The sequence below is a fragment of the Tigriopus californicus genome, chromosome 12 (genome assembly GCF_007210705.1).
Source record: "Tigriopus californicus strain San Diego chromosome 12, Tcal_SD_v2.1, whole genome shotgun sequence".
NCBI classification, from domain to species: domain Eukaryota; kingdom Metazoa; phylum Arthropoda; class Copepoda; order Harpacticoida; family Harpacticidae; genus Tigriopus; species Tigriopus californicus.
In genome coordinates this window covers 9,326,991-9,386,175 of record NC_081451.1, presented here as the reverse complement: position 1 = coordinate 9,386,175, position 59,185 = coordinate 9,326,991, and the positions used below count along the sequence as shown (strand labels likewise).

At 37.9% G+C, this 59,185-nt stretch overlaps 4 protein-coding genes and 1 long non-coding RNA gene across 14 annotated transcripts in view; 1 reads left to right on the top strand and 4 right to left on the bottom strand.

Moving 5' to 3' along the window:
• Positions 1–6,035, bottom strand: part of LOC131892268 (calcium/calmodulin-dependent protein kinase type II delta chain-like) — a 22,807-nt gene extending 16,772 nt beyond the window's left edge. For 3 of the 10 annotated variants that reach the window (XM_059242066.1, XM_059242065.1, XM_059242063.1), the window contains exon 1: positions 5,613–6,035. The gene's annotated coding sequence lies outside the window, so the exon portion shown is untranslated. The remainder of the gene's footprint in view (positions 1–5,612) is intronic. The other 7 variants (XM_059242062.1, XM_059242064.1, XM_059242068.1 and 4 more) reach the window with 5 other exon arrangements.
• An 8,032-nt stretch (positions 6,036–14,067) lies between these two features.
• Positions 14,068–24,543, bottom strand: LOC131892270 (protein spaetzle 3-like). Its single transcript, XM_059242073.1, has 6 exons — positions 24,321–24,543; positions 17,354–17,493; positions 17,047–17,213; positions 15,640–15,808; positions 15,455–15,580; positions 14,068–14,478 (listed from the first exon to the last, which is right to left on the bottom strand). Exons 1-6 carry the CDS (start codon positions 24,342–24,344, stop codon positions 14,295–14,297), a joined length of 810 nt encoding a protein of 269 aa, XP_059098056.1. The 5' UTR covers positions 24,345–24,543; the 3' UTR covers positions 14,068–14,294.
• Positions 24,544–32,926: 8,383 nt separating this feature from the next.
• On the bottom strand, positions 32,927–36,399 carry LOC131891487 (NFU1 iron-sulfur cluster scaffold homolog, mitochondrial-like). The gene is made up of 6 exons (XM_059241081.1): positions 36,240–36,399; positions 36,017–36,173; positions 34,802–34,936; positions 34,542–34,736; positions 33,184–33,327; positions 32,927–33,092 (listed from the first exon to the last, which is right to left on the bottom strand). The coding sequence occupies exons 1-6, from the start codon at positions 36,326–36,328 to the stop codon at positions 32,991–32,993; spliced, it is 822 nt and encodes a 273-aa protein (XP_059097064.1). The 5' UTR covers positions 36,329–36,399; the 3' UTR covers positions 32,927–32,990.
• A 1,243-nt stretch (positions 36,400–37,642) lies between these two features.
• Positions 37,643–39,244, top strand: LOC131891549 (uncharacterized). The gene is made up of 5 exons (XM_059241155.1): positions 37,643–37,794; positions 37,992–38,178; positions 38,247–38,361; positions 38,813–39,001; positions 39,061–39,244. Exons 2-5 carry the CDS (start codon positions 38,041–38,043, stop codon positions 39,234–39,236), a joined length of 618 nt encoding a protein of 205 aa, XP_059097138.1. The 5' UTR covers positions 37,643–37,794; positions 37,992–38,040; the 3' UTR covers positions 39,237–39,244.
• Positions 39,245–58,075: 18,831 nt separating this feature from the next.
• On the bottom strand, positions 58,076–59,127 carry LOC131891520 (uncharacterized). The gene is made up of 2 exons (XR_009374412.1): positions 58,596–59,127; positions 58,076–58,339 (listed from the first exon to the last, which is right to left on the bottom strand). It is a non-coding gene; the product is annotated as an uncharacterized LOC131891520 (long non-coding RNA).
• Positions 59,128–59,185: the final 58 nt, after the last annotated feature.

The window sequence follows — 59,185 nt, the reverse complement described above, 5'->3', positions numbered from 1 at the left end:
CCCCCCCCCGGTGTTCCACAGAACGAGGCCGGAGGAGAACCATAGAGTACAACGAAAGAGAGAGACGAGAAATTCACAGAGGGGGCCTGCTTATTCTCGAGCCCTCAATTCACACCGTAAGGCTAGCTCGTGAGTGAGTTTATAGCATTGACTGCCAGGGAAACAAATCTTGGGTCTTCAAACCTTCAGCGGGGAGAGACCGAGAGAGGAAGTGCAAAGCGGGCAAAAGCAGGGCTGTTTCCTAGGTATGTGTGGGGAAGGGACAGACAAGGAATGGAATGAGAGGAAAGCGACTTTCTTTCTTCATGTCGATCAAGGATGCCTAGCCGGGTCCTGCATTTTCTACCTTGTTCCTCCGTCTTGTCAACTGGAGGTGTCCAATTCACACGCTATGGACATACTGGCGTTCATTAGTACACAATACCAAGGGGTCTAACTTGGTTGTCTTGATTGAGACAATGGATCAATGAGCAAAGGCGAGTGTAGTTGTCGAATGTTGAGAGTAAAAAAAGCTCAAGTTAACGCTTAGGTTAATAAAAGCTCTGGCACATCCCTAGGCGTCGACTCCAAGAATCTACAACTAACTTGCCGTCATTCTATCTTCCTTAAGAGGAGTAACATAAATAAAAACATTTTAAATCATAACTTTTTTAGTCCACGATCATTGCTTTGTATAATAGGATAAAGTTTTCTCCAAATATTTGTTCTGGTACTTGACAATACAAAATTAAGTTTAGTCAATCTTGAAGACAATTGCAGATTATAAAAAAAAAATTAGAAGCCTCTGAAGAAGTTGAAATAAGCGATTCAGCAATTCACAATTGAATAATGAAAACATATTAAAAAACATAATTCTAAAATATTGCAAGAACAATGTCATAAATGTGTTAACTGTCTTTCCAACCGCAAATACAAAGCCTTTTTTAAAAGTTGTTTAGTTCTTTTCAAATAGTCCTTCTTCGGTTACTGCTTGCAAGGTAAAAAAAAAACACTTGTCACTCATTCCCATCTAAGGTCTGTTCAAAAGGTGGGCTATTTATCCTCGTTTGCTGGAAGTACGTTCATGAACATTGTTTCGTCTGTTGCCACGTTCCAATGGTCTTGCTCATGTTTCAGAAGTGTCTAAAATGCCCAGCACTTTAAGTGCTAACTTGTGCTGGCCTTGTTCACAACAAACATAACAGATTGGAGAAGTTGGACAAACTCACCAAATTAAGTTTTAGTGAGACACTTTGAGTTGCTGACATTTATATAAAAAGGTTCTTGACAGCCATCCAATGACGGCCATCTCCTCAGCATTGGTTCAACAAATGGTTTTTTACTATCGAGCCTCCACTCCGATGCCATGGCAAAAGCCCTCCAGGAACAAAAACACATTTTTCCCATTTTTCAAGTCACCTACAACATGGACTTCTGGCGAGCCCGAGGCTTCAAAGATGGCAATTTACTTCGAACTCGAAAAGAGAGAGAGCCTATCGAAGTCTTGACTTTTAACAATGTCACGAAAGGAAACTTGGAAATGGTGAACTGATTTCAAGCCAAAACCGCCTTGAAGGCTTTACAAACTTTCTTGTAGCCATTTTTCTCCCTCGAGGAACATCTCTTCTTCTTCATCAGCATCCAGGTTTCCATCACTGAAGTGCCCAAGGCTTGGAAATCAGGTGTTGATGTTCCATCTGTGTGTGCCTTAGCACTTCGGCGAGCAAAAAAAGTCCTAGTAAAGCTACCTGAAAGAAGATCGTTGGGTGGGAAATGGGATTGATTCATCAAACAAACTCGTGAGAGCATGGTTGACCTCATTTCCTAATATTCTGAGTCTTCTTTCCCAGCTTAAGCTCATCAAAGGGAATAGAGCACGGAAAGGCGGACTCATATTGAATCAAATCAAAAGTCACCGATATCGACAATGAAGGGATAGAGCCTCTACCGTACGTGCGACTCTTCAAATGTGGTGTTGAATCCCAATTTCAAGGCCTTGAAAATGGCGTCTTACTTTCTGTTTCGGGAAAGAAATAGCCTTGTTTGATCTACTTGGGACTTCGGAGAAGCAGGAGTAAAGCAACATGTGGTCAAAGAGCTCGAGGCGTGAAGATCAAGGCGCGAAGGTTCGTACAACTTCTTGGTCACAGATGGCCCTCAGAACCTCGACGAGAGACCCTATATGGCGTAAAGTCAGACACAAAGGGGTTGCGTTATTACATAGTGGTCATTGTCAATTAGCAAGTGAGTGAAACCAGCTAAAATCCCACCATTGGGAGGAAACTGAAGTCAAATTGCAAAGCAGCTTCTTGTTTGATATTGGTCCAATTTTTGATAACATTATGCTTTCATAACAAGAGAAGCACTAAATTTGGAAATATACCCAACACAAAAGAGACCCTTAACGACAATTTTCATTGGTTGGCTGTGCTGCTGTTGTTTGGGGTTTCAAAACTTTATGTTGGAATAAGAAAAAAGCCTCAAAAAACAATCATGCCAATGAATGACTTCATGACAGGAGAGAGGTCATTGGTTTGAATCTCCTTCTTGACCCTCGTGATAATTTGCTGACTGTCCATGCCCAGTCATGTGATGATTGACTTTAGACAGACATTCAGATGAAAACACAATGCTCTTTGAGAGATATCTAACTACCTTTATTGGCCAATCAAGATCTAGATCTGGAATTATTGGTACAAAACCACCCAAGTCAAGATCTAATCTTAATTTCATTGTAGACACTCAAACATTGGCTTTCAACATTGTACTCCAAACCAATGCACATATTGCAGTTCAATACCCTAACAAGAAATGCATAGCTTTGAAAATGTGAATTAATGCCATTTACACATGCACATTTGGTGTCAAAACTCAATTGGTTCACACTAGAGAGCTTGTCAGAGAAAAGTCACTCCAACCAAAGCACTCGAGACTTTACTTTGAACATATTTTGGTAGCTGGGCAGCAGGGTGTTGGGCTGATCAACTTATCTTGCATTACTCAGTTTCAACCAAAGCAGACAAATGAGCCATCAACTCACTGGCTCCCTGAGTTCGGAACTTGATTTTGAGAATCACATAACTAAATGTGTTCAAAGCTGATCCCCATTGCACACACCAGGCAGCCGCAAGGGAGGCAAAAAAATCTTAGAAATCTCTTGAGTGTTGTTTCTCTGACTAGTCCTCTAGTTCACACCATCACATACGAACCGGCAAGTCTAGCAAACCAGATATTGATTACGTCACTAGAATTATTTGCAATGGTAATGCACAAACTTGTTGTTCAATCTGCATTTGCCTGTCAGTCCTGTCAGAGATAATCCAAGACTTTTGATTTGCAATGGGAGAAGAGCAAAACCTTTCCACCAACTCACTTTGACGAATAATCGAATTTTTCATTCATCAAAATATATAGTAGTCATTTACTACTACCCTTTATTTTCAGCTGACTTGGAAGGATTGTTGAAATCGAATACTCTTGATGGAATACAGTGTCTTTGTTAGGATTCATTAGTACAATGTGTACTTGACGGAAACTTGCACCAAAAGGAAAGCGACCTTTTATCCTAATTAGGAGCAAAACATTGGAATGCCATTCTTTTTTAGTGCTATGTCGTCATCAGCCCCACAATTTGCAGAGTTCCAAAAGTATCCTGGAATCTAAGCCTTCCTTTTTTGCTGGCTAATGTGAAAAGTAAGCTAGGCTCGGCGCAGAATAAATTATCAAGCCATGGATATGGCTTCTCCTATTTCGACAATTCGTAGAACAAAAACAATTTTCACTCTCTCATATCTCTTTTGCAATTTTTGGGGCGGATACCGTTTTCAAGTCTTGCCTTCCCATTCAACAGCCTTTCATAAACTTTTCTAACAAAAGTTGACATGTTCATCAATTGCCGTTTTATTGCCTTCCATGGTGACAATCTTTGTGTGAAGGAGCTTTTCAAGCTTCATCAATTTCATTTGCAACAACTTGTTACTGGATAATAGACTCAACGAGAGTGCAATAAAATGTTTCGCCTTTGCACCGCTTAAGTAAGCAAACTCATTGTCTGACACGTGGTAATGTTGCCAAATATTCACTTTTCTCGAAAACCAGTTTGAGCCGTTGGGAGGTTATTTATAGAGGCATGTTTTCCTTGTTGTGTGATTTGATTCAGTGGCTTCAAATAGATTTAATAAGCGATTGGCACGAATTTGAATCATTAAATTGCCATCTTCGAAAGCAAAAGTTATTGTGATGGTTCAAGGATATAGTAAGATAATTAGTACTTAATTTTTCTCCGCAAAGCTTTAGTTCTATCAAAATGACCGCAATGCAAATGTTGATAACGAATGAAACCAAGCCATAAAGACAAATAAATGTATGGAGTGTCTTCTAAGAAATGCATTTCGCAAACTAATTCATACATTCAACCGATGCCAATCATTGCCATTGAATGAGAGCCTGAATGATTGATTAACTTTGCATTTGACTTTGGCATGAAAAGCCCAATAATGCCTTGCAAATCCATTTTGATGGTCAAAGATTGCGCGATGAATAACGCTTCTTTCATGGTTACAAAATATTCTCACCATTCATTGACAGAAGGTCTTAGTTTAAGCAGCAAATGTAAATGAACTTCTGAAGCGAAAAAGGGCATTCAAGCCAAATATTCTTGTATACGGCGTAATATGTCTTTGATCCGTCAAGTTGTTTGCTAAAGGTTGTGACTATGTTCATTATGAACTACTATTTGAAAATCGTGTTGTTTTGGATAGTTTCATTAGATTTTTTCAGAGCATTGTTATATGGCTATTTAATGAGCTCTTTATTGGTTAAATTAATACTTACTTCATACCGGTAAATAAACACAAACCCCTTGAAGTTGACAAATGTATTTGAAAGCTGGTTGCATATTAATGTACAAAGGGTTCCTAAGTGCATTCATAGTTGTTCATATGAACTAGGTATTTATTGTTTAGTAACGACGGCCAAAATTTGAGTTATTCATTTGATGACATCAAACATTCTTTTTAAGGCTCGAATGATTATGCAATAAAAAATTGGATTTGCTTGAGTGACAAACTGCTATCCGTTACGTTCCTCTCGCATTATTCTTTTTTTCTTGGTCAATATATCATTTTATTCAAACCCCACAGCATAGCTCAAGTATTAGAAGCTAGATCAGGGCATGCTTTATACTTTTAACTCTTTTTAAGCATTTTCTACAGCCTGAAAAGGCAGCTTCTAACCATATTTTAACCATCTCCATTAACCATAAATATTTCCTTTTGTTGATTAAAACCCTTATATAAGATTTTCCTTGAAGAAGCATACCTTTATGAATCTTTATGGAGGCCCTCTAATGCTCAAGGGTTGAAGAACTTAAATTGAGGTAAAAAACGGAAGCTGGAATCAAACCTCAACTTTCAGCGCAAGGACGCAACTCTATACCCACTACGCCAAGGTTTACACTTGCAAATTATGAAGTAGTAATCAATGTTCCTTATTACAAAGCTGAGTCATTGACAGAGTCATTCCCAACCGAAAAAGGGGTCGCAAGAAATCCCAAATTGCATGAATGGAATCTTTTTCCCCTCCAAAAGAAGCCGTCTTGCCATGCCTTATTCAAAATGATTGAGTTGTCTTACCTGCAAAGGGGAGATAAGTGATATCCAATGCTGGCGACAAGCAGTTGAAATTACGAATAAGCCAAGAGTTGGGTGGGATTGAGAACTTTACTTGTTTTATCTCTTCAAAACACAAGCTGTTGAGGAGATATCACAGATGTGACAAGCGTGTTTTTCATGCATGCTCGTTACCCAACCTCCTTGCTGTTCTTCGTTACTCATTTCCTTACCACAAACTTGAGCAAAGAGCCCCTGACCAGGAAGATAATCAAGGGTTAATCAAGCTAGGGGCACAAAGCGTCTTTTGGTAGATCTGTGGCACCACGAGAGTCAAAAGAAGGTAATCGCTGGGAGTGTGTATTGTGTACGTTTTGCGCTGGAAAACCTCTTCTACCACTGGCCTAATCGTCAGTGAAGGTCACATCTTTGAGAAGGTTGGGTGAGTGAAGGTTGGATCCTAGCGCCAATTATACAGCATGCAATCAATGGACAATTTCAACTTGTCATCATCAGTTTAGTTTCAGTACAAATGCTTTATTGAAATGTTATATTAAGCATTTTTAAGTTTCAGAAACGATTGCCATCTAGCATTCAAAGAGGAGTTTTTTCAAAGAGCCAAATTTAGCTCATTGTCAAAGGTAATTAGATTTTGAAGTGGTTTATGAACTAAGAAAGACATATGTGATACCTTTTGGGGCTTAAGCAAAGTTGACGAATCTAGCTCTGAAAAACTAGACCTGGTTTTTTTTCATTTTTCTAAAATCTACCTCCAATAATAACCTTACTCTCTTAGTTGTTTTTTCGACTTAGAATCTAGCCCTGTTTTCAGTTACTTTTAACACTTTTTTGCTGATTGTATACCGATGTGCCCTAAGCCCTTGGCCAAATTTCACTTGCAACTTCAACAAGGTCCACTTAGAGAACAAGGGGTTGAGGTTTAAAATGGTATTAAAATATGACGACAAGTAGACAATTTAGAGTCATTTATCTTTCCAAGGACGGCTTGATCTTTCTAACATCCCCATTGGCAGCAATGAACACCTCCAACCACCTCCAAAAGGACTTGAACACCTTTATGATGACCTCACTGGACATGTCGGCTCTTTCATTTTTTCGACATTCACAGATATGATGAGGGAGTCCACTTTTGGGTGGAAGACTCTGAAGGCCTTTTCCTCAATATGCGTCCAAATGAAGAAATTCAATGGATTCAGGTTAGAAGGGGGTGAGGGGGGGCCCAAATTCCTTGGGCCAGAATCTATTGGAGCTCAACTTCAACTCCAGATACCTCTGAGCGACGACAGAAGTGTGACAGGGAGCATCTACATGGTGCCACGACCAGTTGCCGGCGGTAGCGGCTGCTAAGGGTGACCTTTGCACCAATGACCAGGCTATACTGGGTGCTATCCAGGTTGCCCTTGATCCAGATCAGTGGAGGTCCAAATCTTTTGGGTTCATTTTTTTTAATTTTGGGCAATCACTGAAGTTGCCAGTGGCATTATACGTGTTTTTGATCCTATAAAGGGTGGTCCTGATGATGCTGAAGTTGGTCCTGGCGCTGTCGCCAGCCTCAATCCACAAAATCAATTTTTTTTTCGCGGATTTTTTTTCCATCATTGTTTTTAAACACAAAGAGGTGAAGCTAAGATCAGCTGTTGAAGGGAAAGATATGCCAAGAAAACCCTGCAAATTCTTTCTAATATCTTTTTTAAGCACTGGGTTATTACAAGGTTTATAAGACGTGTCCGAGGACACGGTAAATAAAAACAAACCACTGACAAAAACCAAACCCTCCAAACCAAGCATTTTCTTGCTCTTTCAACCAATGACAATCTTTTTAATCCCATAAAGACTCAAGTCAAACTACTGGCATTAATTGCTCCTCTTCTTCATTTAGATGGTCAGTTTTGGTGCCCCTTTCAAGCTTTTCCTGGACCTTAGAAAAAATATTGCAAAGTCAACAAATTGGCAGCCCCAAACATTAGGCTTCGTACTTTCAGGTTGCTCTCGTTATTATATTTGGCACTTAAAACACAAAAAACGGGGTTTTTTTTTCTTAAAAGTCTTAAAAGTAGTAATTTTTGCTTTGGTCTAGCTTTCTGCCTTTTCTAGCCTATTGGGATTCGAGCTGCCACTTTTAGAAACTCGCAACTTAACTTACGTGTAGATTGCTGGACAGTAGCATCTTAGATAAAACGCACTTGTTGGTGCCGACAAACAAATATAAAACAAAAGAATACAAAATGTCATGCTTTAACTTTTAAGGTATCATTCAGAACTGTATCAATTACATTCTAAAGTATAATAAATTGCATTTTTTTGGTTTGGTTTTTCACGGGCTTTTTTAACCGCTACAGGGAATGTAATCACCAGTACTATTAAAATGAAAGGTTATAATTCGTCTGTATATTACCTTTCAATCTTTATATGATATTTGTTCTATCAACGAATTTGAGTTGGCAGACCGAGCTAGTCCTTGAATGTAGTGTTGATCTGGAATGCTATCTAAAAATTGGTCCAAGTCTGACTTGAAAGATGATGCCTGATCAATTAGGCCTACGTATTCCCTATGAATATTAAGAGGGAAGCAAATCAAACAATGAAGGAGCCCGAGAAAGAAGAGAAGTGGACTTCATTGTTCGAACTAGCCTGGATTCTCGAAGGCTTGAAGGTGCTCTCAAAACGCACATTAAGCCTCTACGGTCACTAGAATTGACCCTAAATCCTGGGTTGGGACAAAGCTCATGGATGGTTTAAAGACTTACAATTACAAATGCATTCGTGTCAGATGCAATTAATTATAATTGCAGTGGCTTTTGAATTGTATTGAATTACCTTGAACTACTTTCTTTTCAAAATAAAAGGATTTGGCTTACCTTTACTCCGAATTCACCATCACTGTAAATTTTTGGGCCTTTTATCAAATTAGGTAGCTCAGGCATGTAGCAACTAATTTGGCCTGAACAAGCTGAACGCCCTCTTCTGTAATATTGAAATACAAGACCAAAGCTCATGCCCTTGATGCACCTTGATTATTGCTGTGCAGATAATTCAGTATAGAAAGAGTCACAGGAATGATTTTCTTTGCAATTGAATGAACACTAGTCATATGACCTATTTAAAATACAATTGTCAGTGGCGAAGATGTTTGGCAAAACTATGTATAAGACCCGTCGGATGAGCTCGACAGCCCAGGAAGGAAACATTCAGGCAAAGGAACAACTTTATGAGCGAGATTAAATGAAGAAGCGCTTTTATCAAGCATTAACCCGATTGCTATAACAAAGAACATTTTTTTTGCTTTGCGGGCGGAAATGTAATTGTAATCTGTAATATCTCAATTACGTCCCCTCAAATGTAATTAAATTCAACATTTTTGTAATTGTTTATTTCGATTCCTTTGTATACATGTAAAATTACTGTACAAAACTACTCTGTTTCTCAATGTAATTAATTGCAAAAGCATGAACTACAACAGAGGTCTGGTATTATTTGATGAACAACTCATTGTTTAAGCAATCCGACACCACGCCTTTACTTCAACTTATCCGAAAGACTTTTGAAATCTAAAATGAGAAACAGGGAGAGTAGATATTGTATGCTCGAAAGCCCAGCAGCAACCTTTGGCGATCTCAACATTCCATCAAATTTTGTTTTGAAAAGCAGCTCTGCCCCAGTTTTTTGAAGCTAACTTTAAGGAAAATGGTTTTTGTAAACTTGCTTTTATCTTATCTCAAAAATTAACAGCCCCAAGAGCTCCTTAAGCTTCAAATAGTACTTGGTTCTAGAATTTCTTAAAGGTAACATTTTGCATATTAATCAAATGTAAAAAAACAACTCCTTCTTGCAACGTCAATTCATCGCTCCTGTCAGCTCTAAAATTCACAGGAAATGAGTTGGATAAGGCAGTCTGCTCGAAAGTTTTCTTTGTAGGGGACTTCAATTTTCCGGCTAGCGTTGTAGAGTGGGAGGCTAGTCCAGATGGGTATATTCCTATTTCGAAAGCGCCATTTTTTTCCAATGACCCTGATCTGATCCAGTATGTCCATGTGACACCTAGTAATCTGTCAGATCATCATGTTCTCGAGAGAGGGTCGACCATTACTCAAAAGCCGGCGTGCTCTAAAGTAAGACCGGCCAAAAAGGTCGGTCTGGCTAAGTTTAAGTTCAAAGATAAACATTGGCCGTTAATCATAGAAAGGTTAGGGGAGCTTGATCTCATTTCAATGCTGAAAAATGAATCGTCTATAGTTGTAGCCTTAGACAGAATGATTCTAGTTTTTTTGAGGACGTCTGGTCCCCTCTAGCAATCTCTGAATATGTTCCACAGGGCTGGGCACAGTCTAAAATTCCGAAGTATAGCAAGAATTTGTTCAAAAAGAGTTGCAAACTAGCAAAAAGGCTCCAGAGCAATTTGAATCCAGTAGTTGTGACCAGCCTTCAAAGAAAGTTGGATTTGATTCAAGGTAGAATTAAGGCCTCCATTGAGATCGATCAGTTGAAAAAGGAAAGTAGAGTAGTTCAAGAGGTGAGGTCGAATCCGAAGGCATTTTTCTCTCATTCAAACTCAAGGAGAAAGATGAAACATCCCGTTTTTTGAGAAAGTTTGTTCCAGTCTAGCAATCTCTCAATGTGTTTCCAAGGGATGGACACGGGCAAAAATTTCAAAATATAGGAAGACTTTGTTCAAAAAGAGTTGCAAACTAGCACCCTGTAGGGCCCTTTGAGGTCAACTGTGAAGTCATAGACAATGTAGAGTCTATGGCCAACATACTTGGGTATCAGTTCTCTAGTGTGTTTTCAACTCCAAAGAGTTTAGGAGCAACAGCCCATTGATCTATTGATGAGTTTGTTGAGATTTGCAAGGCTTGTCAAGCTGAGCGTTTAGATGATCTTGTAGTCACAGATCAAAATACGTTAGAGACCATCAGGGACTTGATCAAGCCTTTCGAGCTCTCCTGGTCCTGATGGTGTGACATCTCAGTTTCTGATGAGATGCTCACAGGTTCTTGCTCCTGTCTTCTTGTACTTGATGCGTTGCATCTTGGATCAGGGCAGGTTCCCCTCTTCTCTGAAGCTAGCTCATGTTGTTCCAATTTTCAAAGGGGATAGATAAGTCACTCCCTAGTAACTATACTAGGCCAATTTCTCTCACTTCGAATATTGCGAAGGTGTTTGAGAAGATCTTGAAGTTAAAATTGGTATATTTTCTTGAAGTCAATGAAGTCCTTCCTCCTAGCCAGCATGGGTTCCGAGCACATTTTAGCACGGTTACCCAACTGATTGAACATATAGAACATATTATTGACGAACTGGAAAGACATGAGTCAGTTGACAATGTCTATCTTGATTCTGTCAAGGCCTTTGACAAGGTAGATCATGATCTTTTAGATAACAGGCTCCATGATATTGGGATCCAAGGCAAGGTTCTCAATTGTTTAAGAAGTTTCATTTCTGGTAGGGAGCAATTGATTAAGGTTGAGGCATCCCTTAGTGACGAACGTACATGATGTCAAGTCGGGTGTTCCTCAGGGCTCCATTTTGGGTCCTCTCCTTTTCATCATCTTCATTGCTCCGCTTCAGAAGCTTGTTAGTAATAATGTCAGTATCTCTTCTTATGCTGATGATACAAAATTGGTACTTAGTAGGAATGGTCAGAATTCTGGTTATCTGGAAGAGGTCATAGACCAAATCTACTCCTGGGTTGCCGCGAGTAACATGGCACTGAATGAAATGAATTTCCGCTCAATGACCATTGGGTCATTAGCCACTCCACTGTTAGATGATGAAGGTAAGGACATTGAGCTGGTCTCATCCATGAAGGATTTAGATGTAGTCCTCCAAAATAATGGAAAGTTCGATGAGCATATCCAGTTGAAGGTGGGTAAAGCTTTTGAATCATGTGATTGGATATATCGCCCATTTAAGTCCAGAGATAGTATCACGATGATAACTCTGCACAAGTCGATTGTTCAGCCGCATCTTGAATATGCTTCACCCATTTGGGTTCCAATGTGTTCAGCAGGTTTGCAAAAAGCTCGAGGAGGTCCAAAGATGTTTTACTAGAAGCATTGAGGGTATGAGAGAGCTCTCGTATTGGGAGAGGTTAGAAAGCTTGGGATTGTATAGTATTCAGAGAAGGTACGAATTGCATGTGATATTGTACGTTTTCAAAAGCATTCATGAGCTTTGTCCCAACCCAGGATTTAGGGTCAATTGTAGTGACCGTAGAGGCTTTATGGGCGTTTTGAGAGCACCTTCAAGCCCTCGAGAATCCAGGCTAGTTAAAACAATGAAGTCCAACTCTCTTCTCTCCCGGGCTCCTTCATTGTTCAATTTGCTGCCCTCAAATATTCGTAGGGCTTATGTAGGCGTTGATCCAGTAACAGGATTTAAGTTAGACTTGTTCTAGTTTTCAACTACAAGTCCTGATCAACCTTATATACAAGCTAACTCTAATTCGTTGGTCGATCAAACAATATACATAAATAAAAGTTAAGTGAAATGAATTTATTTCTCGTCTTGAACTGCTGGGATTCCAATCCCGGTAGCGGTAAGGAAGTCCGCACAAAAAAAAAATGTCACACGACGTCAGGGTGTATAATCCATTGCCTCCAACTATGCTGATTTGGAGGCTGTGAAGCAGAATAATTACGGATTACAGATGGTATTTTTTCCCTGAATGAATAATGACCCGATTGCCGATCGTTTGGAGTCGGCCAACATAACTGTCTGCCATAATGTTTTATGTTGATTTGCTCGGAGACCTAAAACTAATACGACATTTCTAAACCAAAAAAAAAAAGTTTTAAAGACTGTCATCAATAGCCCTCTTCGTCTGGAGCTCAATTAATTCCACTCACGCCTCGTACTTTTTCTCGAAACCAAAGGTTTTGCTTTTTATATCAAATATAAAAGTTTTAGCTGTATTACACTCGATTACTGAACAAATATCATTGTCCATCGTTGATCTATCAAAAAAAGAAATCACTTCTTGCGTTGTCTTGTCCCAACCGAATGCAATTCAAGAGATTGTTTTATTTGCACAAACATACTTAAAGGCAACTAAGGAAAAGGTCATCCCTGAAAACAAGCCCAATGGCTTAAGACCTGGGGAATACCTCTCTAATCCGTTTTTCATATACTTTACTTTTACCCACATTTATACGTATGGTTTTATAACGAGGCCCCAAATAAATCATCATCATCAATATAATCCTCGGTACAGAACTAGAAATCACTCTGCAAAGCACTAGCGTTAATATTTACAATAAAACGCCGTGTAAAGGAAAATCCCTAAATAATGCTCATCTCAAGGCAAAATAGTGATGGCTATCATTTGATTGAAAAACTCCACTTTTAAAAAGTTCACCCGACAGTTTTACGAAAAGTCAAGTTTACTTAGCAAAGACTGCACTTCAATTTTTAAGACGTTGGTTCGGTAGTTTTAGCAAAAATAAAGGTTATTAGTAGGGCTGGCCAATACTTGCATCCTGCATATTGTACAAATTTTGGAAAAATTTTTCAAACTTATAGCATCTGCAAATTTTGCAAGCTTAAGAGCAATATTTGACATTTTACTGCAATTTATTGAGCATTTTGAGCCCTTTCAGCAAAAATAATTAATACATGTGAATAATTTTCAAGAATCCTGGTCAATTTTAGAAAAGAAACATTACATTCTTTTTTCAAATCTCTTTAACAAAAAGTACTTTTTGTAGTTTGCAGTCCATGTATTCCATTCATCTTTAATAGCGCTTTTTATCTGAATTCAATGTGATGGGGTTTTCACACAAGGAACAAATAAACTGAGTATCAAATCAACCTCATATTAGAGGGAGAATCAAGGACAAACATTTTAACAGTTTAACAATTTAACATTGAAGGAACCCAAAGAGAAGCAAGTGCTTCATTGTTTTGACTAGCCTGGATATTTTGGAGGGTACAATTTCTTGCCAAGAACTAATCCGCAAATGTGACAAAACCGATCGCAAATTCGGACCTACCCAATCCTGTTTTGTAAAGATTAACAAATGTCAGAGCTTTCTGAAAAATAAACATGGTTGGTGACACTCATATCGGTTCTCAAAGGAACAANCCATGTATTCCATTCATCTTTAATAGCGCTTTTTATCTGAATTCAATGTGATGGGGTTTTCACACAAGGAACAAATAAACTGAGTATCAAATCAACCTCATATTAGAGGGAGAATCAAGGACAAACATTTTAACAGTTTAACAATTTAACATTGAAGGAACCCAAAGAGAAGCAAGTGCTTCATTGTTTTGACTAGCCTGGATATTTTGGAGGGTACGATTTCTTGCCAAGAACTAATCCGCAAATGTGACAAAACCGATCGCAAATTCGGACCTACCCAATCCTGTTTTGTAAATATTAACAAATGTCAGAGCTTTCTGAAAAATAAACATGGTTGGTGACACTCATATCGGTTCTCAAAGGAACAATAAATAAAAGTTCGGTAAATATAATTTATTGTTTTGGCAAATTCTCTTACGAGAGGTGTTGAGATCGTGTTTCTTTATTAGATGCCCTAAACATTATAATTCCGAGGAGGACTTCGTGGTTATCTTCCCATCATGGTATGTACACTTTAGACACATTTTAAGTGATTGCTCCTCGGAAGCACTGTTTTTTCGTGTGTATTAATGCAAACGGTTTTATTGTTAATATGCATTGTCCACTTAAGATCGAAGGCCTCCCGTGAGAGGATTTCGAAGGCACCGACAAGCACAACACGATGGGAAGAGGAACCAATCCATGAAAATGCCTGAACAATCGTCATTAGGATCGTAAGCCAGGAGGCGATGCCACTTGTACTTCTGCTCACATTGGCAATCGCCGGCACAACGAATTGTCCGGGATGATCTGTAATCAAGCATTGCTGTATGAGTCTATAGGTGATGAGCGAGTACAGCCCCGAGGAAGATTAACCGACCAGGAGGACAATAATCAATGATACAGGGTGAAAAATATATTTGAGAGCATCTGAAAAAATCTTAAATTTTAAATTGATAGCATACATTTCAAATTCTATCAAAAAGTTACTTGTTGGGTCGATCATGAAATCCCCCACATGGACAAAAGAAAAGAAATTATCAATCTGCATCAGGAGGGCTATGTAAGTACAGTTTAGAGTTCGTGCAAAAACTCCTAGTGGAATTAGAAGATTTTTATTCCATACATTGACATCATGAATCTTAGTATCTAGTCCATTATGTGGGTTAGATCCTACAATAATGCCAACGGCCTTGAGGCAACGTTGTTGAGGGTGTGGGACCATCATGCACGCCGCATATAATGCTACCTGGTAGCAATTGAATGGCTTATTACCGACACAGGATATATATCGAATATGACATAAATATGAAGGTACAAGGTCTGCTGATCATTTTGATGCAATATATTTTCTTGAAACCATGTTACTTTGAAGTGTCCTAACATATAGTTGTAACCCTGTAGAGTCGGCTCTAAACAAAGAAAGATTATTGCGAGGAGCAGAATATTTCAGTACTCTTTCCCTATCAAAGGCGTGTAATGACTATTCCAGTGCTTTAATTGTAAAGGTAGCCCTAGTGCTTTAAAATTTATTTTGTCCATATTTTAGCTGACAATTGACTACGAATAAGTGGCGGATACCAATAACCCACTTACAAAGTTTCTTCATTCTTCTAAATCTAACATTCAAGGATTGGTACACTCTAAAGCATTGCATTCAGCTTGCAAAAACGAAAACTAATATCCAATTATGACCTTACAATATTTGCCGCTGAAAACTTTTTTCTTCTTTAGATTACAGTCTGTTTTGTTCATTTTATCCTCTTTGTTCAGGAAGAAAACTCACGTGCAAATCTCTTGATGAACAGCTTGCGAAAATGTCTTGGTGTTCACGATGGCCCGAACATCCCCATTGCTGTTGGTGGCCCAATATGGCGTGGACACCTCGGTTTTGGACTCACAAGCGTCAGCCCTGTTCAAAAACATATTGGGCTCGATCAAGTGATTGGGAACAAAAGATAACGCAATTACCGATTCTTATCTTCCCCCGTGGAGTCTGCTCCGGGAAATCCAGCTTGACGTTTGGTGCGACCAAAATGGAGCGAGTATTCGTACTCCTTGACTTTGTCTTCCAGGGCGGTGAAATTAGCATCTAGGTCGTTGTAAAACTCATCCTCGAACAGGAAGTCCTCCAAAAAGCCTGCAAAAAAATAACCAAATGAGGCATTACAAATTGGAAGTGAGCTAGAGCAGAGTTCCGCATGAACAGTGTCGGACATCAACGAATTGGCTGAAGAAGTTGTAGGAAACTAAATGGCAAAGCCATTTGATGGACCCTAAAAACGGACGTGACGTTTGGGCAGGCATCAAAGATGGGCAGCACTAATGCGAGATCTTATGAGTCTACCCTTCACCTTCGTTTGTGCTTCATTTCAGGATCGCACATTAATCAATGTAAGATGCATGTCTTGGTTTGGAACAAGGCAAAAAAATATGAGCCAAAATGCCCAAAATTAGAATCTGAAGTGGCCTAAGAGAAATTGGAACCAAAATTGCAACTCTGAGCATTTCAAACAGAAAAATGTATTGCTCCTTAATGGTACAGTCAATGATGCCGGTTTGTACATGTTAAGAACAAAAGCCCAAGAGACATAGATTGGCAGGACAATGGCAAATTGTCCATGCTTTCATCTAGTAATCAATAGGTTCAATAAAATCCTGTTGGACTTCAAATCAATTGACTTTAAGAGATTTGAGCCAAATCATACAAATTAGAATCAGTTGCACATCAGGCCAGATAAATTCATTACTATTCGCGAATACGTATTGTCATTGGCATTATGTCAAAGATAATCAAAACCTTGATGCTGGAAACAGGCAATGAAAACTCCAAAGTGTGGCAACAACAACAAAAAGCATTGTTACAAATTTAGCTGACAAACCAGAAATGGTAAAAGAGCAGTACAACTCTAACTTGTTCAAAGTATTAAGCAATGCCTAAATGATCATTACTTTTACGCTCTTGGTCATAGTTGCATGAACTGCAGTATGTGAAAAAACAAGGCAAAAACTGGACAATTGGAAACCACCAAATGGTATTAGCAACTATTTAGATCATCACCTTTTGACGTCAAATTTTTCAAAAGTGTATTTAAGAATACGCTTAATCTGCCAGAATGGTGTTTTGGTCAGTTTTGTCAATTGAATCCAACTTAGTCACTAAAACCTTGCACTTGTCGACTGAAAGGGGTTGGAATTGCTTTAAACTTGTTGAAGTCAACGCAATGTCAACTACTTAGCCATGTCTGCATAATGACAAAATATTCATAAAAAATCGAGACATTATTCATTAACACTTCATGCCCATCTGTGACCTCCTGCTCTAAACATTCTTTGACATTTTCACGTCATTTAACAAGCAAAAGCAGATCACCGCACCTTCTTCAGTGGATCTCTTAAACCGCCCAAATTGCCGGACGCTGCGTACAAAAGTGGTGGAAGCCGGGGTTTTAGGCACACTCTGTGGAACCTGTTCCTGGACCAGTGTTCCATACATCCGTTTAATGAGGCTCTTGTTCTCATCTATGAAGTTCTCGATCCTCGACCTGCGCAATAAAAAAGACTCCAATCAATCGATCAATCACGACATATGTACCGTATAAGGCGTTGGTTGGCTGGTTGTTGGATGGTCGTGGGTTGTCGGTGGGTTGGCGATAATGAGGAATGAATCAAGCTGTCCACTTACATGGGGTAGTTGAAGCCGCCTTGGTCGCAATAGAGCTGGTTATACTTTCTGATACAGGGGAGCTGTGGTGTGGATGAGCTGGTCGAGCCATGTTGAAAGCCAGAGATCTGTGAATGGGTGAGCTCCACCACCAGAATTGCCTAGAATCAAGATGCAGCAACACATGTGACTCTTGGATGGGACTGCCAAATCGTAGAAAAAGATCGTTTATGGGGGTGTTTTCGCGTGCGACAAAGGAAACCTGCTCATTCTTTCAAAAACTGATGGATGTGGTTGGAGGCTGAAATCCATCCATTTTTTAAATATTATTTGACAATTAATTTGCAATGCTTGTGACAAAGATTCGAAGCTTTTTGAAGAGGTTATTGTTAGTATTATTTGCACACTAAAATACCCGCCCCTAGAATGAGGTAAAAGGGGGCACACACCAGGTCCTTATTGCAACAACTCAAGTCCTCAAACTGAGTTCAACTGATATTTATTTTATTTTAGACCAATATCAAGATTGTAAACATGGACAATTAAATATTTTTGAAAATGCTTATAGGCATTTAAGTATTATTGACTTTTAAATTTGGCAGTACGGGAGTTTTTTTGCGACATCTCATGGTTGATTTATAAAAGTGCAATTGACAAACCAACCGTTTAATGGCTATTCTCAAAAATCAAGTGCCCATATTTGTGGACTCTCCATGTATTAAGTGGGTATTGTATTCCCTACAACAAAATGATTTATTGTGTTGTTCTATGATGGAGTATAAAATTGACATTTGATGTCTTTTTAAGGTGTTGGTTTCATGATTCCTGAATCACCAATTAATCCTTAAACAAAGCCCATTTAACTTCAATCAGATAAGTTCGAAGACGCTAACACCATAGCAGCGGTCATAAATCATATATCTAACCTTTCACGGCATCATTAGCCAACATGAAGGAATAACAATAACAACCATTTCAACAGCAAATATTTTTTCCAGACCAAACATAAAAACCTTCTCGTTCACAACAGCTTGGCAGCCCTGAAATTGGGTTTGAATGAAGGGCGTTGGTCATTGTCAAGTTCGATCAGATAAGTTACATTGTGTGTTGGTGGACGGTACGTGAGTTCAGTCACTAAAAAAGCCAGGAGAATAGACACTGAGTCGAAAAAAGGTTCTATAAGTAGAGTGCGCACATCTTTTGAATACAGCTCTTGGGTGACGCACAATGTTGCACGCTTTTTGACCGTCAGGGTGCGCAGTCATATATTTTGTGATCCAGTTTAAGGCTGTTCAACTGAACATGAAACAAAGAAGAGTAAGAACGACGTGGTTTCCAATTGCAGCTGAATAGGCCATGCCAAGTGAAGGAAATTCAAGGAAAAAAGTGATCCAGCACCCTGATTTTAGGTATTTTTGGGAGGGAGAACCAAGATAAACACCACATTCAACTCGCACCATTCGCACATTGAATTTTCCATAATCGAGTGATTTTGAGTGAGCTGTACTACAAAACACAACAAATTGATCATTTTTGGTGTAATTCGGTGAGCGCAGTATCAAATTGGCTCAATATGACAATGCTATTTGCTTAGACAAGCATGTAAATAAATAAATGTCAAAATCCAATGCATGCACAGTGCGGTTTGGCTGGGCATGTTGTCTTTGATTTTACTCCGTGGAATAACGTCAGCTGTTCATGAACGCGTTCACTTGACAAGCCCTATTGTTAACCATGGAACAGAACGGGTCGAGCCAATTGAAGGCAGTGCCTCTACAATCAGAAACCATACCCTAAAAGCCTTTCAGCTGCCACCCATTCGCTCTTAAATCGGGTCTGCCTGGCCTGCTCACATTGCACTTTCTGGGCCTTGTTTCTTTGTGAACTGACTAACAAAAGTGACAGACAATTTTTGTTGCCAAGCCATTGTCGTCATTTTATCACTTTCTCAAGTGATTCTCGAGTGGATTAAAATCATTTTGCTCCTCACCGCACGTGATGCCCTCTTTATGTGCTAAATTGACTGCTGAGTTTTTTAGGGTTTATTCATAATGTTTGTCCAAACTAATCATACAGGTTGATTTGTTACAACCTTTCGCTTTTTTCAGGCGACCTTTTTTCACGCTTCACAGTATGCTGTTAAAGTAAGACTATACATAAACTTGTCCTTTTGAATTCTAAATATTTTGATATATCAAGTACATTAATCAACCACTTCAATCCATCCTACAACGCAATATGAGCTTGGAAAAACTAAAGCGAGTTTACCCTCTATCATTAGAGAACTATCGTCCAAATGTCCACAGCTTTAGCAAGGGGCGATGATCATCCATCATTCTCTGGAGTTACGCATGCTGTGCGTCATTGCGAACACACAAAAGACCAACCAATATTTGGGGGGCAGAGGCCCAACTAAAATCTGGTCAGAGTACACAACTAAATGTCATACATGGGATCTATAGGCGTTCTTTCCTTTAAAACCATAGAGGTAATTCCTAAATCCTTCGGCTCAACCAATATCCTCAGAAAAATGGCTTCAGGCCTCTCTTGGTAAACCCAGTCCACATGAAGTTGTTTTGTTGCGTGGTAACGATGATGCTTTTATGAGAACCTAACGATTTGACGCGTTTGGCATTTGGAAGCTGAATTATGACTTGTGGTCGGCTTATTGCACTTCATGAAGCCTTCATCTCCCGTCTAAGGCACCGATTCTTGAGTCAGAGAAATGCTAGGACGATAAGTACCACCCAAAAGTTAAGAACGTGCTATTCCAATGTGTACAGCGAGTTGGTGGGGTGACATTTGGCAACAAATGTCATAGGTGGGCAATGAAGTATAAAGCTGTTGCCTGTTTTGGTGTCAAAACGGGAATCTTATGATAATTCTATCTATTAGTGCTTTAACCGGGCTTTTGCCTGCTAGTCCCGCTCTTTCGCATCATTAATATTAATGAAGTTGTAATGAATAGCATCAATTATTTTGACTGTAATTTAAGATTATTTTCTAAAACCCAAAACATTTCTTTCCAAAAAGTAATGAGTTGTTTTGTAATATTTCAAGACGGCGTTAGTGTTATCATGCGAAGCAAATTTAAGCAGGGCGATTTAGTCCATTCTCTGAAACTGAACAGAGAAAAAGCAAAAGCAAATGTTTCTTTTCTTTGACATCTAAAAATATTTGGCCGAAGGTTCAAGTGGAAAGTGGCAATGCCCACCTGTGAGTAATTTTAGTAACCCATTGAAACCATTGTTAGATAAGAATGAAAATTACTTTTTATTACCCTCAACTTATTTGGCATGTGCAATGTATTGGAATCCAGCCGAAGCTAACCATATCGCTAGCAAGGCCACAATTTTTATTTTTAAAGGTCATCTAGAGATCTTGGATTGGGCTCCTCCAAGATGACACTTCAAACAAAGATTATTTAAAAGCACTGAGAGACATAAATTCAATACTCAAATACGCAGCAATCTCCACGACCTTTTTACATAACATAACCTCTTTTGGCTCAAGGTATGATCTTCAATGAAGATGACCCTCCATAATTCGTCGATTTGTGCTCCAAAAACAACAGGGTGCCAATTCTGAATTCAAGAGAGATCTTGAAAATCTTTGTCTTTCTCTGCGGTTAGCGGTTAATGACATTTCCAGGATCACGCGTGAATCATGGATTACTCATCATCAATATCGTGATGGGCCAAAAGAGAGATTTACCATAAACCGATTAACATAAATTGATCACGAAGAGGATTATGTGTCCATGATTCTAAAACTAGTGACCAACGCTGAAAAGATCGAATCATCATACAAAAGCATGTTGGATATGTCTTCAATAGGAAACGAGAATAGAGAGTGTTTCCAAGCACAAAAAACCGGTTTGCATAACATTTATTTTTGGAAAATAATGACTCCAACTCTGCGAAGCGAATCTGAAGCTGCTCTGTCCTTTTTTTCTTGCTTTATTTGTAAATGGATCAAAACTCTAGTTCGAACATATCAACTTCAAACATGTTGCTCTTGATTATCTTTGTCATTAAATCACTACTGAAAATTAGGTCATGAAGGTGGATCAAGTAATCCTTAATCCGGATCTCGATGATTATTCCAACCTTACAAGTTAAAATGCCTGATTTAAAAAAATGAATTATTTCAACCTCCATAATTTAGTCGGTTTTCGGATTTCAGATTACGGGCATCACCATAAGAGAGATCCCATAATGAAATTCAGATAATGAGCTCTTATCAAGGAACGTGTTTGGGTCTTGATAGACCATCTCGAATGACCATAATCGATTCATTCATCTCCTTCTTTGGGAGGAGATTGGCGAGTTGTCCGTTGCCCTATCACATCCGGCACCAAAATATTTCGGTCCATGTGAGCCTGAGCCTACCAATTAATCCGGTATCGCAATTGAAGGATGCATCAATCAAGCCGAGGTTGATAACATTTAAAATCCTGCTTGGACGGCAGTGTCTGATCGGTGATGTGTTCACACTTAAATTTGAATGAGTTCACTATGGGCTGTTGCTTTGTGTTGCGGAGGGTAATACAAACAAAAGAAGCCCAGACCTCCCGATCTTTGAAAAGGGTTAAACTACCTTACACTGATCAAGTCAAAGATGCCTGGAAAGTGTTTTACTGTAAATCTCAGCTTAAAACAAGAAATGTATACGTTGGTTCAAGTTTTTTGGGCGGGAGCAAAATTTAGAATTGGGTTTTTGACTACGGGTCTAGGTTGCCGTCAATAACAAGTATCTTAATAATAGAAATTTAGCACACATAGTTGTATATCAGGAATAGAAAAGACCTTCAATCTTAGATAAGTTATCCGTTTTCACAATATAAAACCAATTCTGGTCATCGTTATAGTGATATATCTTTCTGGTTAACCATTTCATCATTCTGAACATTTTATTCTTTTATCAACCTTGCACACAATTATCCATTAATTTGTAAGCATTTTTCGCATTAACATGATCGAGAGTCGCAAAAAGATTTGCTTTTTTTTTCAAAAGTGAAAGAGCAAATATCCCGCAGAGCATATATTTTTAACAAGTAGCATTTTTGAGTGAATGCCCCTCGCGGTTGGTTGATGGGTCAGTTCTTTTTCCATTTTCCGACAGAGAGGAAACAATTACGTTTCCTAGCGGGTATCAATAAATCTAAATTGATAACAAGCTATTGTCTCCCTACACTACCGTGAACGTGTGAGGCGTACGTAATGAAATGAGAGTGATTTGCACATTTTTTTGATGGTACACAAGGGGGATAATTACCTCTTTTCAGCTAGATCAGATCACCCACCAAGTTCACATTGAACTCTAGAGCTCATGCATATGAGTTTTGGTAGACGGCTCTCACAATGGAAGCTACATGATTTATGTATGTTCAACTCCTAAGGCTTAAAGGAGGTTAACTAACAAACTCCCATCGAAGGGTCAAATTCGGGTATGTCCTTGCTTTACCAGCAATTGTGATTATATTAATCACTTGACATGAACCGACATGACTTGAGGGCCGGGTGTAACCAAAAACATGTTTGGCGTCTTGCAAGGCAGCATTCTTGGGCCCTGGTATTAGGTACTGGGTTAATTTTCTGCTCACGACTACATTGCTCAAGCTCTGGACAATACCCCACCTCAATATTTCGCTAAGATCCCCGATCAATGACGTCATTAAGAAGCTGTTAGATCGAAAACCATGACATCAAAAGGTGTTAGTGCTCGCTTTAAAGGTCAACATGACTTGTTGATTCTGCATGATTCATGACTCTGTCTAGATTATGCAGCGCGATTGTAAAGGCTCTTGGTTTCCTACGTTGCTTTTAAAGCATGGAAAGTATTTTTTGCCTTGCTTTAGCATTCCGAACATGCTAATGGCAACGGTATCCTGTTTGAAATGCCTCAAGATGTCTTTGGATTCTCTGAAAACAGTTGATTTTGGGCATTTGTAATAAAGATTCCTGTGAATATTAATATCAGAATATCGGTTTTTATTACAGCAAAAGCAGAATCTTGCTACATAAACAACAAGACTGGCTATTTCTAGGGTATTACGGGCAACATATTGACAATGATTTGTGCCTTTTCAAATTTGAAAACGCTTTATTATAGTCAACTACCGATGAAAAAATTGATGAAATATGCAGCTAACTAAACTGTTCGTAAGTTAAAGATTTATATTACAATAAACCGTTTTCAGTGCTAACTCTGAAAGACTAATTCAAAAATATTTTGAAAGTCGCCTTAATTCATTATTAAGTTTACCCAAAAACTTGTTAATTCTTTTTTGTGGACTTCCTTACCGCTACCGGGATTGGAATCCCAGCAGTTCAAGACGAGAAAATGATTCATTTTACTTGACTTTTATTTATATTTATTATTTGATCGACCAACGAATTGGAGCTGGCTGATCTGGCTAATCCTTGAATAAAAGGTTGATCAGGAATTTTAGTCAAAAACTTGTCCAAGTCTGACTTAAATCCTGCTACTGGATCAACGCCTACATACGACTTACGCATATTTGAAGGGAGCAAATTGAACAATGAAGGAGCCCAAGAAAGAAGAGATTGCTAGAAAAAGATTAAAGTAGAAAGTGACCACCAGTGTTTTGCGAAAAAAAAATAATAATATTCAAGGTCTTGTGGCTGTTTTTTAATTTCATGCGCAGTATTGCTACAAAGAATGAAAAAGACAGCCAAACAAAAGAAATATCGGTTCGTAAAGAATGTCTCAAGCACATGAATATTTGTCAGGAAGCGAGAATAGTCGCAGAACAAAGCGTCTCAAATGCCAAGCGTGTCTCAATGTTGCGAGTGTAGTGTAGAATCGTTCCTTTATGAGGACATGAAATAATATTAGCCAATTTGGCAATGAACGTCTCTCTTTCTCATACAAATGACAAGTGATCATCCAACATGACACTTGGGTTCTATCTCAAAAGGCTATTTTAACCATGATTTGACATTAAACATTCCTAAGTACTTACCAATACGATAAAATAGGAATACATTTTGATTTTTGATTAGGTGCCACGAAGAACGTCAGTGATGCCAAGAATTCTTGTCCGATCTGTGGAGATCAGTCACAATTTCTGCACACATTAGCCGATCTGCTTTCCTTTCGTATTTGGGCCTTGCAAACCACCAAGCAAGTTTTGGAGGTTCTTAACTGCCGCACGAGAAATGAGCAACTGAAGGTGCAACACAAAACCATCGCTATTACCAATTTCAACTTGAGACGGGAGTAACCAGCGCTTCAAACCTCTCAAACTACCATGAGTGGTGCTAGTGCATGCACAGTAGTACGTAGGACTGCGCTACATACATACTCTAGCACCACTTCGGCGGGTTTGGTGCCAAAATATTTTAAGTCTGAAGCCTCATCGCAAGTATCATTATTTTGTTATCGCGGGAGATGTGATCAAGTCCACTAGTTGAGAGTACAAGGGTGTGAAAAAGTGTCCAAGTTTTGTCCTAGTTTGACATATTTCAGAAGTTATATAGAGATGTTTGAACTAGAGGGTTCATGGCTAATGTTTGATTGGGGGTGAGATTCCCCTTAGTATTTGTTTGATCATGATAATGAAATGACCAGTTGGTCTTTTTTCTTAACGCTTTGATGTACATCGGACAGGAAGTTGCAGAGGAATGGAGATAGAGAGAACTGCTGCGCATCAATGGGAATGCTCACCAGTTGCTATTTCGATACTTTTACCTTGTTCCAATGGAGTGGACAGGGGATAGCTGAAATTTTGCTCCATATCTTTGGTCTTCAAAGAGTTGAGAAGGATTAACAAAAATGTCAAACTGGTCCAGCAAAACTGCAATCCAACACATCACAAAAATGATAATTCTCTCATATTGTAGGGGGTTTGAGAAATTAGACGTTAACAATATGATACTATGGTTGTAATCAAAAGATATAGCCTACCTGTTTTTAGAATAAACATCATATTTTAGGGAATGATTAGGTGCTGGAAAATTGACCAATCAATCAATTGATCAATCAATCACATCCATCTGTTTATCCTCAGTATATGTACTTACAAAATATTCAAGGATAATATCAAATACCAATAGAAGGCCTAAAAAATGGTGACTGTCAAAGTGTAAAATTTGGCTCGAGCTTTTGTCGAACCTATAAGAAATAACTCTATGCGGCTTTGATTGCATCCCAGCTTTGAAAACCCTATCAACATCATAGCGCATTTCTTGAGCATTTCAATTACCTAGCTTGCATGGAAAGGTTTATGAAATGCCATAAACCTGTCCAAGCTGATTAGTATGTTAACCTCCCCAACGAGAGCAGAAAAAAATGCATACCACAAGTGAAGAAAAAACATTGGCAACCCTGCTCACTCCGAAGTATGCAACCCACCTCAATGCCATGGGCTCTAAATGTGCGCGTGGAAATTGCTTGGAAGGGTGTTGCCCCCTTGAATTGTACGTGCTACCTTGAATGATGAGGCCCACAAGTACGATTTGTATGTTGTGCACCCATGTACGCTATGGCAGATAAACGTCTCGATTCCCAAAATGACGAGTATTACACACACACGCACACACCACTCTCCTTGAATTCGAAGCCATATCTATCAATGAGCGATTGATCGTGATTTCGTTACTCAATTCGGGGATTGATTGATCAAATGTCTGTTTTGAAGCAGATTTAGGCCGGCAATCGAGGACTCGCCCAAACACAAATTTTTCATGTTCAAAAATAGGTACGCCAGTAGATTCTAGCATTGTGATTCTTGGTTGGATTTTGCTTTAGTAACTCTAGAAGATCGGGAAGGCGTGTCAGTTGATTGAACTCGCTCGACATGTTGGTTGGGGCTAATCCTGTACAAATTCTGCTCTGTGGCCACTTAATTGGACTCAGACAACATTCTTGCAGCGTTATGAGGTCCAAACTTTGACCGTTATTTTGTCCATACTGTTCGCGTACGAGCAGTGCTGCCAGATGAAAAGGGTCGATTATCACCCAACTTTTGACAAAAATAACCAGTTTCATCACCAGATTTTTGGGGCTCCAAAGAACAATAACCAAATATTTAAATGCAATCACCTCATGAACTTTGTTGTTATTTATAGGGCTGGCCAAAATTTGAAGATTAATATGATCTTTATTGCCAGCAAATTTGCATGAAAAAAATCGACCGAATTTGCTCAAAAATTTGCAAATAAACTTTTCAAAACATAGGCACCAACACGTTCTGGGGGTTGTAAGGGCTGCTTTTGCCTTCCCTACCAAGCAACACGTAGATGAAAAGGAAAATTGGGATTTGAACCTGCTATCCCTAGCGTGCAGATCTTGCCTTGTCCATGCTTATTCCTAGACTGATTGGCATTTTGCACATTGTTAACATTTTGTGAAGAAGATAAATCTTAGTTCATAAAATAAAACGCAAAAATGCCAGAGCCTAACAAGTGTATTGCAGAACAATTTTGTTAAGAAAAGAAAGGTTTTCAAGTTTCATGAAAGTAATGGTAAGTCAATTTTTCCGAGACTAACCATCCACCTCATGACCATTTACCACAAAAATCATGAGGAAACGTCAAGATTTGCCTGATTTTTAAAGGAGAAGTTCACTAATCAAACAGAAGTAAATTCCAATACTTGAATTAGAGTATCTTAAAAAGTTGCAAAGTTGAAGAGCTATTTCAGATTGATGGAAAACATAAGCAGGTGGTTTGTAATATGTTTACAATCTATTTCAAACCTATGTGTACTTTAAAAAAAAAGATTTCCTATTTTAGCAAACCATGGCCAACCAAAGTTGAATTTTTCGGATTTTTCAAAATCACCAGATTTCGAGATTTTTTTGGCTGTAAATCACCATTCATCAGAAGCAAAATTTTGTCCCAAAATTACTTGAAAAATCACCAGTTTGGTGATAAATCACATCTGGCAGCACTGCGTACGAGGAACTGTGTGCTAAGCAGGACTGTGTCAATAATGCAAATTGAATTGGCAAAACGCAGCAAAAAGGGCAAAAAATGCAAATAAACATGCAAAGAATGCTTTTACTTCGAGTTCAATATTTTTTTATCCCACCCAGTAGGAAAATAATAAAACAACATGTCAAGATAAATTCAAGAGCATGTCACAAAAAGCACAAACTTCTGTGTGAGCACTCTACTCTTTTAAATACTTAAAACAGACCTGATTTTTTTCTTAAAGTGACTCACACAGCCAAATCATAAAATTTGAAGCATGCTAGGGTACTGAATATACTTTTAGTATAGTATGTGCTTGAACAGAAGCAGCTTGCATCATGGCAAAACATTTGTGTTCAAGTGGTGCATCAACAGTTTTGTGCTTACAAAGAAGCATCCAGTAGGAACGGAAATATATCTTTCTTTCACTAGCTACTTTAGACATGGGTTGAAAAAAGTATTTGGAGCATCTTATTTTTGACACTTGAAAAGATATAAGCTTGATTAGATGTGCTGTCCAAAAAGCAAATCTTCGTCAAAGCAACTCTGAGTCATTTTTCGAATACAAGAAATAAGATAAGGAATGTAGATCTCCTCAATTTAAGGCAGTTCATTTTTATACTACCTACTTGAAAAGTGGTTCGTTTCGAAGTTAGGTTGTTAAAAGCTTTTGTAGCTAACCAAGAGCAGGCAGACAATTAGAATTTTCTATAGCTTTTTTCGTATTTGGGGTGCTAGGGTCGGAGGGGTGAACCTCACCCGGCCAGTGAAGCTAGCCATCACATAATCAGAGTATAGTTCTGATAGGCAGTTTTCTAGTCCGTATCAGATTGTGGGTGAGGTTAGCGTCTAACAGATTCCTTGAGAAGGGCCGGGGAGGAGAATCGAACCGGGGACCTCGTTGATAATAGGAAGCTGCACTAACCATTACGCCACCTCCCCTTAACTACACGTCAATATACCGTATTGTAGTACGTATGTATCTCCTGAGTTCGCTAAGCATGGTAGCTGGCTCAAACTTGGCCATGTTCATCTCATGAACAAGATATTGTGGTCGTATGAAGTGCTCATTAGGAATAAAGTGAACGTTATACAGAAGATAAGAAGTTGTTGGTTCCGTTTGCAGTCCACATCTCTAGAAGTCCGTGACTGCTTATTCCAAATCTGACCATGCTCAGAAGTGGATCAATTTTGACTACCAACTCCGCCGAAAACAGCATCAAGCGACCAATTCCACGGGTCAGGACAACTTGGAGGCCCTCGAGAGGCCCTCCTGGATCTCTTGGGCAAGGCTCTGAATGAATAAGGAAAACATAATGTGGTAGAAACCGTCATTTTGGAATTTGTAAATGATTTAGACGCCCAAAAAAGTGGGCATGGTGTAAAATGAGAATAAAATTGTGGCATTGAACTGCTATTTTCTACGTATTGGTGAGGTTCAAATACAGTACTCACATGGGTCCAATCATTTCATTGACAGAGAAGATCAATTCATAATTCTATTGCTTCAACAATATTTGAAGGAATTGTCTGTTCATTTGGAATTCCTTGTCAACAAGTCCGTTCTGAAATGATAAAATCGAAACTTGTTTATTTGAGCCGGATTTCAAGTGTTTGGAACAACTGTTTCAATCTTGACGAACTCGATTATGGATGCATTTTAATCATTTTTTTCCTTCGATTGTTTTTCAAAATGAAGGCATCTTTTTCCATCAATGTATGTTATTCAAATGAGACTTATTGCACTACAAAACTGATTTGAGATCATTTTCCCACTACCCTAGTTAGAACGTTGTGACTTGTACAATTAGATATACAGTTCAATCTTCTACTTTTACATTAAACATACGGGGTCTCAACTACAAACATAGAGCATAAATTTTGTAATCATAAGGCTCTTAGATGGTAAATCTAACCTATCATTTTTTTACCCAAAATTTCCAACGTCTAAGCTACAAAAGAATTTTCTTTGAAAACAAATGAATTAAGATCTCTTTGAATATTTTGCACGCATTGGGATTCCGTCATATATAACCCTCGAGAAGAATGATTTTGGAATTATATATTCTTAAATTTATATGCAACTTTAAGAGGGTTTGAATTTAAAATTGTTGTCAGATCATTTGCTGAAAGCTATCAAATGTGTTTTATGAAAAAGTTCTTTCTTTCGTTACTTTTTTGCAAGCAGAGAGAAAAGATTGTTTTCACTTCTCACCCACCACTCAGGATTAAAACTCACTAAAACAATAATTCATAAATCTCAGTATCCATGCTTGGGTTTTAAAAAATCCAAGCTTTTTAAGCATGGGGAACCGTTTTTTAGTGCATAATTAGAAATTTCATGCAATGTAATATGATTTTAGAAAAAAAGCTAACATGGTGCTTATTTTTTAACTAAAGGATATAAAAGTGCCTCACTATTATTAACCGGGCTACCACACAAGCAAGGATATTAATAATACATAATTCATTTTAGCAAAGAGGACTAGACTCTTTAGTGCACACACCTTATCTCCCAGTATATAGAGAGACAATAGTAAGTAGACATGATCCAAGCTTCATATCATATATCAGTACATCACCAACGAGCTCAAGAAATGATAAATAAAACCCAATCACCCCCTGTCCAAAGGGTTCATGGCATGCGAAATGGTTCGTAAATAACTCAGGCCTTCATCTCCTTAATCTCGGGCCTCCATCAATGTAGGTACGAGATTGCGTTTAATGATCCTTGAGTTTGGCCGTACTCGTTGAATACCAATGAATCATCTGGAGTAAACAATGGCGTGCATGCCTGAACAGGGTTGGGAGGTGGACGAAGGTGTGGTGGGTGTGGTCGCTACTGGACCGAACCAATGGTCTCCATGGCTTGAAGACATGCAAAGGAGGGTCTGCTTGTCAGAGACTCTCCCATCGACAAGTGGTTTTTTTTCATCTTCTTCTTCTTCTTCACTCCTTTCAGGTTCATTGGTTGTGGTTGGTGTTGGTAGTCCTGGACGGTGATTTACCAAAAATCCTCAGAGACTGACTTTTTTCTAGTAGTCTTAATGTTAATGAGGGGGTTTTTTATTGATCGATGATGGCTTTATGGTTTCTGGTAGTTTATGGGAGGGGAGTTTGTACTACGGGGGACGCAGAAACCATTGGTTACTAATGGAAAGTGAATTGGTTTCGAAATATAAATAGCGATGTTTCATGCACATTTTTATTTTTATTGCTTGCCAATCTGTCAAAATCTTCAAGGCTCGTCTTCAAAACGGGATTATTTTGGCATAAATATTTAAAACTACTCTTTAAAAGTGTTGCAAAAATAAGTAATACTAGCTCGCTCAGCTGGCATTCAAAAAGCATCATCAAAATTCAACTTATTTATTGTTATGAATGTAATGAATGGTAGTACAATTTTAACTGCAAGTCAATACATTTTCAAATAGACTGCTCTCATCAGAAAGCAAGTGCAATTTCCACAAAAGCCAATGAGGTCTAAAATGTAAGAACGATTCTCATTATAACCACAAATGTCAGGAATCAAATTTGAAACCCACAAAGAATGCTGAAAAAGATCAGACGATAATAATGAAAGCATTAGACGGTGTGTTTTTGAAAAGCGTCAATATCAACAAATCGGTAGGTTCCAGTTTTGATATGATTTTTGTGGCGTTATGACTACCACTAATAGGGTTGGAAATCATTTTTGCTTTACTTTAAGCAACACCTGCTCTCAAATCATCCTGAAAAAATAATTGTATGCGGGCTTCCTTATCAATACTGGAAATATAACGACTAGTGTTCAACATGGTAAAAAATGTAACTCAAAATTTTAATTGTTCCATTGATCTAAAAAAGTAAGAGCTCTTTACGCATATCATATCCTATCAAGCTGAAAACTAAACCTTGTATACCTTTGATAGGAAGATTGGAAGCTAGACAACCTTATGAATAACGATTTTTGCTCCTAAAAATTTGAAGGTATGATATCGCACGATAAAAGTCCAAGATTTAAGGGGAAAGAAATGTATCGTTTGTGATTCAAAGGGACTCCGAAAATATTGAAGTTTTTGAGGTAAAATTTTTCAATAATATTTCGTTCCCAAATAGGCAAAATATTTCAAAAACAAGTGGAATATTTTGGAAAAATGTAGGAGAGAATGATTGATTTTTCAATTGAGCCAAAACGGTTTAAAGGCGTAGTTTAGTTTACGATACCTTAACCAACAAAAAATCTTATCTAGTAGCATCAAATGCCTTATTAAAGAAAAGCGCAAATTGCGTTGAAAAGAGGCTTTACTAAATCTGTTACTTTTTCTGCACTTTTATATTGAGACAGGACACACACCATACTGTACCACTAGATCTCAAACTTACTGTTGTAAGCTATATTTAAGCCACCTATTTCGACTTCTCAAGATTTGTTCTCCTCCCAAGGGTTTCAATTTCAAATACCATGAAACATTTAAACTCTTCTTAGACTTTGAATGATAGAGTTCTAAAAGTGAAGTAGATTAACCTTTCAAAAAAGAGAGTGGTTTTCCTATTTTGCTCGTCCATTTGCTTGGCAAACATATTACCTAATAAACTGAGCCAGGATTTAGATAAATGCATTGCAAAGTCAAAAACCATTGATACAGTTCATATGGCTATAATTTTTCAAGGAGTTCTTTTCAAGGATTGCAACAAAAGTGCAGATCTGGAGGCAAGGCTCAGAAAGGTGCAACTCAAATGTCGCCTCTTTGAATTTTTCACTCATTTAAGTATTAAAATGCAAGAAATATGTGAAGATGAATTATTGATGTTCTTTGGTGTAAAACCTTAATAAAAAAGTGTTCAATTTTAAGCTTATTTGGAAACAAAACCGTTAATTTTTTAGGAATTTTGGGAAAAAACACCTGACCATTTAAAAATGCCTTAAATGACAAAATGTAAATTAAAAAAAAAAATGGTCAAAGTTTTTCGGAGGTTAACTAGATTTACTTAAAGATTCAAGTTCATGTTGAATTATCAATCAACTAAAAGGCGTGTTTCTTAACCCCAAGTTGCATCTTTGTGGCTATTCTTTATTGATGCTTTGACAAAAGATCCGACATCACTCCAAATTTGAACCCGATCAGCCCAGCTCAGCCCGAAACCGGAAACTCTTAGCTCAACACTTCATCTGAAAACTGTCATCCCAGCTCAGCCCATAATGAGTCAAAGGTATTTTTTTCTTAGCCCAACCTCAGACCGAAAATTCTTGACCCAATAATACACCTCTGCTGAAAAGACACCGCACTGCATCACACATCCAAAAGCAATGGTTCAAAAAGGATGAGAATAACTTGGCAATGGAGGCCAAAAATCCCAGCAGACGCGACGTAATGGACCAAAATGGAGACAATTTTACCCCAACCTGCGCTTTTCATGCATTGAATTGGGTAATTTCTACAAGTTGATAACATAACTTGTCCAGTAATTGAAATTTTATATGAATCACTGTTAAGGTTGGTCTTGATGTTTGTCGCCATTGTTTCCAACACAAAATGACAACAAAGCCCAAAGGCAGGGCGGCAAATTTGATTTTTCATCATTTTTCCGTTCCTTCACTTGGCAAATAATACCTTGGTTTATTGCGTTTGATAGTAATAAATAGAGGAAGACAAAATAACAGCAACAGAAATTGAAATAGATCAACTTTATTGCAACCTTTGAATTAATGAAAAGAAATAACCAGCGAGTTGGACTCATTTCTCTTTCCTCTTGGTTTTGATGTGTTTTTCCAACATTTCAAACTGTTTGTCCGATTCTCGATCTGCATCATCAAAAACTTGCTCGACGGAAATGACCTGAATATCAGAAAATCAAAAATCAACCAATAAGTTTGACAATGATATTGTTGCGTTAACCTTAGACAGTTGGTTTGTGTTCTACTCGTACCTCAGGAACGTAGAATTGCAACATGTTTTGCACTCCATTCTTGAGTGTGACCACGGAACTTGGACAACTTGTGCACGATCCTTGCATCTTCAACTTAACCACGCCATCTTCGAAACCTATGTAGACAATATCGCCCCCGTCCTCCTGGAAATCGAACAAAAATTCGTTGGATTTATAAATATCATATGAACATAAGAGTTCAATACTAGTAAATAAAAAGTGCGAAAAAACATATACACCACACACCCAAAGTAAACCAATCACTAAGGATGCAGATTGGTGGCAAATAAAGTTGTCTTTTTAACCACCTAATATGACCAGAAACGAAGCCTTATTAAGCCTTGAAAATGGTAAAAAAGTAGCAAAACAATTGGCAAATTAACTTAAAAAGCAGCCAAAAATGCCAAATAGTTGGTAAACATACCCAAAAATTGCAAAGAAATTCACATATAAACTGGCACATGATAAAACCAAATGTAGGGCACAAATTACCAAATACTCGTAATATAAAAAATGTCGCTAGAAATTATACAAGATAGAAAAATCAACAAGTTTGACTGAGAATCGTTGTCATAGACTAGTTTTGAATACGGTTAAATGGTTTTTTTTTTATGAATAGCTCTTTGCCTTTCGTTGAATAAATCTTTGAATATTAGCTTGAAGATCTGTGGGTTGGGTTCACTACAACGCGAATTGACCTATCATTGTCACATGAACCTTTTTTTCCTTTTTTCTTCATCACCCTAAGCAAACGCAAACCTTAGATAAAAGGATTACTTATCTGAAACTCTAAAGAAAGCTTTTTAGCGCATAGTGGCAAATAGTAAATGAACGAGTTTTGGGGCCTAAAATCTCATTTGCTAGTTTTCTGCACCTTTACCCACGCCCTTTGTATACATTAATCAATGGGGAAGGGCCGTTCAAAAGATGCCAATCACATTATCAAAAAGTTGCATCTTTAATCGTTACCACTAAACTTCAGTTAGTTGGTGGGCCAAATATCATCTGGTTAACTACTAGTGAATGAAAAGTGCAAAAAACATACATCTGAGCTCTTTTGTGTGACATATTTCTAAAGATTTGAAGTAATTCAAAACGAGCAAAATATCTTAAAATATTATTTAACGCCAGCAATTTGGTGAGGAAGGGAATTGAGAATGGTTATCCTCGAAAAAGAGCCGTCTCAGAAAATAAGGTTCTTCTTCAAAATCCTTTTGTTATATTATAAGTTATATTGACAGTTCATGTTAAATCAACCACGTCAACATATGTTTGGGAACCACTCCGAATCGGCAAGGCACCTTTACACAAAAATAACGGCCAAATCTCCTTCAATAGATCCTAGGAAATGTCCCTACCTGAACAGTGGGTCTAATTCTGGTGTCTAGCAGTTCCTTGATCATGGCCACAGTGTCATCATCATCTTCGTGGATCTCGGTGTCTACCGAAGGCTTGGCATCCTCATTCACAATGGGCAAACCACTGGCAAAAAAGTCCATGATGGTGGCGTAGATATCGGGTTTGAGGAGCTTCCATTCCACTTCGTCATCATGCTACCCTCAATAAAAGTAAGAACGGCTTTACTTTCAACCAGTCAAATCAACCACTCACCACTCACCTTGGTTACTGTGATGAAATCCTTGCCAAAGAAGACACCCTTGACACCCTCAATTCGAAACAAGAGCTTGGCCAAAGGGCTGCAGAAAGCTGAGGAGGCGTTGGGGAAATCCATTGTTCCACCACCTTCCAAAACCTAAATGAATGAAGAAATGAAGTATTCTCATTTGATCTCTTTTGGGTGGCATGATTAAAAGACCAGGTTAGAGAAAAAGTATTTTTTTGTTAAATTACATGATCAAGTTAGAAAGCAATCGGATCGTTCTGTTCGCACATTTTTGTAATCTTTATCCTTGAAAATGGACGATAATATTCATAATAAGGAGAAAAATGAAATATCATTGATGTCTTATCTACTTTTCTGGTTCAAAAAAATGAGTCAAGCGCAAATAAGAGATTGGTTTTCACATGATTTCTCCGCCTAAATTAATAAGCATTGACATTGTCTTGCGATTGATGACTGTTTTATTCTTATGTATAGTAATTGAAACATATTTACTATAAATCCTATCTAATACCTTGTCTAGATCTGTTGCTTGTTTTCGTTCTGATCTCTTCATTTGGACTTCGGTATAAAAAGTGAAGCTTTCAAATTCAAAGCTGTATGAAGATCGTTTGCTTATGAACATTGCGAATGCAATTAATTGCATTTATTGAGCAATACTTGAGCAATTCATTTCTTCATCGGCGGATAATCAAAATTGCAATAAAAACAGTGGTTAAAAAATATTATCATTTCTTTTCTTGTAAATTTTGTAAATCCTATTGCATTCTTATATCTTCACTCATGTGCTCTTTATAGAAGTCTTTATTGCGAGAATGTCTCATTGGATCCGATATTTTTCCAATATTTTTGTTAGCGTGTATTGAGTCTTATCCCATTCTAGGTTTTTAGAACAGTCAATCGATCTCTCTTACTTTCTTCTAATCTTTTAAGTTTCATTTTTTTGTGAACTTCTTTTTCGCTGCTGGAAATGGGAATGGAAACGTATCTATTTTGCTTAACTGGACTAGACTCGCAAGACTCACTTGAATCATAAAGGAACGTTTGGTCTTCTTCTAGGTGCTTCAAATCCTACTTGAATGTGAGTGAGGTTGCCACCCATTTTTTTTTAGTTTTATGGTCAATTAATATCAAATTTCATATGATTTATCATCGTTTAGTTTCCTTAGGTTCCAAAAAAGGGGAAGACCGACTACAATAACGTCTACATACTTGAGCGCCGGGTAGAAATTTCAGACTCTGAGGATTGGGTGTCTCCTGGGTCTGAATAAACATGCTTCTCCGGGTCATTTCGACACATAAAGGCCCTGAGGATCGATGGGGTCCATTCGATTCCAGGCTCAAAACAGGACCATGACGGATCGTGCCTCTAATTACAATAGGAAGGTACGTTTTAACGACTTTAAAACAGACTCTTTAATATTCTAGTTACTACCTCCATGGAGCTAGAGTTGACAATGCCATCCGTTGGGGTGACAAGGCCGCCAAAGTGCGGCACAACGGAACGGAACGGCTGGTAATCATGATTATGCAAGTGCACTCACGGTCTGGCCTACTATTGGTAGGCCTTGAATAACTTTGTGTTGTTGTTTTGACGTGAATTGCAGCTGAATTAGATGAAAACAGGGGGTGGAAGATTAACCACTCAACCTCGAATGTTGTGATCAAGTTAGGGGAGTTGATATTAGAGACTAAAGTTACTTCAGTCTCTAGTTAATAGCCCCCTTACCCTGCAGGAAATATGTTTTACGTTCTGCACTCCAGAGGGCGCTTTGTCATTCAGCCTCTACCAAATAAAGGGACAATTGTTATTGAATTATAATGCGTTTGTGTTGTTTTTGACTAATTCTATCAAAAAATTATTTTCAATTAGTGCCTCGGGTCACATAATGTCCGAAAAAGAAATTGCTTTCAAGGCAAGGCAAGAGCAGTTTATGGAGCAATCTTATGTGCCTCTTCCCGTTTTCTTTGGGCCATGTGACGTTGCAAATATGGGCCCTTATATTGCTGATATGATCAATCCCCCAGTAGCGCAAACATTCAAACCAGTGCTGCCAAGTGGGTCACTGTTTGGTTATTTCGGGGTTGGTATATTTCTACTTTCTGACCCCAAAAGACAAACAAACAATGGTCAAACTTGGCAGCCCTTCGTAAAATGTTTACTGCTCAGAGCAGATCGATCACGTCAATACTACATACATACTCCATTCCTTTGCTCTCTGCAAGCCAGAATGGGCCCCCAAAATCTCCAATCCATTCGGGAAATGAATATGCAAGCACAAATTAATGCAAAGTGGCAATGTCAAAATATCGTGAAAGGACCCATTTCTCCGAATCTATTCTTTTTGGTCATAGTCTATGTTTTCGCTATTGGGAATCTAGTCCCCAGCAGTGCAAGATGGAAAATATACCATTCTTATTTGACTTTCTATTTATCCTTAAAATGTTCGCAACTTCAGCAACAAGTGATAAGCTCCTTTTTGCACCTCTCCGCAATATTGCGTAATTTTGGATTGCGCATTAGCAAATTTGGCTAAAATTTGAAGTAAAATTGAAAAAAGGAAAATAGAACCAATAAGGCACATTTTTAAACAGAAAAAAAGCTCACTGAAATATAAGGTGCCAATCTTAATCTTAAAGAGTTGCCATTTGATTTAAACATCGACTTGTCAAAATGATTGTATTAATTGATTGGAATTGGAGACAACTTTCAAATAATGAACCATAAAATATGTATCCAAATCTGCACAAATATCATGAAAAAAAAGGTTTCTCTTCTGTCAATGATGGTGCTTTTGTACAAGAAAAGAGCACACATTTTCAACCAAATTCAAAGTAAATTAACTGCCGATCTATTACTTCGTTTTTTTGTCCCTTTGTAAGAGGTATTGTACATGTTCACCCCCCTGGGAATCAATCCAAAGGTGCTATTAAAACGCACCTTAAAGCTCCCCATAAGACCCCCAGAGTCACAAGAAGGTATTTTTCTTGTAAGTGCATGAGTGTATTATTGACCTATTATTTTTCTACTCTAATCAGCCGAGATAAAAACAATACGCTGTTTTCTTGTAAGTGCATGAGTGTATTATTGACCTATTATTTTTCTACTCTAATCAGCCGAGATAATCAGTCGAGATAAAAACAATACGTTTATTACATTCCTAATCGTGTACTCTTTGATCTCTAGCTATCAACAATTGTGAAAGTGAGGCACGTTACCTTTCAAAGATAGAAAAATGGCGTTCGGCAAGGACACTTTCAACTTGGAGAAACAGTTCACCTTCTACGCTTCCTACCACAACAATCCGGTCAATGTGGCCATTCATATGATTTGCATCTGGCCGATTCTGGCCACGGGTTTGGTGCTCCTTCAGGTTATTCCGGACCGTTCTTGGATGGCTTGAGTAAGTGTTGTTCAAACCCTTCTAAATCATGGTTCTAGTTGTCGTCCTTCTGTTCTTGGACTCATCTACCTACTCCGGATTGCCTCCAAAAACTGCCTTTGGGCCTTGAAGCTCCACTGAACTTGGCTTTGGTTGTGGCCCTCATCTATGTTGGTGAGATTTTTTTTAATGTATTGTTATACTTATTTTAGAAACCCAAGACTCCGACAGATGACGCTTGAACGCCAGAAAGAACGATCTACTTTAATTCCAAAAGTGTAGCAATCTTTATCTAATGTGAGAATTGACCTTACATGAAGTAAAGTTAAGTCGCATTTTTTTAAGGATGTAAAATAATACACTTTTAAATTCACAGTCTTGAACATACAATAGATTCAGACAAACAAGCATATTAAGAATTTCCGCAGAATCTGTAAGGTTGATTATCAGGCAATATGCCACATAACATTTTGAACTCAAGAACCTACTCGTTAAATCTGATTTCAAAGGTTTCAAACAAAAATTTCCATCGGGACTGAAACAGATCAGAGCCATTTTAAATCCACCTAGTTGTTGACAATGCAAATAACCATTCAATACCATTACATATGCAGACACATTTCAGTGTCCTACATGTTAATGGAACCAGTTGTGGGCGGGATTGCCGCCCTCTTCGTGACGGCTCTTTATTTTGGATCGTGGAACATGGTCTCTGAGGATTGGCACGTTGGTGGTTATCCCGTTTGGCGAGTGGCCTTGGTAATCTTCATCATGGCCTGGATAATCCAGTTTATTGGACATGGCGTGTTTGAAGGTACTTCCGTACAGTTTGGACTTGTTCAAGAATGTCATTGCACCTTTTTTATGATTCAGGACGAGCCCCGGCCCTTCTGGACAGTTTGGATCAGGCCCTCTTAACAGCACCACTTTTCGTTCTTTTGGAGGTGTTCTTCTTTCTGGGATACCGCAAAGGGTTCCACCAGAAGATTATGAAGCAGGTGGCGATCAATGTAAAGAAATTCAAGGAGGGCAATAAAAAGGGACAATAAACTCTCAATTTTCTCGTCACATCCCTATCAATTTGGAAATTAACCAACAATATATACAAGAATATCTCGAGTGATCCCTTGGTGACATGCATGATGACAAAGGTGTTCCACAGGGCTCCATCTTAAGACTTCTCCTTTTCATGATGTTTATTTCTCCGCTTCAAAAGCTCAGTATTAATGCCAGTATCTCCTCTTGTGTTGATCATTAGATATGCATTTCATCCCTGAAAGTGTCAGGAAAAATCTTTTTGGACTTGTTGACCAGTTTATTTTAGTTTACATTTGAAGTATTGGCGCATGTTCATTTGCATATCTCAACCAGTTTTGTTACATATCTTAGGTTACAGCGCATAATTATTTGAACATTTTGACCACTTTTTATTATTATATCAGGTATATCAGGACACCAACAATAAATTGAGGGGGAATGGGATTGATTTCCCTGAATCTTTGGTCCCTTTCAGTTCAGTCAAGCAGCCATCATTTCTGGGAACCCTTATCAATTTTATGACTTTTTGTTTGTGCTGTGCCCTGTGTTAGCAAGAAAGTAACCCAAGAAGACTTGATTGAAGTGAAGTGTCCTATTGGCGAAACGAAGGCTCAAACTAACATTTTGGTAGGCAAGCAACCATCGTGAAACACATATGAGTCACAGAAACCAAGCCTTAGTTTTGAGATCATTGTGTAATATGCTTCTAATCTCCATTAAACTATTGAAGGTCATAAGGTCCATTTAAATTTTGAACGGTCTCAACCCTACGGACCCCGTTTTAATGTCAACTCCAAGAAATCTAATACAATCAAAATCACCTTAAGCAAGCAAAAAGTTGGCTGAAAACTCAGACAAATGCAAACAAAATGATTGGCTGAGGGTTTATTACAGAAGAGACAAAAACATCCGTTCATAGGATTCATTTTTATCATTACGTAGATATACCTCGTACTTAACCATTGCTAATTGCTCTACACGATGGTTATATTTTCTGGTTAAGTGTTTGCTCAAATGCCAAGACATCAAGATATGTTTTTCTTTGTCAAAGAGACAAAAGGCACAACTTTCGTGAAATACACATGTTTAAAAGTAGCTCAGATAAGTGTGTTAAATCACTTAAAGCACATTAAAATGATTAAAATGCATCATTGTCAAAAATGTAGTCAATCAGTATTAAATGCACTCTTAGTTATGTATTGTCGTAAAATTTCATGAACTTCCATTTAGCAGATGCTTAGTTATTACGAGTTGAAAGTTGCGTTATTACAAGCCTTGGCATTTGAACAAAAACTTTATCAGTATTGCCGGTACCACCGTGTCTAGTTATGCCTTCCTTTAGGTAACTGAAATTGTTCCTCAATAAAATTGTATTTTTCAAAAGGTGTTTTGTATATTTGCCCAGTTAACAAAGAGAGACTTTTAAAATCAAAACATTTGAGAGGATGAATGAAATGATGAAGGTTTACTCTTTTTGGATTTACTGTTATCCTATCCTCAAACCAACCCCTTCCAAAACTGGTTAGCCCTTGAATATAGGGTTGATCAAGAATTTCAGTCGAAAGAAATTGTCCAAGTCTGACCTAAATCCTGCTACTGGTTCAACACATTCATGCTTCCTATAGATATTCAAGGGCAGCAAACTCAACACGGTGGTAGAGTCCTATAATGTAGTTCTCCAAAATAAAAAAGTATGTTTCTTTTTAAGCTGACGAAACCAACTTAGTTTCTGATTAAAATGGCCGTACAGAGGTCCTACATCAATTCTTCTCTTGGGTCGCCAAGAAAAAGATAGCCTTGAATGGAACGAACAATAATGACTTATGGGTAGATATCATTTAGCACCTCAACCGTAGGTAAGGATGTTGAGCATGGAAGTTCTCCAAAGTAATAGAAAGTTAAATGATCCTATTCATGGTGAAAGTAGGTAAACGCTTTTCAAATGTATGGTTGAATCAACCAGACATGTAAGTCCACAGATAGCATCGTGATGTCAAACTCTGTACAAGTTCTCTTGGGTGTTTTCAACCCCACTGAGTTTAGAAGCAACAAGAGCTAAATGTTCTTATGACGAATCTGTTGAGATTTACGATGTAAGTCAAAATGAGCAATTTGATGATCTTGTAGTCACAGATCAAGATGCTTTAGAGGCCATCAAGAATTTTAGGTTTTCAAGTTCTCTTGGTCCAGATGGTGTGACGTCTCAGTTTGTGATGAGATGCTCACTGGTTCTTGCTCCTGTTTTCTCGTACTTGATGCGTTGCATCTTGGATCAGGGCAAGTTTCCATCGTCACTAAAATTAGCTCACGTTGTTCCAATTTTTAAAGGGGAAGATAAGTCACTCCCCAGTAACTACAGGCCAATTTCTCTCACTTCGAATAATGCTAATGTGTTCGAGAAGATCATGAAGTTCAAATTTCTTGAATTTCTTCCTATTCTGATGATACAAAATTGGTACTTGGTAGGAATGGTCAGAATTCCGGTTGTCTGGAAGAGGTCATAGACCAAATCTACTCCTGGGTTGCTGCAAGTAGTATGGCACTGAATGGAATGAAATTCCGCTCAATGACCGACGCCATTAGACACTCCACTATTAGATGATGAAGGTAAGGACATTCAGCGGGTCTCATCCATGAAGGATTTGGGTACAGTCCTCCTAGATAATGGAAAGTTCGATGAGCATATCCAGTTGAAGGTGGGTAAAGCTTTTCAAATGTGTGGTTGGATATATCGCACGTTTCAGTCCAGAGATAGTATCACTATTATAACTCTGTACAAGTCGATTGTTCAGCCGCATCTTGAATATGCTTCACCCATTTGGGTTCCAATGTGTTCAGCAGGTTTGCAAAAAGCTCGAGCAGGTCCAAAGATGTTTTTCTAGGAACATCACAGGATTGAGAGAGCTCTCGTATTGGGAGAGGCTAAAAAAGTTGGTATTGTACAATATTCATCGAAGGTATGAAAGGTATCTGATACTGTATGTCTTCAAAAGTATCCATGAGATTTGTCCCAACCGAAGATTTAGGGTCAATTCTAGTGACCGTAGAGGCTTTATGTGCGTTTTGAGAGCACCTTCAATCCCTCGAGAATCCAGGCTAGTTAAAACAATGAAGTCCAACTCTCTTCTTTCTCGGGCTCCTTCATTGTTTAATTTGCTTCCCTCTAATATTCGTAAGGAATACGTAGGCCTTGTTGATTCGGTAGCATCTTTCAAGTCAAACTTGGACAAATATTTCAGTAGCATTCCAGATCAACCCTACATTCAAGGACTAGCCAGATCCGCCAACTCTGATTCGTTGGTACACCAAATATTTTATGAATTTATGGTTAAATGAGATTGATCAGTTCTTTTTAGTTTGAAGTGCTGCAGATTCCATTTTCAGTACCGGTAAGGAAGTCGGCGAAAAAAGTAATACACGCACTAAAATGCACTTTTTAAACACGGAACCTAGACAAACTGTTATGGTTGTCAGTCAGATGGCAAGTTTGTATCCTTTTTTGTTCCTTGGCATCTTGCTTTTCAAACTTATGTTTTGCCAAGCAAAATTTCTCCAGTTCTATTTTTTCCAAGAGTGGGAAAGAAATATTGAAAAAAGCCGTAGCACCTTTTTCATTTTTCAAGTTTGATTGTCACTTTTTAACATGTAAAAAAGGCAATTCATTGAGCATATGAGGTGAGTTAACTAAATTCATCAGTTCCACTGAGCTCAAAAGCTTTTTCATACAGTATCTAAGGTAAGCAAATCTCTAGATTCACCTAGGGTGTTTCCTTAAGCGTTGGAAGAAAATAGAGTGAAATAGCAAGAAATATCAAATGAATCAATTCATATGACTTGTGACCTCGATGAAAAGGCTTGCTTTTTTACATTCTTGCAGATAAAACGTGCATTTACACACTTAGATGTTGTAGCTAGTCGCATGACAAGTAAGGTCCAACATGTCAATAAGGCGCTCGTAGTATTGGCTTCTAATTGTAAAACGGTTAGGAGAGCTGCTCGATTCGAAAACAGCAGCNAAAAGTAATACACGCACTAAAATGCACTTTTTAAACACGGAACCTAGACAAACTGTTATGGTTGTCAGTCAGATGGCAAGTTTGTATCCTTTTTTGTTCCTTGGCATCTTGCTTTGGAAGCATTTGTTCAAGAAGAGTCTTGGAGCAGGAAAAAGGCTGCGCTCTATGTAGAGCCAAGGCCTTGTCAATTGAAATTTTAAAGTTGGGTTGTCCAAGAGGTCAGGTCGAATCCCCAAGCTTTCTTTTCTGACACAAACTCAGCGCTTTGAGAGCAACTTCAAGTGAGTTTTCCTCTTTAGTTCTCAAAGGCTCATATTTTTGTTATCATGCATTTGATTGCGGACCACATTGAATGAGTTCTTTTGGGACCAGGGGGCTGACCATGGAGTTAGGCAACTTTCAACTATGTAGACGCTTAAGAATGCTCTTTGACATCAGGAAATCCAAAGGAAAACTTTCCTTCTTTCAAAAAAGTCAGTTGTCGCTCAAAATGTTACAATATGCCACTTCAAACACACTTCAAGGCATCTGTCAAAATATAGAATATGAAAGTATTAAGCGTGCTAGTAATACTTTCACTATAAAAAAAGGCAGGGTTTTAGTGTTGAATGTTCCAGTTTTCACCAAAATTGGCCGCCAAAAGCGCAGACGGTCACTTCCCAATAATTGAATAACATGTTGGGACATTGGAGCGGGAAACGAAAACGACGTCATGGCCAGTTTTTGGTAGGTCATTTGAAATTTTGGCCTTAATAGAGCTTCACCTCCCTGACGCCACCGCTCAAAGTAAACAAAGGTCAAGTGACTTCAAAAGAGAAAAGTTGGACATTGTCTTCTGTTATGGTTGACACTTGAAATGGTCTTAGCCCAATAACTAGGTACTTTTGAGACAAAGTGTGAAATAAAGAAAGAACAGGGAAGCAAGCCAAAATACAGTTTACCAATTATTGTTCAAGCTAAGTGGCACTTTGAATTTGCAAAGAGCATAGTATCATCGTGGAATGACCTTGGAATGACATTGGAATGGCACAATGGCCCTTACAATTTTACTGCCTGTCATTCTGTTTTTCATAAAAAGGATGCCTGTAAAGTTTAAAATTGTAAACAAAGTTAAGTTCATTTATTTATTTCTGCTAAATATAGTTTCAACCCTCCAGTAGTAACAAAGAAGGCAGTCACTCTGATAATGTCCTACATTTTCAAGGCAACGTGCGTGACCACTTAAATTCATGATGCGAAGTGAGCCTTTCTTGTTGAAAAATGCCGATTTTCATTTTTCTTTCAAGATTATTCGTTTTCATGATTCCCATTATACTTGTGTTGACTTTGATGAGGGTCAAGTAAGTTTTTACTTCATCGATATCACACTTGTGGGCAAAAATCAGTCACTCACCTTTTGACCAAGAATCTGGCCAAATTTTCAAAACAAAGGAAGGCGAAGCCTTATGGCTCTTGTTTAAGGGATTAATTTGCATTTAAAGTCATTCATCCGTGGAACTATTAATCTAACATTGAATTTCATAAAATGCCAAAAATTTTACTCATTAAAAAACATGAAAAATACCTTGAAACCTAAAATGGTTGTTTTTGGACACATTTTTGTTACTTTTAAGTTTCCTATGTTATTTTCAAAACCATGATTTTTTTTGTTTTATATCACGAGTTGAATTGTTATTAAAAGACCTCGAAAAAAAAGATAAAACTTGAGAGTAAGTTATTTTTGAAAATATTTTTGAGTTATATTTCCAAGTTTCCAACTTTCCCCAATTTTCCCAGCTTTTTTCCCCCATTTTTCTCGACTTCAAAAGCATATTTCGGCAAAAAGGTCATATTTTTCGAGGTCTAGTTATTAGCTGCACTGTACTATAAAGAAGTCTAGTGACCTCACCAAAAAATAGTAATGTTTCATAATTCAGTATTTACGTAAAGGATCTAAGTACTTGCTCGACCTCATGCTTTTAGGTAAATAATTTGTGTTATCTTGTTTGATGCTGTATTACTCGAAATGATATTTTGAGTCTCTTAAAACACATTGAAAAGGCATATTTTGGAAATATAAATCTAGAAATGTTCTCAGCACACGTATTTGGGCATGCTGCTCAAAATTAGTGAAAATCATTGCCATTTAAAAAAAACATATTTGATCAAGCACACCAGACCTGAAAATGCCACACCAAAGAACAAATAGCCACTGAAATTGGTAGTTAGGTTATGAACACATGAAATGACATTATGCGGTGTCTTGCAAAATAATTTTACTCAAAAGTTCCTGTCGATCATCTATAAAAGAAAAAGTGGTAATACAAGGTTCCGCCAATATCTTCGAACTCATTAATCATTTTCGGTATATCAGTAGCCTCGAAAACTTGCGCACGATCTGCTGGGAAAATCGCTGAGCGACCCGTACATCTTTAGAGTGGCGATCATTTATTGCAAGGTGGAATCTCGGACTAACTTTTACTAAATGTTGATTCCACCCTTTCTGAGTTGTTGGAAATTAAATGATAATTTGAGAAAATGACAAAGTTAGATTGTCACATAAGAACCAGTTAACTGACCTCTTTCTACCACCACGGTCATCCAGCCTTGATTTTGTTTTATACCCACACATCGTTAGTTGTTCACCTTACCCTCAATCCGCCCACAAATTCGGTGCATCAGCTAGCCAGACAGCCATACTTTCGTTGTACAGCTGTTTTTGATCGATGTGCTGGTGGCAAGGATGTTGTGTGCTGTTTCGCTTTTTTGTGTACCAAAATTTCCTATGGTGTGCCATCACTGAGTTTGGTATGCCGAAATATGGTTTGATGTGCCGAAATCTGTCTTTGGTGCGCTCACTTTTGATTGTGTACTGTTCCATCCATGCGTGTGCCAGTTTATTTATTGGTGTGTTAACGGAATCAAAGGTTAAAAATTTAAACACATTCAATTTGATGCGATTAACTCATCCATAGCATTGGCACAAATTAAACCATAGTGCTAAATTTCCCAGACTTATCTTCCCATAATCCACTACAATGCAGGAAAAAATATATATTTTAATCTAATATTTAAACTTCACACATTCTTGGCCACGACGCAATTGTTCTGAATTGATATTCAAAACTATCAAGCGCAAACCCTGTAACCACCTTAAAACTAGCGCTGAAAGGCTGTCACGAAACAGTCAAACCTGGAAGAGTGGATTACCAATTTGTTGTCTATTTTTGGGCTTATTCGACAATCAATTTTCATTTTGGCTCCATTCATATACCTTTTTTGGCTTGAAAACCTTTTCCACGTATTTACCAGAAATAAGTACCCCTAATCAACAATATTCTGCACATATGCAACTGTACATCTCGAAAAAGAGGGTTAATATACAGCTCCAGGCTTTTAGGTGTGCCAAATGGGAGAACCGCTGCAGATTGTGTGATAAACTTCTTGTGGCATACTATGATTAAGAAATAAAGTGATTTTATAACCATCAGTTTTAGCCACGATTTAAAAAAGATTCTGTCGAAAATGCATACCCATATAAACTCAAAATGTATTCTCACGGTCAAAATGCAAACCGTGAAGATGCACAGTTTAAAGCCTTTAGGAAAAGCGTGAATTAACGAGACAGAATCAAATCAATACAAAATAAGCTGTGCCCTAATTTTGATCATGCTATTTTGAATGAATTATAAACCGTATTTCACTTCATTTTTTATCTTTGGCTCGGTCGTTTCATCCCAAATCTCTTTCCGCCTAGACACCTGAAAGCAAATTAAGTAAAGCCTCATGTAGTTCTGGGGAGTTTCATAACTTAATAACTCAAACTGGTTGCCTCACGCGATCAAACCTAGATGTTTGAAATGCCAAGTCCTAGTTTGAAAACGCACCCAAAAAAAGCAATTTTCATCTGTAGACACGGAAACCTGCTTTTTTCACCATGTCCTCAACGAACAACTCTTATCAGCAAAAAAACGACGTCATTCAATAATATTTGTTCCCTTCCCCCGGACTCGAAAGACTCGAAATGCATTGAAATATCGAACCCAGATGATATCGGCCATTTCTTTGCTGCGAGTGCAGAAGTTTAATCTACGCCTGGCTTTTAGACGGAGTTTTCCTGGTCTGACGGCCACATTCCTCCGTCGCTCTCTCGTTGGGTCGTGGTCGCTTTGCCGGGCTTAATAAATGCAATACACCCATTGCACAGCAGCCAGGTGAGGGTGGGTGAAAGGGTACGTCAGGTACACTAAGTGCAAGTGAACTGACCCTTTTCTGCAGGAATCCGCTCTATGGGTTGGGTCATTGAAGGTAACGGCTTCATTCACTAATTTTTTGTTTGTCCCAACTTCTGGGAATTGCCCGTGATGCCTGGTGGTAAGAATTCTAGCAAATATCTGCTGTTATTTTTTCAATTCAGATTCAAAACAGGGAGCTCTTTCTGAATGGATCTGAATTCAGCTGTTGAAAATCTCTGACTTTTTTTAGAATGTGAGCTTTTTAACCAATTATTTGAGGGCTTTGTATCAGGGAAATCTGGAGAGTATGAATTTTGAAGCTAATTGCAATGTTATTTGGCGGGCCCATGAGTCTCAGGTAACCAGCTACTTGGCCTTTACTCAGATCAATTGCAGTTTTTAGTCCATTTTTTTATTATTGCTCCAAAGTATTGCTGACCTATTTTTCAAGGGGAAAAACTATTCTACACAAACAAACAAATAACACTTCGATCAAAATCTGAAATTGTCATGTTCTGTACAATCTTTTCTTTTTTTACCTCAGCCCTAATCCGTCTATCACGGCATCAGTTATCATTTTGAATCATGACGAGGATTAAGCCACAAAAGATCAGGAAACTCTACAGAATATCTGTTTACATTTTAGTGTTTAATACTTAAATGTATGGGTTATTTACTGGATTGCGTTGGCTTGACTCTGCTAAAGAGTGCAACACGTTTTAGCCATTTAAGAGTGTCTGTCTTTTAGCAACTATTTTCTATTTCCTTTTTTGTATTTGACATATTTTGCCAAAACGCTCCATTCTCTTCCTAAAAAGTAACTCCTTTACAATTTTGTAAATGGAATGATTGTGGCTTTTGCCAAAGAAGCCGGAACTGTAATCTATTCCTTTCATTCAGGAACAACTAAAGTCCTGCACACAAGGATTAATTTTCAAAAGTTTTAATTGCCAAATAAATCAAAATATATGAATATAAGAGAAATTCATGCACTTGTGCATAGTTTCTGTCCCCATTAGTAACAATAAATTTGAGGGATCAAAGAAGTTATCGTATCTAATAGCCTATTCTTGTCAATTTGGCGCATGAGTTCCCCAAAGGTTTCGCCAAGTTCTAGTTGTTTCTCGACGATCGAAATAAAGTCCCTCTTTTCAGAGGTCTTGGGGAAAATTTGAGGGAGATGCCGATGAAGTCGCGGCAATTCTACCTCTGCCATTCTAACACGATACCTTCATTTCAGGAGGGTCAGGTCACATTTCTAGGCTCGCTTTTTTTCTCATTTTTTGGCATAAAGGGGGTGCATTGTTCCTGCTAATCAGCAAATCAAGTTTTCGTCCTTAAATTGCCCATAAAACGTGATTATTTATATGCTTAGTCACAACGCTGGTCACACGAATTACGCAGTTACATCCCGGGTTTCAGTTTTGCCCTCGTAATCCTTCAAATATAGAACTACCAAGGTGCTTAGGTATACTTGAAGAGAACCGCTCAACTTACATGTTCAAGATGACTGAATATAATGATAATCCGACCGCGGAGGGCGCTTTTTCCTGTTTGCTCTTGCCTTATCAATGATCTAGCCATCCAGGTGAGTGCGACAATTCGTTTCGGTTTCTATTTAGCGCTCAACAAACAATACTATTGTTGCTCATCTTGTTTCTTCATTGTGAAATCCTCTCTGAACCTCAATGTCTAGCTCAGAACATAGACATAAGAAAAACACATTCCTTTTAGAAATTCATCAATTGCACATTGAAAGACATGTATTGTATGAGAAATGTGGCAGTTTAAAAGAGGGTATTTTTCGATCACGAGGTCGGAAAGATAGCTTTTTAGGTCAAATTCAGTTTTGCACTATTTTGATCATTATCAGGGAAGACACTTCTTAAACCATGTAATAGCGTGACACAGACGGTTTTAGGGGGAACTTGAAGGGGTTTGTCATGCTTTGACAAAATTTAGAAAAACTACAGTCCAATTGAAAGTCTTGACATGATCACTTAAAGAAAAAACTGAGGGAGGAAAAAAAAGAATATTTGCCTAGTTTTTGCAATGTCTCCATTTCTCGTGAATTTCTTTGTTTTGACCAGCTCTTCTTAATAATGCATGTTGTGGTCGGCTTTGATAAGTAAACGAAGATGTTTTTTACTTTATTCAATGACTTTGAACCTAGGTTATCCATACCCAATTCATCTAGACTCTCACGCATTGACGGTATTGATTTTACAGCCATTCATGAGTTCAGGCTGCTTCAAAATATAAATTTCAGTTAGAAATTGCAGAAACAAATCTGCTTTGAATTTTGATTTGTCCTTGATCTAAGACAAGATCATTAGCATCAAGTTCAAGAAAAAGGATAGTGAAACAATTTCTACCCTTGAAAACCACCAAAACATTGGAATAACTAAACAAGTAACAACTTTTTTCACTCTTTCATGAGTTATCTTTACGTTTTCGGAACTTATTTTGGTTTATTTTTACAACCTAAAAACAAGGTATTTTGAGGAAAATCATAACCTAAATTTCCAGCCCCTAGTGATGTCACATAAAACCTCGGAACCATCAGCAAATCAAATCATCCCTTATAATTGCCCAAGTCCTGTGCTGCAATAGAGAAGTGTAAAGCTTTGGGATTTCATACTAGTGCGCCCTCTGTTTCTACCATGAAGTAAGTGTCACCACACTTCTTACTGAAGACAAAATTTTGGCAACAAATATTTTTTTTCGTATTTCTGCATGTTTTTGTCCCTTGCCATGTAATGTCGTCTTTTTCAAGTGATGTTTGGACTTAAATGGTTAAAAATAATTGTCAAGCTATTTCCTAGGATGGCGAACAATTTTGTCAATGAAAATTTGGAAGCGTTGGATGTGCTGAAATCATGGTAGTTCTTGCGGCGATTGTGGCGCAGCCTGACTAGCTCACCCAGCTGAAATCCGATCCGGTACTTTACACGTCTCTATAGACAACCAATTATGAATTAAGAAGGGTACTTTGGAATAAACAAAACACGAAATATTCAACTCAATAAAGTATATAAATTAGATCATGGACAGGCTTTTCTTCAAAAAAAACCTTTGCTTATGAGAGCATTGAATTATGTTGGTAGACAATGTTGCATATTGACTAACCCAATCTGTAACTGATTGAGCTTCAATCATAGTAGTTCTTACCACGATTGTGGCGCAGCCTGGCTAGCCACGCTGCTGAAGCCCGAGCCGGGACTTTACACGTCTCTACTGTTTGCTTGACTATTGGAAGAAAACCAAAGCGGGAAATTTGAATTTTCCGGGCACTCTCATTTTCAAGCTCAAAATTTTAAATGTTGAAGAAAAATGTTTTGCTCAAAATAATTACTCCTTACTAAAAATAAATGATATTCTTTCATTTTCAGAAGCATTTCCCTAAAACTTAAAATTAATTGATATTGGCACCTAAAATCTGCTCAGGATTTGAAATTTCCAATCACTTTTTAAAAACTTTGAAAGATAGACTAGCCAATCATATGCTTGAATTTTTACAAGGATACATCTGTCAGTTTAATTTTTCAAGAAAAATGTTTTGCTCAAAATAATTACTCCTTGGTAGCAGATTCAGGATAACACTTACGCTGTAATCTAATACCACAGAGAATCTTGGACTTGGCTAGCCTGAGATCGAACCAGGATTCGCAAATTGGAAAGCAGATGCTCTGCCAATATGGTACCCTAGCATGCCTAAAATTTATATTAGCATATTGATGCACTTAAAACATATATTTTGAAGTATCGTGCAAATCCTGGTCAAATAATATTATCAAATCTCTTAGTTATGCGCTGTCATAAAATTTCAATCATATCTATTTAGCAGATGCTTAGTTATTACGCTTTGAAAGTTGCATTTTGCTGTAAAATCGATCGAAAAATGACCTAAACCTACTTTAGTTAATTGAAAAAAATAAATGATGTGCTTTTATGATAGCATAAAAATAAATGATATTCTTTCATTTTCAGAAGCATTTCCCTAAAACTTAAAATTAATTGATATTGGCACCTAAAATCTGCTCAGGATTTGAAATTTCCAATCACTTTTTAAAAACTTTGAAAGATAGACTAGCCAATCATATGCTTGAATTTTTACAAGGATACATCTGTCAGTTTAATTTTTCAAGAAAAATGTTTTGCTCAAAATAATTACTCCTTGGTAGCAGATTCAGGATAACACTTACGCTGTAATCTAATACCACAGAGAATCTTGGACTTGGCTAGCCTGAGATCGAACCAGGATTCGCAAATTGGAAAGCAGATGCTCTGCCAATATGGTACCCTAGCATGCCTAAAATTTATATTAGCATATTGATGCACTTAAAACATATATTTTGAAGTATCGTGCAAATCCTGGTCAAATAATATTATCAAATCTCTTAGTTATGCGCTGTCATAAAATTTCAATCATATCTATTTAGCAGATGCTTAGTTATTACGCTTTGAAAGTTGCATTTTGCTGTAAAATCGATCGAAAAATGACCTAAACCTACTTTAGTTAATTGAAAAAAATAAATGATGTGCTTTTATGATAGCATAAAAATAAATGATATTCTTTCATTTTCAGAAGCATTTCCCTAAAACTTAAAATTAATTGATATTGGCACCTAAAATCTGCTCAGGATTTGAAATTTCCAATCACTTTTTAAAAACTTTGAAAGATAGACTAGCCAATCATATGCTTGAATTTTTACAAGGATACATCTGTCAGTTTAATTTTTCAAATTTGTCTCGTTTTGCACGGATTATGTTTTACCTACCAAAAACTTTTTCATCAAATGGTAATAAAAAATGTCTTAAGCTTCAAGTTCACAAGTAAATGAACTTCTGGTTAACAATTATGATATCATAGTTATGAATCGTTTATTTTAAGTAAGTTTTAAGTGACATTTTAAACTATTTTTTGCTTATTCTGCATGCTTTTGAAACTTGGAACATTGTCGTTTATTTTTGGGATTTTGAAAAAGCATTCTATATTTCTTGGCAATATCTATAAGGAATAACCAGAGCATTTTGCAGCCAAATTCGGTGCAAATTACAGGTTTTGAAGGGTATTATATCAGTGTCTGTTCAATGGATTTATCTGAAATTTCAATTGCAGGTGTAACTAAGGTTACTCACAATGTATATTAACAACGATTTTAAAAATACTCTCTTTTAATAGGTGTTCAGTGGATTGATACACTATAAGAGCTATTTTTAATGATGCATACTTTTTCAAAATTGATCCTTGTTTTGTTTAGAAAAGAAAAAACGCAACTACGAGTCTTGACATTTGAGCATAATCTTTAAGTTTATTTATAAGTGTAAATGTAAGTGTAGATAAGTGTAGCGAGAACCACCGTGTACAGGCATAATGTTCATTGTAATCTGAAAACTCATGCCAGCAGATGTGGAGGTCATTCCTTCATTCTGCAATAGGTCATAGACTGAGTTTTTGAGAGCAAATAACTTACACAAAATCAAGTTAGCCATAGGAGGAAATCAGTCTAAGTGGTTCCACATAAAAATATTATTTACGTCCCGAGTTCGTCCACCATTACTGAGCAGGTCCTTGTTTATTTATTTGACGACACTTCTCTTCAACTAGAGCCCTTTAACGCCAAACGCACCTGGAGTTCCACCACCATCACCACAACCACCACCACCACCACCACCGCCCTCCAAGTTCTCCAGCGTCCAATCCAGAGGCGTTGAACTTGTAACCACCAAAAACATGCCTGGTTCAGCGGCGTTTGGGCCGTACTCTTGACCGCTGTTTGTTAGGATCTTGGATCGGAGGCACTCTACTAGTGCCCCTCTCCCTACTCTCGTCTCAACCACACTTGAGTCAGTGAGGAGACAAGTGCCCATCCTGGCCTTGTTCTTGCTTGGTGTGTGTAGAGAACATTCCTCTGATTGTTGTCTGCCAGAGAGACTGGATTAGAATTCCTAGTACAGTTGGCATCTTTTCCACAAGGTGTTGTTGCTTGTTAGTAGTGTCCGAAATCGAGAGCGAACCAACCCCCTCAAAATATACCACATTAACACTTGGTGAGTGACAAGTGACAACATGGTATGGTGCAATGCCTAGGTTTAAGTATAAAGTACTATTTTTATGGCCAAGTCCAGTGGCCATTCTTCCTAATAACCTGTTTCTTATCTTGGCCCGGCCTCCAAATTCATGATGTGGTGTACACACCACAAAAAGTGTGATTGCTCTATTTCTGAGGGAGAAACACGTCGTCTTTCGTTTGGAGAATCTGGTAGAGGCCAATGAAAGAGTTGTGGTCACATATTCCCACAGTTTCTCTTTTGATAGACTTACATCTCGATTCTGATGGATTTATTGTCGTGAAAAGTTAACAATTAACGAGATCGAATATTGTGAATGATTTATGAAACGCTCTCTTGAATGTATGATTTCTTTTGGCTTTGTGAGGACGTCTAATCGATCAATATTCATATAGGCATTGTGAACGATATTTTTTAAGGCACTATTATTATCCTTCGGAATTATGCTTCTTAATAAGAAAATGAGGCAATGTTCTCCAATATTGGCCATGATAAATCTAGAAGTTGAGAATATGGTCATTTATCGCATGGATCATCTTTTACAAATCTTTATAATTGTAAAGGATTTCAAATCAATATTTATTCAAACTTCGAGCATTCCATCTTCTCTCCTTGTTAAAGAAAGTTCCTAAATTTACATCATCTGAGCAATTTGTCGATGTATCCACGTACAAAAGTAGAACACGATATAAGACTTTTCAAGTTCTGGATAGATTTTTGGACTAAACGTCGTTACGTCACAATCAAAACAACTTGCTAAGTCGCAAATACTTTAACTCATCATTTTTCTTTATAGCAGAAATAACTTGGGTACAAGTTAGATTGCATTGAGAGCCAATCACGTATCGAAAACTGTTTACCGTCTGCTATGAGCCATGCGAAAAATCCTTTTGTCAAATATCTAGCCAAGTGCTTCCAAATTTCACACTGCTGAGAGTTTGAATCCCGCAGTTAAAAAAATCCCGCTTGACCCCCTCCCCCCCCCTACGATTGGCTTCACATGATTTTTTTTTGCATTAGGACATTTTTTATCAAAAACGAAATTTAAGTGGGGTAATTGGACACGATATTATCTAATTTCTGTTCCTCGAAAGACTGAGAGAAAATGTGAATTTAGTCCCCCCTGGGCCTTGGTAGATGACAAGTCTTCCTAGATGCCGAGTTCCAAATCTTTCATGTTGTCAATAGAAATAATATACAAGACTTCCAGTTTTTGATTCGAAACACATTTGACAAGGTGCAAAACGATGATCATGGACGGGGATCTACCTCACGTTTCTTTACATTCGTTGGATGGAAACAGGATAATTGATTTTGACTTGACTTGAGTGGGTTTTTCTTTTGCAAGATTAGTCACTTGTTCAATATTTAATGACTTTACATTGACATCAAAACATGAATACGTGGCCATAGCGGGGTTTTTTGTCCTCTCCTTTGAAGGGATGCAATGAAGACAAAAAATTGCTGTTCTGTACCAAGGACCAACCTGAGAGTCGAATTATTTAGGACAGTCTCATAGGGGCCCTTATTTGCAACGTCATACTGCCCAAACCAAACGGGAAGACGTACGGCAGATTGCAAAGTAAACTGCTCGTTACATGCCAAGAAAGCGACTTCTTTTTCGAATATTATGTGACCCCGGTCACTAATTATACATATTATTTAGATAGAGTTTGTCAAAAACAGCACAAATGCATCATAATTCAATAAAGAGAAATCAGCCCAATCGGCCCTTAATTCGCTGGAGGCTGGCTCACAAAACGCCCTCTGAAGTCAAGAACGTAAACCGTACTTCATGCAGTGTAAGGCCTGTATCTTGTTACCAGACGCCGAATATTAAAGACCTCATAAAAGTGTGTACGAGAATGCCCTCTTAGGAAATTGCTGATTTATCGAAAAGGAAAAAAGAAACGCTACATCAAGCAACAAAAAGTAGATTTCTAAATCCCTGCGAATATTTCCATTGCTCTGGTCAGTCTGGTTATGTCGATTCTAAAATAAACTCGATTCATTTTCATGTAACTCGAGCCTTGGCAATTACTATAACTTGCTCTTCTTTACATTTGGTTGAAGTTTCATGCAAATGATTTTAATTATTAGCATTTCTTTGTAAATTGTTGGCAAACATGCTTTTTAAAAGTAAGCTTATCATTCTTGTCATGAGGTAACCTCCACAATAAATGCAGGATTAATTTTTAACCTAGGCTCAAAATTCGATCTTTTCATGAATCACGAGTTAATTTTTAAAAAACCATTTGTGATTCCGAAAGAGCAATAGAAGTCGAGTCATTATTCTAGGATTTGTTTGCAGTCCTAGAATGCCAGCCATTTACGGCGCAATTCCGTTCAAGAATTTTCAAGTTCAGACACGAAAGTGAAATCCCTTGGCCATAATCGATCACACCTGTGTCCTTAAACACGCTTTCCTAAAATCATAGCTGAGTCATAATCGGTCTTAGTGGAGCTAAGAACCATTCATCTTGAGCAAATGTTTTTCCCGGTGATGCTCTATCGAAGATAGTTAAATACTAGGTCTTCAAGATCAGATCTCAAGTATGGAGATGGTTCATTGACCTGTTCACCCTGAAATCCATCATCAAGGGTTCTGGACACACACTTCCCAAAACCGGCTGTGACTGGTTGGTTTTCTCTCGCAAGGACGTTTCCTGATGACGGAAGATGAGGGGTGAAATGAGTTGAATGACCGGACCGTTTGTGCCCTCGATGTAGCAGAGGATTTCTCGCATGGTTGTTCCGGTTTCCTCCAACCCTGTGACGGCAAGAACGGAAAGCCAAAAGGGCTTTTCAGAAAATGCTCCTTTTTTTTTTAAGAAAAAAAGTGCTCAGGGTGACTTCCAAATATCATGAATTTCAAATCTATGAGTTTTTAATAACAATTGTAACACTTTGCTCAAATCAGACCAAAATGTGTCGGAACCATGATCTTCAAGGGCCGACAAAGAAGGCCAAGCATCATAATTGCATTGGTCAAAATTTTTAACATCGAAGAAAATAGTCTGCTTCAACATCTCCTTTTTATTACTACCGTTTAAATGAATTCATTACGCTTTGAACTTAAAAAGTATACTAGGTCGAGAATTTTCATGTCTTCCGTTTTCCAGTTTTTGAAGGCACAGTCGAATTTCGATTTACCGATAATGTCCGTCAGCGGAGAACCTATTGTCAAATCGAGACTTGTTACGAGNCCAAATAGAACAACTGGGCATCTAAGGCTTTGTTCCATTTACCAAAAGAAGCAAACAGAGCAAGGCCAATCAAGGCCACGAGTATTTGAGTCATGATCCAGAGAAAGACACGCGTAAAAAAAGGCATGACACGCTCAAGTATGGTCCTAAAACGAATGACTCATTGGTGACTGGCAAGGACAGAAGAGATGATATCCTGAGAGGGAGAATCCTAAAATTTTCTTAATTGTGCCTATAGATCACACATGTAACCCTTTTCTAATTATAATTTCTGTAAGTTGATGGAAGAATTTCAACATTGGCCTCATATCTCATGAATTTCAAATCTATGAGTTTTTAATAACAATTGTAAAACTTTGCGCAAATCAGACCAAAATGTGTCGGAACCATGGTCTTCAAGGGCCGACAAAGAAGGCCAAGTATCATTATTGCATTGGTCAAAATTTTTAACATCAAAGAAAATAGTCTGCTTCAACATCTCCTTTTTATTACTACCGTTTAAATGAATTCATTACACTTTGAACTAAAAAAGTATAGTAGGTTGAGAATTTTCATGTCTTCCGTTTTCCAGTTTTTGAAGGCACAATCGAATTTCGATTTACCGATAATGTCCGTCAGCGGAGAACCTATTGTCAAATCGAGACTTGTTACGAGGGAAATTCAGTATTTGGTGAGAATCAAAATATCATTCAATTCAAATCAATAAAATCGAAGTTCGACTGTACAGTGCTTGAGAACTGAAAAAAAAAACTGTTATACTACAACCTCTCATGTGTAGCGGTGCGCCGAAAGAAGCCTGAAATGGTTTCTCTTCCATTCCCATTTGTCGTTGCTATTTCGGAAGAGGAAGTCTTATTAGAACTTATTAAGAATATTAGTCACGATTAATAACACAAACATTTACCTTCCAATCTTTTTTATTCATCTTTTTATAAGGAAGTTTGAATCAAGACGATAAAGGTCAGTGGTAAAAAAAAGTTACCATTTGAAGTGACTCCTGGCTTAAGGTGCCCCAATTAAGTGGAGTACAAAGTTGTTCCGTACTTCAAGTGTTCTTCCTCCCTCAGTGACCATCAATTTGTATTAGAGACACACATGTGGCTTTCAAGGCCACCAAACTCGTGTTGTTCTATTCCATTGGGCGCTGACCCATCCGTCCTCTATAAAAATACCTCTTATATGCACACCCTGTTCCTTGCGAACCTCCTCTCAAGCAAGAGGAAAAAGGAGCCCCGCCACCCTGAAATGGTCACCCGTTCCATTCATGGCGGGCTTGCACCCTTGCAGATTCTAGATTCCTGTCCTTGCAGATCCATGGGCCTTTCTTTTTTCCTCCTTCTTCTTCTTCTTCTTCTTCTTCTTCTTGTCCTCCCTTGAGCGTTCAGTGTTCCCACGTCTTTGTGATTCAAGCCAGCCAGAAAGCGCGCTGCTGTGTGCCGCTCTCCTTCCTATGGTCCAAGTGTGCATGCACTTCTCTCAAAGTCTCGCCTAACTTGCAAGGAGCATTGCTGCCCCCCACAACAAACTGCCTTGCCCCTTGCTTCCTGTTTGGTCGAGCTCTCACTGAAGGCAACAAGGCCAGACTTGCTCGGCCTTCCAGTTTCTGCAAAAGAGCAAAATTGAGGTTAATGAATTGTGTGTCCTGTATTTTCCGCCATGTGACAGTGCCATTTTTCGATGTCAGCCCTTCGTACCTTGTGTTTGGTTTGGAATGTAAGTTCGTGAAAACATTGGCATTGGTTTGATTCCCTAGGATTGATTAAGTACTTGACGGGAGAGTGTCAACAAAGTGTGATGCTTCAGGCCATTTTTTGTCGAGAGAGCTGGATGCTCCATGAATGATTATGTAAGTGACATACCTTCTTCTCTCAGCTGACCACTTGCTCAAACGAGATGGATTAGTAGGGATGTCAACTTCTGGTAAATATCATTTTAAGATCCACAGCCGATTTTTCTCCTGCTTTTTTGTACCTATCGCATGTTCAGTAGGCATTGAGTGCGTTTATGACGCTTAATTCTAAATAAAAAGCCACTTTAGAAAAGAACTTATTAAAGGTGTTGGATGCATTTGGCCCATTGGGCGATTGAGTTAAACTTTTTTCAAAGTTAAAGAGGGGGAATTTTCTGATTTATGTGTAACTTTCATGTGTGAGGGAGCAGATATAGTAGTAAGCTTTAATTTTGGCTCTTGGTTTGGTTAATTTTGGGGAATATTTCGCTATGCAATTGATTATTTTTGAATCTGCCTTTTGTTCCTGTTTTTATGCCCTTTTTGTCATCCCTATCGACTAAAATGTCAGGTATGTGGTTTTATTTGAGGAGATAAGGCTGAAGACTGTTGTTGTCACTTAATTTGAACTAAGACGTCAAATGAACGAGGCCATAACCTCAATTTCAATGCTTTAATAGTCATGTCGAAAATTCCAATTTTGAGAGAGAGGTGTCGAGT

What these genes read in the sequence shown, in the direction of transcription:
- LOC131892270 (XM_059242073.1), bottom strand. Translation starts at nt 24,344, where the DNA reads ATGTATTCCTATTTTATCGTATTG. An exon ending in GGCGGCTTCAACTACCCCAT is followed by an intron (nt 17,214 to 17,353) that starts GTAAGTGGACAG and finishes TTTATTGCGCAG; the next exon opens with GTCGAGGATCGAGAACTTCA. An exon ending in ACGGGGGAAGATAAGAATCG is followed by an intron (nt 15,581 to 15,639) that starts GTAATTGCGTTA and finishes GTTTTTGAACAG; the next exon opens with GGCTGACGCTTGTGAGTCCA.
- LOC131891487 (XM_059241081.1), bottom strand. Translation starts at nt 36,328, where the DNA reads ATGATTACCAGCCGTTCCGTTCCGTTGTGCCGCACTTTGGCGGCCTTG. An exon ending in TCAACTCTAGCTCCATGGAG is followed by an intron (nt 36,174 to 36,239) that starts GTAGTAACTAGA and finishes TATTGTAATTAG; the next exon opens with AGGCACGATCCGTCATGGTC. An exon ending in ATTTCATCACAGTAACCAAG is followed by an intron (nt 34,737 to 34,801) that starts GTGAGTGGTGAG and finishes TATTGAGGGTAG; the next exon opens with CATGATGACGAAGTGGAATG.
- LOC131891549 (XM_059241155.1), top strand. Translation starts at nt 38,041, where the DNA reads ATGGCGTTCGGCAAGGACACTTTCAACTTGGAGAAACAGTTCACCTTC. An exon ending in TGTGGCCCTCATCTATGTTG is followed by an intron (nt 38,362 to 38,812) that starts GTGAGATTTTTT and finishes GACACATTTCAG; the next exon opens with TGTCCTACATGTTAATGGAA. An exon ending in TGGACATGGCGTGTTTGAAG is followed by an intron (nt 39,002 to 39,060) that starts GTACTTCCGTAC and finishes TTTATGATTCAG; the next exon opens with GACGAGCCCCGGCCCTTCTG.